Here is a 70,348-nt window from a genome sequence, read left to right as displayed (position 1 = left end):
TCTCTCTCTCTCTCTCTCTCTATCTATCTATCTATCTATCTCTGTCTATCTATCTATGTCTATCTATCTCTAATATTATCAAAGTTGAAAGTTAGCTGAGTAGACACTCTCTCTCTCTCTCTCTCTCTCTCTCTCTCTCTCTCTCTCTCTCTCTCTCTCTCTCTCTCTCATATGTCTATCTATCTATATATCTGTCTATCTATCTATCTATCTATGTATCTTCTTATCTCTACATTGCATTCATTAACGCAGAATTTCATTTCTCATCTATTTTTATAAAAATTTTTCATATAACTGTTCCCCATTAGTCCAGGTTCGGAATTTTGTATGTACATTGCACATCTCAGTAAGTTTATAATCCCTCTGATGTAAGAAGTGAGCCAGAACCCATACTATACGAGGAACCCATTGTGGACAATAAGAACGTAACTACAACAATGAAAAATATTTTTTTTGTTACGTTTTTATACCAGAAAGCAACGACTCAAATTTTGTGAGACTGACTCATAGCACTCACACGATAACCAGAGTTTACCATCATAATTAGGGAAGGATTAACAAAGATAGATTAATTAAAGGCTAGTAAAAGTCCAGGTCTTGATCGCTTCTATCCACGAGTAATTAGAAACGTCCAAACACGAAGTTACCAAACTGTTAACCCATGGTCTCACGTCTTGTGTTTGTATCACCACTGCATTTAGAAGTAGTGGCGGCTTTGCACTCAGATCTATATAGATAATAAGAGTATCTCTCTTTTTCTCTACATTTGTAGATAAAAAAAAAAGCTTTTAATCACAATTATTGGAGTAGACTTAATCCTATGGGTCAACGTCCATGGATCGGTTCTCATCCGCGAGCTTCATAGGGTAAAGATTCCGTTACATTTTTTCCGACTTTCATTTATTCTTTCAGTCCATCTCTTCCACTACTTTTCCATCTCATTCATAAGACCTCCTATCCTTCCCTCCCTCTGTTGACACCCCCTTCCCATCCCTCCGTTTCTGTCCTTCTCCATCCCTCAAGCCACATTACGTTGTTCTTCATGCCTGCTAATTACCCTCTCTGTGCTGTCCATTAGCTCCTGGGAGAGACGAGGAAAAAGAAATAAGATAACTGATGAAGTGGACCAAATACCAAATGAAAATGATGAGGACACAATCAGACTGGGGTGTGGGAGAGGCAGCGAAATACGCCCTGCCCGCTGATGGAAAGGGTCATGATGAATCATTCTCAGATGCTTTTTTGTTTTTTTTTTCTATCATCATTTCCTCGTTGTCCTCCACTTCCCCATATCTCTCTCTCTCTCTCTCTCTCTCTCTCTCTCTCTCTCTCTCTCTCTCTCTCTCTCTCTCTCTCTCTCCATCTATCTATCTATGTCTATCTATCTCTACATTATCAAAGTTGAAAGCTGAGTAGACACTTCCTCTCTCTCTCTCTCTCTCTCTCTCTCTCTCTCTCTCTCTCTCTCTCTCTCTCTCTCTCTCTCTCTTTATTCGACGTCTCGCTGAGGCGCTTTCGATTCTCCTTAATCACTCCCCGAGTGTAACAATCTTGTGTACGATTTTCTCTGATTATTCTCCATTCCAGTAATGTCACAGTATACGTCTCTCTCTCAGTCAGGTGTGTTGGATCTGTAGGTCTCACTGGTCCTTCAGTATCCTTTCCCATAACATTTTACGACGTTCCCCAAAAGTATATTACCTCTTAAAGATTTGCCTATGATCATCGCCCTCTTTTTTATCATGCCCAAGAATAAACTATATATATATACACACACACACACACACACACACACACACACACACACACACACACACACACACACATAAACATTTTAACGTATACCTATACATACACAGACATATACACAAATACACAAGTACATATTCATACTTGCTGCCTTCATCCATTCTCGTCGCCACCCCACCACACATGAAATATATATATATATATATATATATATATATATATATATATATATATATATATATATATATATATATATTGTCACCCAACCCATGTTATTTTTGAGAACTGCCTCTAAACATTTTTAATGACCCTTGCTATATTTGAGATATATCTTAGGACATAGATTTAGGAAAGGGCGTAATACATCCCATTATGCCTTACCTTTTAGAAATACATGAGGTTGTGTTGTAAGTGTGTACAACAGGAAACTGGCAGAAAGATATATTGGAAATAGACAGCGAGTTAATATATTGCCATCATTATACCGCTTGGCTTAGTGGGGAAACATTTTATGTGTTTGTACAGTTGTTCCTGGAACTAAATTTCTGTTGTTTTTCTATCAGATTCACATGGATTAAATTGTTTCCAAATTTTCGTTTTTCTGCTATGGAATGGCACAGTTATGATATTAAATTTGACAGCACGTCTGTGTCCACCTTTGGTTTTGGAAATATTCGTATTCATATGGGTGACTGTATGTATAATGTATACATACTAGCAGTCAGTATATGTGAGAGTAACATGCAAAATAGTGTATATGTATGTGTATAAAGTTGAAAGACGGGGCCACATTAGAGTAAAACTCTCTCCCTGCAACACACAAATGGTAATCACAAATTGTAATTACACACACACACACACACACACACACACACACACACACACACACACACACACACACACACACACGTACAGAAGGAAGGGAGAAATCATTGTAGTCCCAGATAGGCTTGTGTAGTCTGCATCATGGTCGGGAAGATGATCATGCACAGACATATTCATGTAGAGAAATAGATGTAGATATAGATGTAGATATAGATATAGATATACATGTGTTATATCTTTATTATTTCCCTGGAGAGGAGAGAGGTCGTTAGCGTCTGGAATGTTTATTATATCTGGATTTCCAATTAGAACGATTTTTTTGTTGTTTTTTTGAGAGAGAGACGAGGATAGTGATATTAGGAGCTACGTGGGTCTTTACTTATCTGTGTGTTATCTAGATGTGAGGCCCCATGACCCTTGACCCTCATGACCCATGACCTTCATGACCCTCATGACCCATGACCTTCATGACCCAAGTAAGAGAAGGGTGGAGGGTAGAGGGGGAGGGGGGAGAATTGGCAGAGAGATCACGAGAATTGAAGATAAAGTTTAGAGATTGAATAGTGTTGAGAAGAGGGGGATATGGGGGGGGGGATGGTAGATAAATGGGTAGATAAGAAGTAGACGAGGAGGACGAGAAAGGAAGATATAAAGAAGAATATGTGAAATAGGAGAGAAGACAGGATCACAGAGAATGGACGAAGGAGACAGGACCGGAGGGAGAGAGAGAGAGAGAGAGAGAGAGAGAGAGAGAGAGAGAGAGGAGAGAGAGAGAGAGATGACTGCTTTCTGAGCGTGGGCATTTTCAAAGCAATACGTCGATGGATTTCCTCGAAATTTATTATTCGCCGTCAAAAGGGAAATAAAAGAAAAAAATAATGTAGCGTCCAGAGGATCTTCATTTTGAACAATTAATCTCTCTCTCTCTCTCTCTCTCTCTCTCTCTCTCTCTCTCTCTCTCTCTCTCTCTCTCTCTCTCTAAAAACAAAGAGAAAACAAACTGAACGTGTGTGTGTGTATTTGTGTGTGTGTGTGTGTGTGTGTTCGACACATTTGGCCTGGGTTCAAATGAGAGGATCAAGTGCTTACGATTTAATCATGGAAATGTACCGTCAGTCATCTTGTTTATACATACCAGTTATGGTATGAATAACTGTGTGAATACGGTCATGTTTGGCCCACTGATAAATAGAGACATTGGGAAAGTAAATATTTTCTAAAAAAGTAAATATTTTGAAAGAGATGAATCGTTGTTGTTATAAATGTTCATGGCGAGAATGTGACTCCTTGTCCCCTTCTCTCTCTCTCTCTCTCTCTCTCTCTCTCTCTCTCTCTCTCTCTCTCTCTCTCTCCCTCTCCTTGCTTGAACCTTGGGGGTCTGTGGAACTCTCTCTCTCTCTCTCTCTCTCTCTCTCTCTCTCTCTCTCTCTCTCTCTCTCTCTCTCTCTCTCTCTCTCTCTCTCCTTCTTCTTTGTCTTACTCTCTCTTCTCTCGTCTCTCTCTCTCTCTCCTCTCTCTTTTTGGTTCTTTGAACCTTTTCTTTTCTCTCTTCTCCTTCTTTCTTCTCTTCCCTTTCCCCACTACAGCCTACCTTCTGCTACTGCTGAAGTCCTAACCACTACTCCTCTACATCTCAGTTCTTCAAAGCACATGCAGTCTCGTCCCGTCTTCTCTCAGAGCACCAGTACAGGGTATGTCGAGACTGCAAGGTGTGCAGGGAACCTCACGTAGGTGGTGTGTGTGTGTGTGTGTGTGTGTGTACCATCCACCACCCTCAGGTCCTCCTCGTTCGAGGCTTTTGGTGTATCCTTTCACAGTTGCCCTCGACATTCTTGAAGTACCTGACAGGACGTGGCATGCATACGTCTTTGCCAACGGGTCTTCCCACACTTTGGGCCTCACCCGCCACCATATTCTCTCTTCGTTGATGCACTTGTCTTCCTCGCCAGGCATCACAACGCAGTGATCGTTGATGCAAAGACGTACTTCAAGCTTAACCTCTCGACAGCGTCGTCCCTCGGGGGTTTCTGACCGTTGTGTTTGCGTTCTCCTTTTCCTTTTACGTAAAGGATGATCAACTTACGATCATATTCATTCTTACGCCGACAGTTCCACTCGAACAGAACTCATTTTCCCTCCCTTTCTCACAATCACCGACATTCAGAGTTACCAGCGTTCACAATCACCGACATTCACAGTTACCAGCGTTCAAAATCACCGACATTCACAGTTACCAGCGTTCACAATCACCAGCATTCACAGTCCGCAGCGTTCACCAACTCTAGTATGCGCAGGTCACAGCGCTATTACGAAAACCATCGAAAATCGAATTTTCTCGTGGACTAGAAGGGGAGAGGGACACCAACCCAAGTGGAATGGAGTAAGGGAAAAATCCACGAGCAGTGAGCCATTGATGGGATGGCGCCATCAACGAATGATACCCCATCACCAACATCAATGACACATCGCTAGACGCTTGCCGGACCGCGGGAGCTTCGCCTTGGCCATCATCGAAGGCAACATCGTCAGTAATATCAACATCACATCGCTTATAGTCCTCTGCTGGACTGTGGAAGCCTCAGCTGTGAGTGAACACAGGAAGCCAAGTAGCAGGTGTGGCTGAGCACAACGTTCTTAGTTCCTCGTAGAATTTATTTCTTAGGCTGTCTGTAAATCCTGTAGTTATCTTACTCAAGAAATACATATACGTGTATTTCTTAAGATATTTCCCACAGAACTTGCAAAGAGATGGCAGGACCGCTTAGGTCTGATGGTAATATAAACTGGAAAGTTTTCGCTTTAAGTAAAGTCTCTTACGTGGCTTGACTGAGGGACAGTGTAACATTTAACGTGAAGTTTATCTTTCCATTGAGGTCTGACAGAGGAGTCTTTGTGATCATCGTAATCCGTGTTGCGTTGCGGTTCACAGGATAAAAACGTTTTACACAACAAGAGCCGCTTACTGACACCAAAAGGAAAAAGAAAAGAAAAGATGATGATTTTTTTTTTCTTTCATTGCTCTCACCGATACTTTCTTCCTCGAGATTGAAATGAAATCAGAGGTGCTTTGTCATAGTTACACAGCGTGAGAGAAAACTGAAAAGACAAACTCGCGTCTTGTTGGTGTGAGATTGGCTCAAAATATGAGTGTGATTACGAAGGAAATATATATATATATATATATATATATATATATATATATATATATATATATATATATATATATATATATAGCGTTTCGACCCGGTGATCGAACCTGGATTGGTGGTAGAGGGAGACATGGTGGTGTATATATATATATATATATATATATATATATATATATATATATATATATATATATATAGAACAGCCATCTATTTCAGGGCAATTGGTCGATTAACTTAGTATTTTCAAAGTGATTGAAAGAGATCGAGTCCAAATGACGTATGGTATTGAGAGGAGCGATGAAGTGTTACGGATAGAGAGAGAGAGAGAGAGAGAGAGAGAGAGAGAGAGAGAGAGAGAGAGAGAGAGAGAGAGAGAAGAATGGATCGTTCCAGCTTTCAGGGAGATGCGAGGGAGTGTTTCGAGCAATGGAAGGGAGAGGAAGGGAGACCGAATTCCAGTTCAGCGGGAGAGAATGCGAGTAAAGTCCTAACTATGAGTGGAAAAGATGAACGACAAAGCTGCCAGTTCAGAGAGAGAGAGAGAGAGAGAGAGAGAGTTATGTCCCCGACTGAGAAAACGGGAGTTAAACTTACCTTTTAAGAAAGGTAGAGAAGAGAAGTCAGATACCCAGGAGAGGAAAAGATGATGATGATTGAAGTTGTTGTCGACTTTAGGGAAGGGAAGCGGAGCAAAGGATTGACTTAACGTCGTCTTAATGGCGAGAAAGTATAAGGGTAAAAGTCCTAAATGTTCGAGGGATGGAAGGAAGGAATGGGGGGGGGGGGGGGGGGGGGGAGGAAAGAAAACCACCAGCCTTTCCCATCATTCCTTTGGTCCGACCGTCGTCTACTAGAGGGAGTAAATGCTACACACTCTCCACGTATCGCCCAGTGCTCGATCGAGTATTTTTGGACGAAACATGTAACATGCGAAGGGGTTCCTGAGGCAGCGTCCACAGCGCTTTCATTTCCCTCCCTCCCTCACTCTCTCTCTTCTCCCTCACATCCATCCCGCGTCCTAACCACCCAACATAAGAAAAAGCCTGCACAGGGACGAGATCTATCTGTGTGTGTGTGTGTGTGTGTGTGTGTGTGTGTTGGAGGCTTCAGACCTTGGCCAATTACATAGTCTGTGCTTGCAGCACTCGCTCCGTCTTTTGCTATCAGGCAAGCACTTGACGAACACTCATTCAATAATGGCGTTTTACTCGTGGCTCTGGAGCCTCCAACATATAGAAAAAGGACTGATGATTAGATCTGTGTCACAACGCAATCATAAGGTAATGAAAACGGGAAATGTTGCGAGTATGTCTTTGATTCTCTTTGTTGATAGTTGTTTGTTTATATTCCCCTTTGGTAGGGTTCAGTAGATGTGAATGATGAATCGTTTGACCATTTCTGAATTTATGATGTTCTCAGCAGTTGAATCTCAATAATTTCCTCGCTTCTGGTTTTGCTTCCCACAATCCTAACTTATATCAAAGAATATAAGAACAGTATGATTTGATGGACGAACTATGACATTACCCTTGTTAGTTGGTTATCATAACTTCCTTAGTGGAAAGTGGGACGATTATAACGTTACCTGATCGAGCAGTGCAGAAACCGACGCTGTGTTTCAACACCTCTTCTTCGAAGAGAACACAAAGTGGGGACAGTCCTGTAGAGGAAGAAAATGCCGAAAGGGAGGAAGTGAATGGAGAGAGAGAGAGAGAGAGAGAGAGAGAGAGAGAGAGAGAGAGAGAGAGAGAGAGAGAGAGAGAGAGATTTACTCTAAGCAGCACAGACATCATTACGTTATTTAGGGGATAATGAAGCAGTGGTCTTCGTTGTCATGATTTGAGGGATCAGCCTCGACTTTGTACGGCTTAGAAGCAGCTTAAGGAATCTCACAGAGCCAAGCTCCAGTGCTTTAGGGAATGAATGAGGCTGACAGTTGAACTGGGGGCCACAAGTGATCCTGGAAAGCGCGAAAGGCATTCTAACTCAACGTGCATACTCATACAAGAGACTAAGATACTGGATGGGTTCGACTGTGGTGTGAGGATTGCTGGTCCCGGGGCTGACTGGAGCACATAATGTTGTTCAGTGGAGTGGTGGTCACAGAGATGGTACTGGGTAGAGGATCGTGGTAAAGCAACGGCTTCTTGTAAGCTCACTGGGCCCTTATCATCGAAGGCCCAACGTCACAAGACATGATCATTTCTGGGTGGATATCTCTCGAAAACTGACTCACTCGCTCGCCATCGGTAGGCGACTCATTATCCCAGCTGTGGTGCTTTTACCTCAGCCCGAGTGGGTATGACTATTCATATACCGGAGGAACGATGAACAGCTTGGTGTGGGCTGTACGTCCTCTCCCCTCGCATGGGATCGAACCCGCTCAGAGGATTGGAAGTCAGCAATGTTAACCGCTACACCACCCACCACCGAGACATGTGGGTATTATGAGACTAATGAGAGGAAGAGAAAACTTCCCAAAGTAACTTGTGAGCTGGGAACTGCTATGTTGGTAACCTGTGAGCTGGGAACTGCTCTGTTGGTAACTGGTGAGCTGGGAACTGCTATTTTGGTCACCTGTGAGCTGGGAACTGGTGAGCTGGGAACTGCTATGTTGGTAACTGGTGAGCTGGGAACTGCTATGTTGGTAACTGGTGAGCTGGGAACTGCTATGTTAGTAACTTGTGAGCTGGGAACTGCTATGTTGGTAACAGTTGAGCTGGGAATTGCTATGTTGGTAACAGTTGAGCTGGGACTGCTAAGTTGGTAACTGGTGAGCTGGTAACTACTGTGTTGGTAACTAATAACGGCTGCTCTTAGCTTTAGACTAACATGTGATTGGTTAGGAGGAGCCACCATGCCTGCCATCCAGGGGTCCGGCCCACAGACACACTCACGTTGGTCGATACACACACGTTGAGGGGCGGCTCGCTCATGCTGGCTGGACGAATGTGGCTCATCCGTAGACACTTGACGCAGAGACCACCATCAGGAGCCCCGTCCTCTGGGTCTTGCAAGCAGATAAAGGTAGATTTAAAGATTAGAAAAGACGAGAGTGTTAAGCTGACATAAAAAGCCCCACAGAGAGTGTCAGAAACCTGTTGAAAACGGAGGTGAGGAAGCAGGTAGACATACCTGAAAGCAGAAGCGAGAAAGAAGGTAAACATGCACGAAAACAGAATCGAGGAAGAAGGTAAACATCTACGAAAGCAGAAGCGAGGAAGCGATGCTGATGATAAACATACCAGCTTCATCTCGTATGATATTCAGTGTTGTGTTGAGGCAAATTTCCTGCCAATCCTCTTTTAGAATTCTTTGTCCCTCACAGGGAGAGGAGAAGCGTTCAAGAGGACTCCCCCGCAAGCCTCGCTTAGGATACCATACATGAAGAAAAAGAAAAGAATACAAAAGGCATTCTAACAGCAACAGACTTTCTAGAATCTAACGAGGCTGTTTGTGGTAGTGAAAGAGAACAGAAAGTCATAGATCATTGCTTCACGAGTAGAATAACATACAGGGTTTTCAAGCAGAAAAAAAATCTGTTAAAGTTTTCAAATAACTAATGAAGTCCAAAATGTCAGGCAAAAATAGCTCTTAAAAGTGCTCCGAGAAGACAATTATCCAACGCCTTACAACTAACTATTTTGATAACTACTCTTACTCGTGTAAGAAGTCTGTTGAGTAGTTTAAGGTCTGGTAGTTTAAGTCTGGCAGTTGACGGTCGGGGGAGACAATTCAACCTTATTTTCTTCACTATAATCTCCGATAAATGATGAACAAAGACTTGACTCACTGAAGACCAAGGGTCGAGTGTATTCTCTCTCTCTCTCTCAAGCTGGTGGGAGAGACGATGCCTTGAGTCGAGGACATTTCCGACCCTCTCTGTACCACCTGCTGGCTTCCCACGAGCCACTCATGTCAGCACAACTTTATAATAGCTGGCTGGCCTCTTGCAACCAGCCGGCCCCGTGGCGCAATGGTAGCGCGTCTGACTCCAGATCAGAAGGCTGGGTGTTCGAGTCACTCCGGGGTCAATGAGTTATTTAATATAATTGGCAGTATTGACTCTCCTGTAGCTTCCAGTACATACTTTACTAATCTTAGTAAAATGTGATATATATATATATATTTTTTTTTTTATTATACTTTGTCGCTGTCTCCCGCGTTTGCGAGGTAGCGCAAGGAAACAGACGAAAGAAATGCCCCCCCCCCCATACACATGTATATACATACGTCCACACACGCAAATATACATACCTACACAGCTTTCCATGGTTTACCCCAGACGCTTCACATGCCTTGATTCAATCCACTGACAGCACGTCAACCCCGGTATACCACATCGCTCCAATTCACTCTATTCCTTGCCCTCCTTTCACCCTCCTGCATGTTCAGGCCCCGATCACACAAAATCTTTTTCACTCCATCTTTCCACCTCCAATTTGGTCTCCCTCTTCTCCTCGTTCCCTCCACCTCCGACACATATATCCTCTTGGTCAATCTTTCCTCACTCATTCTCTCCATGTGCCCAAACCACTTCAAAACACCCTCTTCTGCTCTCTCAACCACGCTCTTTTTATTTCCACACATCTCTCTTACCCTTACGTTACTCACTCGATCAAACCACCTCACACCACACATTGTCCTCAAACATCTCATTTCCAGCACATCCATCCTCCTACGCACAACTCTATCCATAGCCCACGCCTCGCAACCATACAACATTGTTGGAACCACTATTCCTTCAAACATACCCATTTTTGCTTTTCGAGATAATGTTCTCGACTTCCACACATTCTTCAAGGCTCCCAGAATTTTCGCCCCCTCCCCCACCCTATGTTCCACTTCCGCTTCCATGGTTCCATCCGCTGCCAGATCCACTCCCAGATATCTAAAACACTTCACTTCCTCCAGTTTTTCTCCATTCAAACTCACCTCCCAATTGACTTGACCCTCAACCCTACTGTACCTAATAACCTTGCTCTTATTCACATTTACTCTTAACTTTCTTCTTCCACACACTTTACCAAACTCAGTCACCAGCTTCTGCAGTTTCTCACATGAATCAGCCACCAGCGCTGTATCATCAGCGAACAACAACTGACTCACTTCCCAAGCTCTCTCATCCCCAACAGACTTCATACTTGCCCCTCTTTCCAATCATCACGGCCTATATCTCTTCTCGGTGAACGTTCTGTGTGTGTGTGTATATATATATATATATATATATATATATATATATATATATATGATAACTTATATAATGTGAAATGGAGAGACATGTGTTTGAAGATGAACTTTAATTTCAGTAGCTGACACCAGTCTGCTGGCCAGTGAGTTAATAAGGTTGACAGGACCCCCAAAATGAGGGTCCTAATCGGATTTTCCCTTACACAAAGTTGGAATGAAAGGAATCCTAATGATGTTATTCGGGCAGTTCCCTCCTGACCACGTCCGCTGGAGGGTAGGTGGGTCATGTTCTGACCTCGCTGGAACGACGGATCCTCCCCACAACGTATCGACCTCCTAACTGTGGGTAATCCAGTCACGATCGTCCAGGGCTCCGACTCGGCCTCAGGCCATATAGCTCAACACACGAGGGACTCACTGAGGGTTAACATGCCACAAGGGACTCACAATGAGGGTTAACATGCCACAAGGGACTCACTGAGGGTTAACATGCCACAACGGACTCACAATGAGGGTTAGCATACCACAAGTGACTCACAATGAAGGTTAGCATACCACAAGTGACTCACAATGAGGTGTTAGCATACCACAAGTGACTCACAATGAAGGTTAGCATACCACAAGTGACTCACAATGAGGTGTTAGCATACCACAAGTGACTCACAATGAAGGTTAGCATACCACAAGTGACTCACAATGAGGGTTAGCATGCCACAAGTGACTCACAATGAGGGTTAGCATACCACAAGTGACTCACAATGAAGGTTAGCATACCACAAGTGACTCACAATGAGGTGTTAGCATACCACAAGTGACTCACAATGAGGGTTAGCATACCACAAGTGACTCACAATGAGGGTTAGCATACCACAAGTGACTCACAATGAAGGTTAGCATACCACAAGTGACTCACAATGAGGGTTAGCATACGACAAGTGACTCACAATGAGGGTTAGCATGCCACAAGTGACTCACAATGAGGGTTAGCATACCACAAGTGACTCACAATGAGGGTTAGCATACCACAAGTGACTCACAATGAGGGTTAACATACCACAAGTGACTCACAATGAGGGTTAGCATACCACAAGTGACTCACAATGAGGGTTAACATGCCACAAGTGACTCACAATGAAGGTTAGCATACCACAAGGGACTCACAATGAGGGTTAGCATACCACAAGTGACTCACAATGAAGGTTAGCATACCACAAGGGACTCACAATGAAGGTTAGCATACCACAAGGGACTCACAATGAGGGTTAGCATACCACAAGTGACTCACAATGAGGGTTAACATACCACAAGGGACTCACAATGAGGGTTAACATGCCACAAGGGACTCACAATGAGGGTTAACATACCACAAGGTCGTTGTGTGTGCGGCAGAGTAGTTCAAGGTGGAGCAGTATGTATCACACTGTTGTACAGACGCAGACTTGAGAGCGTATCTTCATCTTAACGTCGCCTCTCAGGGCGATGTGCCACCTACGTGTGTTGAGATCCTGTCCGTCTTTCCATCTGTAACACTGTCATTTCCATCTGTGTTACTCAGAGCCTCGGAGGTGGAGTTGATCGAGCCCAGCCCGAACCAGGCTGCTGGCTCACGTCTTTCTCATGTGTTCACACAAGCATGATAACGTTGGAGGAAGATGAGTTTGTTCGGTGTAAGGTCGGTTGTAAATATGAACTCCCGCGCTGTCACAAATGTTTAAGTCATTGTTATCATCACCAACACTGTGTTCCAGCAGGCCCCGTGGCGCAATGGTAGCGCGTCTGACTCCAGATCAGAAGGCTGGGTGTTCGAGTCACTCCGGGGTCAACGTCGATGTCATTTATTCATTTGCAGAACTGACATTGTATTTAGCTTCTCAACCGACATCGGAGTATCACTTTGAACACGCTTGCTGGCTGACCACACTGTAAGGTCTGTAGATGTAGTGATGTGCCATTACCCTGAATGTAATTCATGTATGTCCCAGATGATGAGATGCTGTGGCATGGAGAAATACCTTCCTGGAGACGAACTCCCGCCACAACAGTTGACATCAGTTGGCTAATAACTGATAGGGTTCTCAAGAGCTCCAGCTAAAATGGCGGTCTTATTGGCTCTTGCTCTTTTTTTTCTCTTCTTGCGAGGTGGAGAGCGGTGAGTCCTCATGATGTTGGTCATTGGTTCTTTACCACCCACTTCCACATTCGTGGTTATGTGTTGACCTCGCTTGAACCCCACATCCCGTGGGGTAATACCTATTTGCGGAGCCGTGGGCTCATTTAGCTATGGTCAACAAAATCATGGATTCTTCTTCCACGAACTTCTTAGTCATTCAGAGTCCCGGGGGCCAATTCCTCGAGCGTGAGCTATGCTGCAGACATTCCTGGAACTGACTTTAAAAGAACAGCGTATCACAAATAGATTTTTTGGTGCGCAGAATTCCTGGCTGACTCTCTTGTCACTCTTCACGTTACACCAGCACTAATGATGGTGCAATGTGACGCCATAATGTCTATACATCTAGGAATATTGGTGTTCATAATAATTCCATTTGTATCATGATCATTTCCATCGTGTCCTCAGGATTGCTGGTTTCGTAGCTTGCATTGCCATCTGTGAATTACGGGATCGATACCCCGAAACAAGCAGCTGGTTCGCATCATTCTCACTCACGCTTGATTGCTCTGGAAATGTTACGTGAAGAAAACAGAAGACTGTGATGATGGATGAGCAAGACGAGTGTACTGTGCAAGGCTGGTGGCGAATATGAAGGAAAAAAGGAAGACATTTCCCACACTGTTCTTGGCACCAGTGACAGACTACCGCGCCAAAACTAATGTTTAATACACCCATATCATCGCCATCACCGTGTTCCAGCGGGCCCTGTGGCGCAATGGTAGCGCGTCTGACTCCAGATCAGAAGGCTGGGTGTTCGAGTCACTCCGGGGTCACGTTGATGATCAGTCATGTACAGAACTGACACAGCATTTAGTCCCTCAGCCGATAACGGAGTGTCACTTTGCCCCTCATTTAGTAATCACTGTTTACGTAGTTGTAGCAGTTAGCCGTAAGATATGCATGGAATCATGTTATCTACAAATAAGATGGTGTAAATGGGAGAATTACTTGATAAGCTCCTGTCTCAAGAGTTAAAGCCATTTGGCTGATAAGAGAATTATGATTATCACGACTCCAGAATTAGGGGTCGATAAATGGTCATTACTTTTTTCTCGATGGAGTGACGGGAATTTATTGATCTTGGTCAGTAGCCTCCTTGCTACAAGGGTGTAGGTGGGTCATGTATTGACCTCGCTTTGAACCACAGATCCTATGCTCATTATCCTATATGGGGAGCCAGCGCTGCTCAAGCCACGGTGGGTAGAATCCCGGTACTGACCACGAAGTTCTCAGTTCTTCAGTGTCCGGTTCTTCTTCGAGGAAGCATACCACAAGTAGACCACGCAGTGCTCGGGGAGCTGCTGCGTCACATGGTAGGCCGTTTTGATAACTGTTTCTTTCTCTACACCTCGAAGCTTTGGAACTCTCTACCCCTCCCATGTCTTTCCCCATGACTATGACCTGACACATTTTGAAATACAAGTCATTCAGTTCCTCCAAAACTCGTAAATACGTTCCCTTGTCTGTTCATTTTCTGTTTCATAATTCTCGCTATTCTCCAATTAAGACCCAGCCTTGATGTGGACTTTTTTCCGTGACTGGAGTCCCCAATGGAATATATATATATATATATATATATATATATATATATATATTTTATTATTATTATTATTATACTTTGTCGCTGTCTCCCGCGTTTGCGAGGTAGCGCAAGGAAACAGACGAAAGAAATGGCCCAACCCCCCCCCATACACATGTATATACATACGTCCACACACGCAAATATACATACCTACACAGCTTTCCATGGTTTACCCCAGACGCTTCACATGCCCTGCTTCAATCCACTGACAGCACATCAACCCCGGTATACCACATCGCTCCAATTCACTCTATTCCTTGCCCTCCTTTCACCCTCCTGCATGCTCAGGCCCCGATCACACAAAATCTTTTTCACTCCATCTTTCCACCTCCAATTTGGTCTCCCTCTTCTCCTAGTTCCCTCCACCTCCGACACATATATCCTCTTGGTCAATCTTTCCTCACTCATCCTCTCCATGTGCCCAAACCACTTCAAAACACCCTCTTCTGCTCTCTCAACCACGCTCTTTTTATTTCCACACATCTCTCTTACCCTTACGTTACTCACTCGATTAAACCACCTCACACCACACATTGTCCTCAAGCATCTCATTTCCAACACATCCATCCTCCTGCGCACAACTCTATCCATAGCCCACGCCTCGCAACCATACAACATTGTTGGAACCACTATTCCTTAAAACATACCCATTTTTGCTTTCCGAGATAATGTTCTCGACTTCCACACATTCTTCAAGGCCCCCAGGATTTTTGCCCCCTCCCCCACCCTATGATCCACTTCCGCTTCCAAGGTTCCATCCGCTGCCAGATCCACTCCCAGATATCTAAAACACTTCACTTCCTCCAGTTTTTCTCCATTCAAACTCACCTCCCAATTGACTTGACCCTCAACCCTACTGTACCTAATAACCTTGCTCTTATTCACATTTACTCTTAACTTTCTTCTTCCACACACTTTTCCAAACTCAGTCACCAGCTTCTGCAGTTTCTCACATGAATCAGCCACCAGCGCTGTATCATCAGCGAACAACAACTGACTCACTTCCCAAGCTCTCTCATCCCCAACAGACGTCATACTTGCCCCTCTTTCCAAAACTCTTGCATTTACCTCCCTAACAACCCCATCCATAAACAAATTAAACAACCATGGAGACATCACACACCCCTGCCACAAACCTACATTCACTGAGAACCAATCACTTTCCTCTCTTCCTACACGTACACATGCCTTACATCCTCGATAAAAACTTTTCACTGCCTCTAACAACTTTCCTCCCACACCATATATTCTTAATACCTTCCACAGAGCATCTCTATCAACTCTATCATATGCCTTCTCCAGATCCATAAATGCTACATACAAATCCATTTGCTTTTCTAAGTATTTCTCACATACATTCTCCAAAGCAAACACCTGATCCACACATCCTCTACCATTTCTGAAACCACACTGCTCTTCCCCAATCTGATGCTCTGTACATGCCTTCACCCTCTCAATCAATACCCTCCCATATATATATATATATATATATATATATATATATATATATATATATATATATATATATATATATATATATATATATATATATGTGTGTGTGTGTGTGTGTGTGTGTATATATATCACTCTTATGAAACATCATGTGTGAATCTTCATACTACACCATCACTGAGAATGATATAGTGTGTGACCACTGTGCGTGTAGTGAAGTACGTCTGAGAATATTAGTATTCATAATTTTACATCATTATCATTTCTAGTTTGTGTTTCTCGGAATTCAGGAACTGCATTAGTTTTCATTGCTCTTAAATGGTTCATATCTTACGTAGCGATTCACATAGGCATACATTATTCCCCTGAAAATTTTACGAAAAGAAAACAGAACCGTGGTATTGGATGAGCAAAACGAGTGTACTGTGTAAGGTGTTGGTAGCAAATATGACGCAAAGAACACATTTCTTCGCATCGTTCTTGGGACCACTTGATGGGCTATCTGGCCTCCTCTAATGTTTAAACCAACTTTATCATCACCCCCTCTGTGTACCAGCTGGCCCTGTGGCGCAATGGTAGCGCGTCTGACTCCAGATCAGAAGGCTGGGTGTTCGAGTCACTCCGGGGTCACGTCGAAGTCTAATCATTCGCAGATCTGACTTAGTATTTAGGTCCTCAGTTGATCACGGAGTGTCACTTTGTACACGCTTACTCAACTCACTGTAGATATGTAGATGTGCTAATGTGCCCTAAACATGAATGTAATTCATATTTGCCATAAATACGATGGTTTAGTAAAATCTCCAGAGAATTATGTGCTTGAAGGAGATATCTCACATCAATAATTGTCACCAAATCGGCTGAGAACAGAGCTAATATGGTCGTCGGGACTGTAAATTGAGGGTCCTATTCGGGTTAACCCTTACAAGATGGAGTGAACGGAATGCTATTGATGTTTTTCAGTGGCCCTTTGCCCCTCTCCCACAAGCGAGGTCATGGGTCGACCTCGTTTGGCAAGCATATAGATCCTCTGCACATCAGCTTCCATGGGGGAGAGAGTCGTGGCTGACCCACCCAACGGTCGTCAGAAACCCTCCGTCTCTCACGGTCTTGTCAGTGACTGGTATCTCGAGGAAGAACTCTGTAGCTACACATTGGATGAGCGGACTACAAAGAAGAGCTTATCACTAGTACAATTTCACTGTACAGTATTCCAGACTGACTACGTATGAACCTTCCTTCGTTATCAATCATTTCCAAGTGTTTTCAGTCTATACTACCAATAAGGGTAATGCAAAGTGTCGCTATATTGTCTATAAATCTAAGTGGATTACTATTAATCGTAATCTTATGTTATTGTTATCATTTGCATCACGTTTCTGAAGGTCTGGGATGTGTAATACCCCGCATTCCCATTTGTGAATCACGAGATCAAGTTCTGAATCAGGCAACGGTTCACAATCCCCTTCAGTTATTCACATGAGCGTTTATCTTTTTCTTTCCTTTTTTTTTTTCGAAATGTTTACGGAAAAGAAAGACCATGATAATGGATGATCAAGACGTTGTTAATGCGTGCGGCCCCGTGGCGCAATGGTAGCGCGTCTGACTCCAGATCAGAAGGCTGGGTGTTCGAGTCACTCCGGGGTCACAGGCTGTGTTTAATCATTTTCAGAACTGACGCAGTATTTAGGTCCTCAACTGATAACGGAGTGTCACTACTTTCTACACGCTTACTGATCACAGTAAGATATGTGGTTGGAGTAATGTGCCATGAATATGAGTGTGAGTAATATTTCCCCACAAACAAGATGGTGTAAAATGGGGGAAAAAAAGCCCTTGGCGTTCATTTCTCCCTCAACATTTGACACCCATTGGCAGATAACAGAACTCATATGGTCACCAGGACTCTAGAATTAGGATCCCAAATGTTTTTTCTTTTAACAAAATATCGTGAACGGAATCCTGTTTACGTAAGTCAGTGGCTTCTTGCCAGTTTCCACAAGGGTTTGGGTGTGTCATGGAATGCCCTCACTTGACCCACAGATCCTCTTCTTATCATCCTACGTGGGGAGCCGTAGATAACCCAGCCATGGTCGTCTGCCATGAACGTCTCGCTCATTCAGAGTCAGGTGGCTAATTCCTGGAGGAAGAACTATATTGCTATACATTCCAGGAATAAGAGGAGCCTATCGCACGGACGTTTTCCTTGCACATTGTTTCAGGCTGACTGTGTATACCTCTTATCTGTTATCTTCGACCTCCCTCACCAGTAAGGATGGCACACTGTGTCACCAAATATTGTTTAGTCATTATTCCGTCGATATTATTATCATTTCCGTCGTGCTTCTCAGAATTCTTGAAGTGCAGCGTTCACATCCTACTCAGCTTTTCACATGAGCATTTATTTTCCAGAAAATCTACGAAAAGAAGACGAAAGATTACATATGATTATGGATGAGCAAGACGAGTGTCCTGTGTAAGGTTGGTGGCGACCATGAAGCAAAACACATTTCCCACATCGTTCTTAGTACTCCTGAAGGACTCCTGCGCCTCCACTAATATTTAAGCCATCGTTGTCATCGCCACTGCTGTCCTCCAGCTGGCCCTGTGGCGCAATGGTAGCGCGTCTGACTCCAGATCAGAAGGCTGGGTGTTCGAGTCACTCCGGGGTCACGTTGATGATCAGTCATTTACAGAACTGACACAGCATTTAGTCCCTCAGCCGATAAGTGTAAGAGTCACTTAAGTACGCGCTTACTGATCACTGGATGATACGTACATAATGAGCCATAGATACGCATCCAGTTCACATTTGTCGTGAATATGATGATGTGAAACGGAGAACTGCTTACCTGGAGATGGGTTCTCACATCTCTAGTTGACAGAACAGTTGGCTGATTACGGAAGTAACTCGGTCATGATGAGGGGTCCAAATTGCTGTAAACTTTTTTCTCTTTTAAAAGATAGAGCGAACGGAATCCTATTGATGGTGGTCAGTGGGTCCATACCCACTTCCACAAGCGAGGTCATGTGTTGACCTCGTTTGAACCACAGATCTTGTGCCCATGAACCTTCCGGGGCTGATTTAGCCACGATCGTCGAAGTCCTGGACTCTATCTCGAATATCTCAAGTCATCCACAGTCCACAGCCAGTTCCTCGAGGAAGAACTACGTAGCTAGACAATCCAGGAACTGACTACACAGGAGATCATAACGCAAGGACATATTCCGTTTAACAGTGTTTCAAGCCTGACTTGTGTATCGCTTTATCTGTGTTATAAAATCTTTCCTTGTATCATTATTTTACATCCTCAGTAATGATGGTACAATGTGTCTCCATTATGTGTAGATATTATGAATATTGTTGATCAGTAATTCCATTTACATCATCATCATCATTTCCATCGTGTTTCTCAAAGTCTTGTAGGTGTACATAGTAGATGGCCTTGCCATTTGTAAATCAAGACATCAAGTTCCGAAAGAGAAACGTGGTTCACATCTTACGCAGCTACCTGTTCACATGAGCATATATATATATATATATATATATATATATATATATATATATATATATATATATATATATATATATATATATATATATATATATTCTTCCAGAAACTTTATGAAAACAAAAGACTTTGATAAAGGATAAGCAAGAAGAGTGTACTGTTTAAGATCAGTAGCAAAACTGAAGAGCGGAAGAGAACATACGCCACACCGTTCTTGGCACCAGTGATGGACTACCGCGCCTCCAACAGTGTTTAAGCCACCCTTATCATCACCACCATTATGATCCAGCTGGCCCTGTGGCGCAATGGTAGCGCGTCTGACTCCAGATCAGAAGGCTGGGTGTTCGAGTCACTCCGGGGTCACGACTGTTTTGAATCATTTGCAGAACTGTTAAATGAGTCCCACTTTAGGCACGCTCACTGATCGTTGTAAGATATGTACACGTAGTGATGTGCCATAGATATGAATCCTGTTTATATTTGTCACGAATAGGATGATGTAATTTGGAGAAATGCCTGCTTCATGATGGGCTCCGGCCTCAACAGTTGACCCCATTTGGCTGATAACAGGAGTTATGATGATCATCAGGACTTCGGGATGAGGGTCCTAAGCGGTTCCTAGTTTCTGCAAGATGTACTACTGGTGTTGGTCAGTGGCTCCTTCGTCCACTTATGCTAGAGCGTGGGTGAGTCATGTGTTGACATCGCTTTCAGTACAGATACTTTGAGCATTAGGCTACTCGGGGAGTCGGGCCTGACTCAATCATGGTCAAGAAAACCCAGGATTCTGCCATGAACCTCTTGAGACATCCAGAGTCCAGTGACCATTTCTTGAGGAAGAGCTGTATTGATAGACATTCCAAGAATCGCATAGAGAGGAGAACATGTAGTAATTGCATTTTCATTGCACAGTATTCCAAGCTGACTTTGTCTTTGTTTTAATGCGTCAGCCTGCAAATAAAGATGGTACAGTTGGTAGCCATTATGTCTGTGAATCTAGAGATATTGTTATTTATAATTCCATTGATATCATTATTAGATTCGTGTTTCTCAAAGTCTGGAAGGTATGGTAACATCCGTTACCATCTGTAAATAACGAGATCAAACTCCCAATGGGGAACCTGGCTCACATCCAACTCAGCCTCTCACATGAACATATTCTTATATTTCCATAAATTTTACGAAAAGGGAAAACAAACGACCAATGGATAAACACGAAGAGCATAGTATATGAGGCCCCGTGGCGCAATGGTAGCGCGTCTGACTCCAGATCAGAAGGCTGGGTGTTCGAGTCACTCCGGGGTCACGTTGGTGTACAGTCATGTGCAGAACTGACACAGTTTTTAGGATCTCAGCTGATAACAGAGTGTCTCTTTGCGCACACTGAGTGATCACTATGAGATATGTAGACGTCGTAAATATGTACCCAGTTCATGTTTACGACAAACAAGGTGTTGTAAATTGGAAAATGACATCTTGAAGCTGGGTTCCAGCCTCAGCGGTGGACATCAGCTGGATAATATGAGAACTGATGTGGTCGTCAGGGCTCCAGTATATGGGTCTAATTGGCTCTTACATATTACAAAATAGAGTGAACGGAATCCTGGTCAGTGACTCCTCTCTTACCATCACAAGAGCCTGTGTGTAGGTCATGTGTTGACCTCGTTTGAGAATCAGCCTATATGATGAGCCGGGGGGCTGACTTAACCATGGTCAACAATAATTCTCAACCATTCAGAGTTCGATGATTAACTCCTCGAGGAAGAACTATAAGACTTGACATATGAGGAATAATTTGGCTTATTTTAAAAAAGACTAAGTTTTTCACTTCCTCTAAAGTTCGTCAATACTTTCCCTCGTGTTTTCTTTTACCCTTACATGATCCTCTCTATATTGCAGACAAGACCCGGCCTTGATGTGGACTTTTTGTTTGTGACTGGAGCCTCCATAGAAAAATAGAAATCCCACAAGTACATTATCAATGCACAGTGTTCTAGGCTGTGTTTCAATCTGTATCATAAACCATCACTATGTATCATCATCCAGCGCCAGTAATAAGGATGGTACAATATGTCACCATTACATCTCGAAGGTGTAAGTAGCTTGCGCTGTCGTCTCTGATATATATATATATATATATATATATATATATATATATATATATATATATATATATATATATATATATATATATATATATTCCTATGAGTCCACGGGGAAAATGAATATCCCGGGTATTTTACGTAAGGAAAACAAAACTTGATAACGAGTGAGCAAGACGATTATGCCGTGAAAAGCAGGAGTCAAATATGAAGGAAAGAAACCCTTTCCCACACTGTTCTTAGCACTGGTGATGGACCCCGGCACCACCACTAAAGTTAAGCCAGCCTTATCATCACTACCGTGCTATTCCAGCGGCCCTGTGGCGCAATGGTAGCGCGTCTGACTCCAGATCAGAAGGCTGGGTGTTCGAGTCACTCCGGGGTCACGAAAATGTTTAATTATTTGCAGAACCTACACGGTATTTAGGTTCATAACTGATAACGGGTAATACTTTGTACTCGATTGCTTATCTGTGTGAGATGTATAGATGCAATACTGTGGCATAGGTATGAATGTCATTATTATTTGCCACGATTATGATGACAAGAGATGGAGGAATGAGTTTCTTGAAGATTGCTCTTGTCTCAACTGTTGACCCCGGTCGGCTGGTAACAGAGCTGATGTGGTCGTCAAATTCCAAGTGTTGAGGTTCTTAATTGCATCTTACATCCCTACAGGATGGAGTGGACGGAGGAAGCCTTTAGATGTTGGTCAGTGGCTCATATCCCGCTTCCACGAGCGAGGTCATGTGTTGACCTGGCTTGAACCGCGGGTCTTGTACACATCAACCAACGCGGGAAGCAAAGGTGAATGTAGCAAACACACTCATCAGATTTCCAGGATCCACAACGAACTTCTAACAGTCATTCACCATCCGATGGTAAGTACTTCTTCTATGTAGAGAGCTCCAGACTGACATATAGGCTGGATATGTATCACTTTCTGATATCAGAATTCATGTTTCCACTCACGTTACCATTCGTATCTTACTCGCTCAGTCTCGGACGTGTTTGTAGCTTGGGTTGTGTTGTGCGTGGATCACTCGGAGCCGAAATCAGGTCCTCGGGCTAGGCAGCGTGTGCACAAGCGACTCGGTTATTCTAAATTCGATTCAGTTTTTACGAGAAGAAAAACCACGAGATGATAATCGATGAGCAAGACGAGTGTGCGACTGTGCGATTTCGGTGGCACGAACGAGGCCACAAGAAGACATTTGACTACACCGTTCTTGGCGCCAGCGATGGTATTCCCAGGCTACCTTTAATGTTTCAACCGTATAGTCACCACTATCGGGTTTTACTAACAGCGGGCGGCCCTGTGGCGCAATGGTAGCGCGTCTGACTCCAGATCAGAAGGCTGGGTGTTCGAGTCACTCCGGGGTCACAGAGATGTTTATTCATTTGCAGAAATGTTGCACTAATTGTGCTTTCATCTTATAGCATAGTGGCAGTGTGTACACCCTCACGGATTTAGTGTGAAACATGTAAACAGGAATATGTACCACACGTTTGACTATGGTTTGTCCCTTAAACAACTGCAATGCTGCAAGATAGTGTTGTCAAATGCATTTTGGGTTGAGCTTCCACCTTCACACTTGCCACTCCTTGGCTGACAGCCGAGCTGATATGGTCTACATGACTGGAAAAAAAAAAAAGGGTCCTTGATCGTATATGTTACTCTAAGCAGGATGGAGTGGAAAGAATCCTACGTTAGCGACCACCAACATCCCGACTTCTACTACGAACTTCTCAGTCACCGACAGTCCGATGACTTATTCCTCGAACTTGAACTTTACTGTAAGACGTTGGGAAGTGACTGACTTCAGTGACTTCAGTTTCCTGTGCACTGTATTCCGGGCTGACGTTCTGGTCCGCTGTCCTTGTTGTCCCGGCTTCCTCACTGTATCTTCAACCCTCGTCATCAAGTGAGGATGGTGTGAGATATCACTACTGTGTCTATTGATATAGAAACACTGAGGTTCATATTTACGTATCATTACCGCGTCCATTTGTTATCTTGCACCCACGGTGACGTAATTGAGTCACTGAGGCTCGGACCCGGCAGTTGGTTCACAGGAAAAACAGATATTCTTCAATGCTGATGTTTCCTTTTTCTGTTCGAAATCGTCACAGGAAGTGAGAGTCACTGATAAGGGTTGAGCGAGAAGAGTGTAATGGTCAAAGGCTGATGACACACACAAGGCAAGAGGCGTGTCCACGGCACAGGTGATTCTTCCTAGCGGAGCCTCTTGTGTGTACAGATACCCTTATCACCATGACCCTACCCGTCACAGCTGGCCCTGTGGCGCAATGGTAGCGCGTCTGACTCCAGATCAGAAGGCTGGGTGTTCGAGTCACTCCGGGGTCATCATTGCTTTTTAAAGATAAGCGAGTGATTATATACGTTTCAAAAAGTATCTAAGATAACGCTCCATGCAATCTTTTATCGCTTTTGTGTAAGGTGATGCGACCTGAGTATGCACAAAGTGTAATGAAATGACTTGTCTTTAGCTCTGCAACTAAGATGCAGTAAAGTGGACAAATCCAACCTTGGATAGACAGCAGTGACACCCTTTTTTCAGGGTTGGAGTGGGTGATCAGTCTAGCTGAGGTGAGGTTGACGCTGGACATATCTGGGAGAGATGATGCTGAGTGTGTGTTTTCAACAAGCCAGTGTTCACATTGTGAAAGATAGTACTGCATATTTGTTGTTGTTGTTGTTGTTGTTGTTGTTCGTGTAGTGACACGATGCTGCGACGTAATCTCGAGTTTCCATGTATTATGAGAGGATATTCACGTTGGAGTTAACACGGGCGTAGACGTAGATCATACTGGAGGTGATGGAGAAAAAACAGTTTCCTTGGGCGACTCTGTTGTAGAGCTCGAGAGTTTGTTTTGGTATGGCCTTTGTAAATGGCTCCGTCTTGCCAGTTAGTTATGAGTTGACCGACCTTTGTTTTTGTCTTCTGTATCGAGAATGGTGTCAAGTATCCTTTGTTGAGGATATATGAGGAGGTGGATGGTGTCAAGTATCCTTTGTTGAGGATATATGAAGAGACGGATGGTGTCAAATTCTTTGTTGAGGATATATGAAGAGTTGGATGGTTTCAAATACTTTGTTGATGGTAATATATTTACGAGCGTTTTATTAGTTTGTAGACATTAAGAGTCATAAGAGTCGGTATAATTGGTCTGTAATTTAGGGCAAATGATAGTGTGGGGGAACTAGAAAGTATGTGGTCTGGTCACCCACCGCAGACGAAGTTAATCCATTATGTGTTGTGTTGGCAGAAAAAAGAAGTCCCATATACAATGTATTTTTTGGTCTAAGTGTGTTCATGTTGTAGCTGTAACGTATTGCCCTCAGGAGATTACCAGGGCTCCCCAAACGGTGTCAAGAATTCATTTATTTATCTCACGCGATACTGAATGATGAATGTACACAGAAAATATTTTTGTCTCAGAACAGACAGCTACATCGTGTGTTGTTCCCGCACATCACATCGCTTCTGCCGTGATAAAGATGTTATATATTTATCTTTTCATTTTCCTCTACACCATTACATGTCGCTATATTTAATTTTGTCTTTTATCCTCACTGGGCCCGGCTACCTCACTGACCTTAAGACAGAATCTTCTGTCGTGTTTTCCATGTTAGTGTCGTCTCTGGTCATATTTTTCGACCTTACGTAATTCTTGTAGTTCTCCATCGGATTTAAGGTGAAACAAAAGCTACATTCGGCTCATGAACCGTATCAGAGCAGAGCCCCAGAAAGAGATATCTTTTGATTCAGTTAATTTCGTCTGATTCCATTGCGTATCCAACTGACATTTCTCGCGAGTTGGCCATGGTTGCTTTACGTCTTCCATGCATGGTAAGTCTTCCTTTGTTGGTGTAGATAACTGGATGTACAGCAGACCCGTGCTTGCAGCACGCTGGGTGCAACAGATGGCTTGTACAAAGACCATGTACACACTGAAGGTTGGATATACGACACTGCCACTTAGTGCGACCCGGGAGTCTTTGATAGTTGTAGGCACGAAAGCCTAGATGTTGTAAAAGCCCTTTCAAGCTCCCCCTGTATCGTTAACCATATGTAATTACTGGTATATGTAGATATATATCCTCTCATATGTGTGGCACTTACGCTAATGCTTCAGTAGACCAGTTGCGTTAAAAACCCGTGTGTGTGTGTGTGTGTGTGTGTGTGTGTGTGTGAGGCCAGCGACAACCATCGTCATCTGAGCATTATTTGCCTCGCGTGCTTCACAACTGCCAATGGGAGGTCGCCCTTTATTTACGACCCGTAGATGGACAGCCGTTTCTTCTTTTTCTTTATTACCATTGAGGGGGGGTGGGGGGTTGGGGGGACTATATATAGGGTTGGTTTACGAGGAGGGAGGGAGTCGTTAGGGCGGGGGCGAACTAGCTAATGTCGTTAATTTGTCGTATCGTTCGTTGCGCAATTCACACCATTTTGTCGTGGTTCCTGACGCCAGAAAGCTTGATGCAAAGTACTGGCAAGTGTCAACACCAGGTTGGATAAATGCATCTCTGCCCACGAGTCAGAGTTCCAATTATCTGAGCCACAGGTTACCCCTATATCACACTTCCTCTTTTGTCTTCCATTGACTTGGAATATACTCGACTGTGAAACGTGTGGGTCCGGCGCAAATCCAGTTTTCGAACACGTGCTTCAAACACGGCGGCTTTGAGTTTGAATATTTACAGTCCTTCACAACTTTGTGGCTTGGGGATCCATGGACGGTATCGGCTGGATACTTCACAAAACAGTGGCTCGAAGGTGCTCGGAACAGTGGTATAGTGGTTCACGAAACGAAGCTTCGTCAGAAAGGACCATGTGTGTGTGTGTGTGTGTGTGTGTGTGTTACCGAGCAAAACGTTAGACGGAACGTGTTTCTCTCCACGGTTGGGAGACACGCAATAGAGGACTCAAGGGCGTCGAAGGGCGTGAGGCTTGGAGGCCCTATAAGCCTCGAGACACGCCCACGGAAGGGGGACCATAGGTTCAGGCCTCTGTCACTCATCATTGTATTCTCTCTCTCTCTCTCTCTCTCTCTCTCTCTCTCTCTCTCTCTCTCAAAAATATAGCGCAGATAACACACACACGCACTTTCTGAGAACACACACATCGCCCTCCAGTAGCAAGTGTACCCAGCTAACACACAGATGATACGGGGTTCGAATCCTTCACGTTGGAGGGCATTATGTGATATATATATATATATATATATATATATATATATATATATATATATATATATATATATATATATATATATATTCTGGGGAAACATGAAGGAAAACCAGAGCAAAAATAGATATTCAGCTCATGCGGTGGAAACATTTTACTGCCCGCCATTGAGCACTAGTTTCCCTTTTTTTGTTTTACGACAATGTCGGGGAGACGTGAACCCACGAGTCCCCTTCTGATACACATCACGCCTCGCTGTCCATCGGTCTATCGCTTACACCATAACTCTGCTCCTACATGCCCCTCACGCACGCCTCAGGTAGAGATAAACAGAAACCTATATTGGATTTGGAAAGTTTCGTCTGCGAGAGGCGGTTTCTGAACACGACTTTGGACCAACAGACCGACTTGCGGAGAGGAGCGGGTCCAGTGAGGTGCCTCGGGCATATCGTTACACTGTTGTGCAGGCCAATACCCTGGGGCTCTTCCTCTTCCCTGTCTCCTTTTCCTCCCTCTCTTCTGCCACAGTGCCCGCGGCATCCTTGCTAATATCATGCGTGAGACGAGGAAAAATATTATGAATTCATGGTCGAAAATTGTGGGAATATTGTGCGCCGGGTACGCGAGTAATCTATAAAAATCTTCAAAATTCCTTAATAACTTAAGTGAATTTTATCGGGAAGCCGCTAGATACCAGGGGCTTTTTCTCCCAACTTTTTAAGGTGGAAAAGCGCAAGTTCTGTCAACTTTGGCAAAACAGAATTTCCTCGAAATAGGTCAAGCAGCAAGTTGATACTCACGATAGCACGGCAGACTTTTCTAATAATAAAGTCAGAAGTCAAGATCAGAAGATTTATCTTGAAATTTACACGAAGAGAGAGAGAGAGAGAGAGAGAGAGAGAGAGAGAGAGAGAGAGAGAGAGAGAGAGAGAGAGGAGAGAATTCTTCCTTCTTTTTTCTTTTTTTAGTACATATGAGTGGCAGCCATACTCTGGTGAGCTACAAGCCACAAGACGAAGAATATATTTAAGGCAATATTTTGGCGGTTTGCGCCTCGACCGTGGCTCCCATTGTACAACAGGGACGATGTACAACACTAATAAATCCTGGGTCTGTGCACACAGGGGACACCTGTCAGGCTTGCACGTCGTGGAGACACTTGAATACCAAAGACAACATTGTTCACCTGTACATAAACCAACACCGTATTTTAGGGATACTGAAATGATCGAACATTAAGGACACTGTACGCTGTATACTTTAGTTTGGATCATTATATGTTTACAAGACTCGTCTTCATCATACCCTCATCTTCACACTATCCTTTCGTTTCCTGAGGTAAGTTCATGGAATGACGACGACGCTTTGGCTATGGACTCCATGGCTCCCATGATAGAAACTTTTTTTCAGGAATGTCTTACAGATGTTCACAAATGTCATTGTTTCCCCTCTACCTGTTTTTCCCCCTTCCATGACGTCTGCAGGTCACTGTCGTTTAGAAAACCCTCCATGACAGGTCGTCTCGTGTACCTCATTTCCATGTCCAGGGTACAGGCGAATACAGTATCGTTCGCCTCCAGTGTAACCTGAGTAGTAAATTCTTCTCTCAAGACTGTATTTTCACGGCTAAGTTATTGCAGGCCTCGAGTTCCATCGGGACCGGTAATTTATGTGTGTGTATTTGTGTGTGTGTGTGTGTTTATTGGGCCATTTGCATTATTATTTCGTGCTATAAAGCCAACGGTGGCGTCCTCTTTGCAGAAATCATTCTTGAGCGTCTTAAAGTATCCGTTCTCTGCTGATCGGTCGGTCTGTTGTCCTGGTTCTTCTGTGTGTGTGTGTGTGTGTGTGTGTGTGTGTGTGTGTGTGTGTGTGTGTGTGTGTGTGTTTACCTCTGGTATCTGCCGGTTGCCCTGCCAAACTGATTTCATATCACTGACAAAATCACAGTTAACTGTTTTACATTATAACCTTAAACTTAGCAATAACTTACTTTATCTAATCTTTCTTTTTTCCATTTATCTCTCTCTCTCTCTCTCTCTCTCTCTCTCTCTCTCTCTCTCTCTCTCTCTCTCTCTCTCTCTCTCTCTCTCTCTCTCCTATAAATATTCCTCTTAAAAACGTCGTACGGATTTATATTAACTAGAAATTCCTGATCTCTCTTTATTTCCCCACATGTAGAATAGTGGTTGGAGTTGTAAAAAAGAAATGTAAAAGTTTGAACATTAGAGAGACTGTAATGGTGGACACATCACTTTAATCAAAGATACTTTGTAAGAGAGTTTTGTTCGAGTCTGGGTTTTGGCCAAGTCGGTTCCCCATTTTCTGTCAGTTTGTTCTCATTTCTTATCTTTCCCCGTAAGGTTAGAATGATTAGATTTAAGCGTCTCTGCGAATCACACACACACACACACACACACACACACAAACACACACACACACACACACACACACACACACACACACACAGTCCCTGTAGTACAGATATGGTTTCTGTAGGACAGAATCTTTGATAAATGAATTTTTGAGTGTTGGGGTTGATGAAATGATGGCTTGATGTCGGAAAGTGTAGTTTGGTTGATGCAGTACTGGTCAAGTGGTATTGGAAATTGTACTGTAGTTGACCAGATGTGATGGTATTGGATCCACCGGCCAAGTTTCAAGGCACAAGATCCACTGGCCAAGTTTCGAGGCACAAAATCCACCGGCCGAGTTTCGGTGCACAAGATCCATCGGCCATGTTTCAAGGCACAAGATCCACCGGCCAAGTTTCGAGGCACAAAATCCTCCGGCCAAGTTTCGAGGCGTAAGATCCACCGGCCAAGTTTCGAGGCACAAAATGCACCGGCCAAGTTCCGAGGCACAAAATCCACCGACCGAGTTTCGAGGTAAAAAAAATCCACTGGCCAAGCTTCGGGGCGCTAGATCCACTGGCCAAGCTTCGGGGCGCTAGATCCACTGGCCAAGATAACACCCAAGAAATACATTATGGTCCATAACGTCATCAAGACTGTGAACCTCCACGTCGTCTCCCTCACGACTCAACGAAGCCATCAGTCGTCGACGACTGCCTCACCTGCAGACAGGTCATGGAGGGTCGTCATGTACTGACAAAAAAGTGGTCGTGAACAAGTGCCCTTTTTCCCCCCCGACCACCTACAGACGGAATTGGTAAATAAATCATATAATTCCACCGTAATTTGATAGCATGAAGACGGTGTCTGTGTCTATGGCCTTCTCTCTATATCATTCCTGTGTTGATATTTGCAGTTGAATAGTCTTGCTTTATACGCCGAGCGTCGCGCTTTGTGAATGGTGTGACTGGAATTGTTCATCGGGTACTCGAAGTGAGGGGTTGTAGCTGATATAGTCATGAGTGTGTCGTCCCTCTTGGGAAATGTGACAGTCTGGTTATGCCGAAGCGTCTAAACAGGATCCATTCAGCACATCCGCTAAATTCACCCATGAATACCTTGAGAGATGGTCGAGTACCCATGGAAAGCGCACTGTTATTATTGTTGTTATTATGAACGGCGTCCAGAGTCTTTGGGAAGGAGAGCTCGCGTTGCATGCACACGAAAGCAACTGACATGCAACAGAGGCTGGAGTGCTCTTTTAAGAAACGTTCTCGCTGAGAGAATACGTGACAACAGAATGAACACCTCAGTTCTGGCAATATTCCAGATGTCTGGTGTGTTTCCAGGCGTACAACTGGACCACTGTTTAACTCTCATACGTTAAGAGGGTATATGATCAAGAGAAAAAAGGTTAGATTCTCGCTGGAAAATTTACTTTTAGCCTGAAACGATTGAAGTCGGTTCTTCGGAAGCCAGGGTTGAATTTACGTTAGTAAACTGATGGGTAATTTGTCATATGATTGATGGGGAAAAGAAAATTAGTTGATTATTCTGATTATTTTGTATCTAAGATTAATCAGAATGAAAGGATGATCTAGAAAGACTATGTATGAGTAGAACCTTCCTCTTCGTCTTCTTCGTGAGTTGGTCATTGTTTGCTGATGAGTTCATGAACCATGAGGACGTTCTCTGTTGAAGTCATGAGCCATGAAGACGTTCGCTGTTGAAGTCATGAGCCATGAGCTAACGAGGACGTTTAGACTACACAAGACGAAACATATCCATTGTGGCCCGTCACAGTCGTTAGTGCAGAGACACACGATGTTAGGTAATGATAATCCTTATCTTTAATGATGGACCGTGGGAGCGAGGTTGGATGTACTGCAGTGAATGAAAAAGGTATTTGACATCTTGCACCCACTTCCGGAGCAGTTATAGAATCACTGTCTTGGTGGTAACTTCAAGTGGTGAAAGTCTTCGCTCGAGTGCATTCTAAGCTTATCATAAGTGCGAGGTAAATTCTGAAATTTGTGGAGATCATCTGGAGCAAAGTCCTCCACCGAAACGTAACCTGGGGTTAATGGCCAAACTTGAGGTGGTCTGAAGTGGTGTAACTTTCGTGAATCACTTGTGATTCAAGCCTCACCGAGCCAGCGTCAGGTACCATCAACTGTGAAGACCCACCTGGCACTTTGGGTCTCATGGTCCCAGTGGGACCTCAGGTTTCGTGTCATTCGAACGCATGTATTGTCCGAATGGAGGCTTTATACTAGATACCTCAGAAAGTGTTCAGATAAGTGTATACCTATCAAAAATGTGTGTGTGTGTGTGTGTGTGTGGATTAGTGTCTCGCGTAAGAGTCAGTAAAGTAGTTTGTGAATAACCTTCGTAGAAGTGAAATTCCCAAGTGATCTGTCCAGCTGGTCGTCGGTGGTGTAATACACATCCCTCTGCTGTGTCCCCACCGCTCGGGGTGACGACGCGTCCGTGGACATGCGAAAATCCCGGTGGAAACCACGAAGCTTTGAACCTTAGTTACGGACAACCAAACCTGGGCATGCCAGCCACACACCCCCTGCCCGCCCGCCCTCCCTCACTACTGGAAGCTGCACAAACAGCGAGCAGCCGTTAAACTCATCGAGATCACCCGAGCTTGTCAGTCGTGGTCGCTCCATTAAGAGAAAACTTAACCATTTCCAGGGCATGTCCAGGAGCCTACACCGCAAGGTTTTAGTGAGGCCGAACAAAGAGAGACGTTTCAGTCTCTTTTGAGGTTCATTCTTGACCTCCTGGCTCCTGTGACTGCAAGGGTCAATGTCGTCTGTCACTATTGGTGTCTTCTGTTTGTCTCTGTATAGTATCCTCTTCCCCCCGTTGCATCGTGGACGGAATATATCATGACATATTAGTGAGTCATATCATAGACATATTATCCGTGGGGATAGGGGAGGAAGAATACTACTGCCCATGCATTCCCTGCGTGTCGTAGAAGGCGACTGAGATGGACGGGAGCGGGTGAGGCCGGAAATCCTCCCTTCCTGTATTGCTTTCCAAAACGAAGGCTCTGTTATCTGTTCTTGACGCCTCCTCGCTCATGTGGGAAATGGCGAGCATGTAGAAAGAAAACAAGAGTCGGATTTATAGTACTGAGTCTCCTTGAGCTCATATCCTCAAGTCATCCACATCTCTATATGCACGGCCGCCTTCAACCTACGCAAGACCGACCAGTTTACCAGCGGGTAGAACCGCGTACGCTCTACGCCTGATATGCGTCAAGTCGAAAGAGCGTAAATAAACCTGTCCCTTTGACGGCCCAAGCAGGCGTGTGGGTCGAGGACCACAGCAGGCGTACCCTAGTTAACGCGGAAATCACCTCGTTAGTGTGACTACAGACTCACTCGTCAGTCACACCCCGTCATACCAAGCTCGCTGGGGTGAGAGAGAGAGAGAGAGAGATAGAGAGAGAAAGAGAGAGAGAGAGAGAGTTTGGGTAGCTCTTGTGGGATCTGAAACAGGAACGCCCAGCCTGCCACAGAGATACGCACACAGAGGTGATGATGGTACATGTACGCACGCATCCTTTCACACTTGCGACGTCTGAATACGTAATTAGAAAACAGGGAGAGGGTTATAGGTCGAGAGAGACGTAGTTGATGGCATTCATTATTCAATTGTTTATTACTGCAACTGAATACAAAGTTGCGAAATTGATTTATAAAGGAGGGCGAAGGACTAGATACGTAAGCAAGTCTTTATGTTTGGTAAAATGACTTTGTTAAACTTTTTATGTATTTTGGGGTAAATGATAAGTCCCTGTGCAGCCATTCCGGGCCACCGAAGCCATGAACAAGGGTCCTTCAGGGCAAAATACAGGAACGCATTTTTAATCATCATTTTTACTCATACGTGAATGAAATTTCAAGGATAATCTCTTTTCTGTTGTCATAACTGATAAATCTTTGTAGATAATCAGATTTAGATAGTAAGACGATCCTTCTGCCAAAACCCTTTGTGATTATTGATCGACACGGAAGGCGAATGCCAATATTATGTTAGTTTAGAAAGGTCGAAGTACCTTAAGCGAATGACATGTTTGCTCCCTTGATGAGAGAGTTTTGATTCATGTCATACACAGTAAACAAGATCTCATGACCTTGTTGGCTTTTATGATCCGAGCCAAACTTTCCTCTTAACGGGAGTGGTCAGTTATTTTGTGTTATTATTTTGTTATTTCTCTCTTGTATCTATGTTATTCCTTTGTATCGCTGGCGGAGTTCTTGTCAAGCCGAGTGTTCGATCGAGAAACCAGAGGTTTGATAATGGTGTGGCCACTCTCCTCTGGCTTTGACTTGGGCTTCACAAATGTTGCAAGTTTGAGGGCAAGTGTTGCCTCATCGCTCATGTGATTGGAGATCGTCGTCTTCCTCCTGGTGTTCGAGTTATGTTGGAGTTAGACGCATGGTGTCTCCAGTTGTGTCTTGCCTTTCATTCACGGAAACAAATGTGTCCCTTAAATATAACTATGTTTTGTCCACGTACGTGTGTGTGTGTGTGTGTGTGTGTGTGTGTTCTTTAGATGTGTATGTATATATACATTTTTCACTCTGTACAGAGGGACATGATCGGGGGTTCACGGTGAAGCAAAGTTACATCGTTGCGTGCGAGTTGGGGGTCGTCCCCTTAGAGAGAATTTAGTCCCGCTGGCGTTTTCAGCTCTCTCTCTCTCTCTCTCTCTCTCTCTCTCTCTCTCTCTCTCTCTCTCTCTCTCTCTCTCTCTCTCTCTCTCTCTCTCTCGAGCTCTCCGGCACGCAGTACTGAGCCGGAGTCCAGCCCAGTCGTAGGGAAGTTTGGTATGGCAGGGAAGTTGGTGGAAGTGTTATTGCCAGTGAGGCTGGTGGTGGCGGGCGGTGGTGGTGCTGCCACAGTAACCAAGGGGGGAGGAGGAGGAGGTTGGAGGAGGAGGAGGAGGTTGGAGGAGGAGAAGGAGGTGATCCTCCGCCCCCAGTGTGTTCATACCACCCCAGACGACCTCAACCTGTCTTGTTGTTATTTTCCCCTACGTGCTCACCGTGTTGGGGGGGCGTGGGTTTCCCCTCGCTCTCACCAGTGTCAGGGAGTCTTCCCCCTCCTCCCCTGTCTCCATAACGACTCACTATATAGCTCTGGTCGACCCACTGTGACCGCTATAGCTCCGGTCGACCCACTGTGACCACTATAACTCTGGTCGACCCACTGTGACCACTATAACTCTGGTCGACCCACTGTGACGACGACCATAACTCTTGTCGACCCACTGCGACCACCATAAGTTCTCTAGTAGACCCACTGTGACGACCTCCATAACTCTGGTCGACCCACTGTGACGACCACCATAACTCTGGTCGACCCACTGTGACGACCTCCATAACTCTGGTCGACCCACTGTGACGACCACCATAACTCTGGTCGACCCACTGTGACGACCTCCATAACTCTGGTCGACCCACTGTGACGACCACCATAACTCTCGTCGACCCACTATGACGACCTCCATAACTCTGGTCGACCCACTGTGACGACCACCATAACTCTGGTCGACCCACTGTGACGACCTCCATAACTCTGGTCGACCCACTATGACGACCACCATAACTCTGGTCGACCCACTATGACGACCTCCATAACTCTGGTCGACCCACTATGACGACCACCATAACTCTGGTCGACCCACTATGACGACCACCATAACTCTGGTCGACCCACTATGACGACCTCCATAACTCTGGTCGACCCACTATGACGACCACCATAACTCTGGTCGACCCACTATGACGACCACCATAACTCTGGTCGACCCACTATGACGACCTCCATAACTCTGGTCGACCCACTGTGACGACCTCCATAACTCTGGTCGACCCACTGTGACGACCACCATAACTCTGGTCGACCCACTGTGACGACCACCATAACTCTGGTCGACCCACTGTGACGACCACCATAACTCTGGTCGACCCACTGTGACGACCTCCATAACTCTGGTCGACCCACTGTGACGACCACCATAACTCTGGTCGACCCACTATGACGACCACTATAACTCTTGTCGACCCACTGTGACCACCATAAGTTCTCTAGTAGACCCACTGTGACGACCTCCATAACTCTGGTCGACCCACTGTGACGACCTCCATAACTCTGGTCGACCCACTGTGACCACCATAACTCTGGTCGACCCACTGTGACGACCACCATAACTCTGGTCGACCCACTGTGACGACCTCCATAACTCTGGTCGACCCACTGTGACCACCATAACTCTGGTCGACCCACTGTGACGACCACCATAACTCTGGTCGACCCACTGTGACGACCTCCATAACTCTGGTCGACCCACTGATCATCAACCAGTTGAACACTTCCCCCATCTTCCTCGACTGGTTTTATCACCTACCTACTCCTTATTACGAAGCTAAGCTTTACTAAGCTTCACGTATGAACAAACTTTATTCACATACCTTTTTGATCCTTTGGTGGAAAACAGTGTCAACCAACTGCAATTAAGGATATGGCAAAATCGACCATATCTTCTCGAGTATCCGTGACAGGGGGTGGTCGAGTTGCGAAGGACTGGTGTATTGTTAGCCCAGGATCCATTAGGATTATGTAATGACGAGGGGAAGAAATGGTCGTTGACACTGAGGTACAATTTGGAGTCGCGTACTAAACCTGTATGGGATTTTACTGTGGGTTGATGGTTATTGATGTGAGATGTGTGTACCTATGAATGTGGTGGATCAATGTGTACATATTAATGCTCATATTATTATTATTATTATTATTATTATTATTATTATTATTATTATTATTATCATTATTATACAACACCAGGACCTCGAGAAAAGAGGAGGTCTTGTAGTTACAACCCCTGCGCTCCTCCAGGGGCTTCAAGGTTGCGCTACGTTCAGTTGCAGAGACACCATGTCCTTCTTTGAAGTAATAAGGTCTTTAACGAGACTGTTAGCTAATTAATGATGATGCAGCCTCACCAAAGGTAATTCTCTCGTGTTGTAACCTCAAGCAGGTGCAGTCCGGTAACACGTATATCTTTCACATGGTAAGTTTTACCGACTAGATGCAAGAGATGGATACAATCTTTAAGATATCTGGAATCTTGTTGTTATTTTAACAACAAGGTGTTGTGACTGGAATGTTGTTATTAACAACAAGGTGTTGTGACGTTTCTTGCAGGATTTGTGTCCGTCTATCCCTAAAAGGCTCCATTTTTTTTTTGGTCACATTTTAAGACACAGTGTTCTAGTTTGCCTTCAAAATCTTTGTCCATAAACTTTACATTTCACATGATTGAAACATCTCCAGATAGGCCAAGGGAGCCAATAGTATCTGTAGCCAAGCCCTAAGTCTAGCAGTTACAGTATCATGTAAACTGCTGATCTTATTCAATTCTCCATAAACATGTTTTACTTTACACATCTCACTGCGATGGGAAATGTGTCTTGCACTTCTAAATGTAGGTTCCTCCCGTAGGAGGTTACCTGAAGGTGCTCCGGCCTCGCCTCCTGCTGTAGTCGAATTTCGTGTTTGCTTTTAAGCGTATGCGTCCGCGAGAAATGCCGGCCAATTTCACGCGCCATAATATACTTTATTGTTCACTCTCGCGTTAACTGTAACGGAGGTGTAATGTAGGCTCCGTTACCGTGGGCGAGCTCCGTGCTACGACTACAGGAGAGAAAAAAGGAAGACCTCAAACCATCGCTAGTCAGGCGACTAAAACATCAGAATTACGACCGGCGGCCGAAGAATCAGCACAAGGTGGGTGTGTCAGCATTAGCGTCAGGAGTTTACATCCGTCAGCATAAACGTCAGCGCTTGCGTCAGCCTCAGCACCACCAGGGTAAGCATATTGCTAGGTGCCATCATGCTGACTAAAGTCAGCTTTATTGATGCCGTCAGCGTCAGCGCCAGCACTAGGACCCGCGTCAGCACCAGCGTCAGCAATGGCACTGGCTTTAGCGCTAGCTTCAGCTTCAGCATTACGTCAGCTTGAGTACTAGCCGTCAGCTTCAACGGACTAGCCTCTATAGCATCGTCAGCGTCAGCATCAGCGCTGTGGTCATCATCATAAACGTCAGCATTAACAACAACAACAGCATTAAAGCTGACCACACCGGAGTCAGCATTGTGATCATCGTCAGCATCAACCACAACAAGACCAAGCATCATAACTGGCATCTTCGCTGGCGTCAGCATGCCCGCCAGCGTCAGCGCCAGCGTCAGGAGAAGCGCCACACATACCAACGTGCTCGCATTGTTAACTGTCACATGCCAGAGGAAGGCCTGAGGGGCCAAGTGCTGTCCAGGAGAGGTAGATCAAGAACAGCTACTCTCTTTACTCTCTCTCTCTCTTCTCTCTCTCTCTCTTCTCTCTCTCTCTCTCTCTCTCTCTCTCTCTCTCTCCCTCTCTCTCTCTCTCTGGCCAGACCACCTCGACTGGACCTTGGGTCTGTGTGATCTGTCTGTCTGTCTGTCTGTCTCTCTCTCTCTCTCTCTCTCTCTCTCTCTCTCTCTCTCTCTCTCTCTCTCTCTCTCTCTCTCTCTCTCTCTCTCTCACCAGACCCACCGAGGTTGGCGGGGTATGCTCTGGGCTCAGACACACCTCCCCCCCTCCACCCCAGTGGTTAATGAAGACCAGAAACCACAGTGGAGACCACAGCTCCCCAGACTTGATGTAACCCAGTTGGCCCCGTCTCTAGGACAGTCTCTCTCTCTCTCTCTCTCTCTCTCTCTCTCTCTCTCTCTCTCTCTCTCTCTCTCTCTCTCTCTCATTCATTTTCCGTCTGACCTCCTTTCACACCGCTATTACCGCTATTCCCCCCCCCCCTCTCTCTCTCTCTCTCTCTCTCTCTCTCTCTCTCTCTCTCTCTCTCTCTCTCTCTCTCTCTCTCTCTCTCTCTCTCTCTCTCTCCACCCTTCCCTGTTCTCACCCACAATCTCTCCATCCCATCTTATCAAACCCTCCTCTCCGCCCGGCCTCTCACACACACCTCTCACTCACCTAAACCCTCTCCATTTCATCAGCGCCTGGTGTATATAGTGGCACTTGAAGTCACTGATCCTTGCCAATTTCTCGCCCCTCCAAGTATGCCTTCTTTATTGCTCTCTCTCTCTCTCTCTCTCTCTCTCTCTCTCTCTCTCTCTCTCTCTCTCTCTCTCTCTCTCTCTCTCTCTCTCTCTGGGGCGAAGGTTAAGATGGTGCCAATCATCGTCCCTGCTTGTCCCCTGCCACTGAAGAAGAGGAGGAGGAACAAAAAGAAAAAGAAAAGAGAGAGAGAGAGAGAGTTTCTGATAATGCTTGGAACTTCTCCCTAAAGGATCGTCAGTTAAGTGTCCATTCATTCCAGCCAAGGGCGTCCCAAGTAGGGGTGGTCGGGTCTCTGTTCATGTAGGACCGACACCAGGAGAGGTCTGAACACAAGAGACATGTGAACGCTACTCCAGTCTGGCAATAATAGGAAAGTGAGGAGGAGGAGGAGGAGGAGGAGGAGGAGGCTAGGTAGAGGGAACAGCGAGGAGGGGGAGGTAGGAATGGAGCTTGGAGTAGAGGAATTTGAGGTAGTGGGGTTAAGATTGGTAGGAATGTAGGAGGACATGGTAGGAGTGGTAGGAATGTGAGGGATCGCAGGAGGGGAGGGGTTTGAAGGGTAAGACTGCCTGAGATGTGGGAGAAGGATATAGAAGTGGGAGAGAATTGGATGAGAATGATGGAAGAAGTTTTTTCATTTATGTTAGCTCAGACGGCACGGGGAACTGAGGCCCTAATCAAGGCCAACCCATTAACAGAATATATATATATATATATATATATATATATATATATATATATATATATATATATATATATATATATATATATATATATATATAAATGTTATCAACACAATCTTAAGGGAATCTAACTATGTCTTCGAAGCAATTACACATGAGAACCAGTCTTGTGATGATCAGGGAGTTCGTTTATCTTAATCACCAATTACCTGTGGGTAACCTACAGTACATCAATTCCTTATATACATATAGCATTTATATTTGATTAGAATATTATATTTTTGATCTACTTTTGCATTTTTCAAATTTTGACCTACAAAAACTGGATGCTCACTCCTGGAGTTAGTAACTGTGCAATTTGTTAATCATGTGCTGTGACAATTTACCTCAAAGGTAATCCAGATAAATAGCTTAATTACTGCAGGTAACGAGCCAGTTCTGATCACCACACGGTACATCACAGTTTATAATCTTGTTTGCCCCAGGTAGTGAGTGCCTCAGTCCTGTACAGTTTAGCTACTCGATCAAAACTGGTTTAGCATCGTTGTTGTCAGCCGAACCACAGCCATCAAAATTGGCTAGGATGAGGGAACCCGGTGCCCAGCCGCGCTGTATCACACACACACACACACACACACACACACACACACACACACACACACACACACACACACACCCAGTCTGCCACGGGGTATGTATATAAGGTACCAGAAACACGTATATTACACCAATACTCACTTCAGTCGTTTCGTCCATTTCATACTATCTCCTCTCTCTCTCTCTCTCTCTCTCTCTCTCTCTCTCTCTCTCTCTCTCTCTCTCTCTCTCTCTCTCTCTCTCTCTCTCCCCGTCCTAACACTACGACTCCTCCCCTTCCTCTAACCACCCGAGAGAGAGAGAGAGAGAGAGAGAGAGAGAGAGAGAGAGAGAGAGAGAGAGAGAGAGAGAGAGAGAGAGAGTCTACAACCCAGCACCCGCGTCGCACACATTGGACCAGATTCCATTTGGATGTGGGGAAAGATCGAGTTGGTTACAACCTAACTGCTGATTGGGGGGACTCATTTGTCCGGCTATTGCTGACTGGGTTTTGGGGGGGTGGGGGTGTTGTTACGAGCCTAACTGCTAGTAGAGTGTTATCCGTCTGGCTGTTTCCCGTCTGTCGTTTCCCCCGTCCTAGTTTTTACTGTCTACATTTTTTTTTTTTCATCGTCTAAAGTTCTCCTCTGGTTCTTACTGTCTATTTTTCTCGCTATCTTTGGTTCTGTTAAAGAAATTTTCTCTTTAATTTTCTCTATCTAGCTGTGTTTGTTTTGTTGATTCCGTGGGTTATACTGTCTTTTGTTTTTACGTTCTTGCTGTGCAACACTGTCTGGTTATCGCTGTCAGCTCGCTGTCACTGTCTAGGGCCAGTGTGTCCATCAGGGAATCACCTGTCTGTCAGTATTATGCCATCGCATCTCCTGTCTTCCCTCTGTACGCTCCATCTCTCTCTCTCTCTCTCTCTCTCTCTCTCTCTCTCTCTCTCTCTCTCTCTCTCTCTCTCTCTCTCTCTCTCTCGCTCCATCTTCCTCATCCTCCGTATTCTATCAAGTTCATAGGACAGAGGTTCGAACCCTGGTGCTAAACCATCTAGAGGATAAACTCACAAGCTACCCAGATGGTTAGTAAATGATACTATGGCGTGAAATAGAAATATTCATGTATTGATGGCCGAGAGAGAGAGAGAGAGAGAGAGAGAGAGAGAGAGAGAGAGAGAGAGAGAGAGAGAGAGAGAGAGAGAGAGAGGATTTTCCAAGCTTAACCTTTCGCTCTGGACGTGGTCAGTGGGTTAAGACACGTGGTTCAGTTACAGAGGTGATGATACGTGGAGCAAAATGTATCTGTTGTAGGAGTATAGATGGTCCGTGACAGGTGCGTATCTACGGACCATAACGATGGACAGTGAGAGGTGTGTATATAAATATATATCTACGGACCATAACTATGGACCATGACAGGTGTGTGTCTACGGACCATACTATGGACCATGACAGGTGTGTGTCCACGGACCATAACTATGGACCATGACAGGTGTGTGTCTACGGACCATAACTATGGACCATGACAGGTGTCTGTCTACGGACCATGACGATGGACCGTGAACAGACGTGTCATTACGGACCATAACTACGTGGGTAACGAGAGAGTCACTTGCAGGTGTGTAAATGTTGGATTGAGTCACCCAACACTGAGGTGGACATTGCCATACGTATTCGTGCCTGTATGTCTACGTCTCTGCTTGCGGGTGTTTGAAAACGACTTCCCCGCTCGAGCCCTTATCGACCTTGTCTCCTGAGGCGAGAGGATGACCAGCTGGGTTGGAACTGAGCCAGCTGTCTTATCCGGGAGTCGAACCCTGGGATGTGCTTGGATCGGTAGGGTCGCAACGTAAACCGCTGCGCCATCGAGGCTCGTGTAAAACAAACGTGTCATCGCAGTGAGTAGGGTTCGAACCTACGCGGGAATATCCCATCTGATTTCGAGTCAGACGCCTTAACCACTCGGCCATCACTGCTTGGGAGGAAGACAGTGCTGTAATGTGCTCATCATTACGTGTTCATTAGCACTACTTTTATCTGCATGTTTCTGGTCATTGTTCAAGTTCATTGTGTTAATATGCTCTCTGTTATCATCTGCATGTTTCTCATCAGTGTTCAAGTTTCATTGTGGTGTGATGTGTTCATGATTACGTACGTGTTCAATATGCTTTCTGTTATATGCCTGTGTCTCTTTCTCTTGCCTGCTTGTTTCTTCTCTGTGTTCAAGGTACCTTACGTAATGCTAGCCAGAGTTTCTCCTCACATCTCTGCTTGTATGTTTACGTTCATTTGGTTTATGCTTGCATTTCTCTGTGCTTGCATATCGTTTGGTTGTTTTCCTTTTTTAATTATTCTGATGTAGTTAGACTTTTCGTTTGTGAATATTGCCACCTCCCCACAAAGGTCTGTAGACTTATCTCTTTTATTGTGTCTATCTCTTCATCAGTCAGTTCTTCTTCACGAGTAGGTATCGCTTAGATCTCCCGTTGTTTCGTCTCGCTCGTTGTCTGTCTGTTTTATCTGTACCTCCTCTCTCTCTCTCTCTCTCTACTCTCTCTCTCTCTCTCTCTCTCTCTCTCTCTCTCTCTCTCTCTCTCTCTCTCTCTCTCTCTCTTCTCTCTCACACATCCGTCAACTCTTTAGCCGTCCTTCTGTCACCTCCGTGGCCTGTCTGTCTGTCTCGCGTCCTTTTCCGCTGGTCGGTCGTCTGGCGTATCTATATAACCCCCGGCCAAAGGTTACAATGGGAACGACAATATTTGCAAAGACGCCAGTCGCCCTCAGCCCACGCGTCGTGCTCCGGACCGTGTCATTACTCAGACGCTGTTGATTTCCGACCGCTGCTACGGTCTCGTGTTTGCTTTGTGTGTGTGTGTGTGTGTGTGTGTGTGTGTGTGTGTGTCCTGTCCATCAGTTTGCCTATGTCCGTTTGAGACTTGACCTTCAATTTCTGTAGTGAAAGTACTTGCTTGCTGCACTCCTTCTCTGAAGGAACTTTCTCTACGCTTCTCTTTTCCTTTCACTAGCAAAATTTGGGTTTCTCATCCTGCCGCTCTCTGAGTCTTTCAGATACATGCCACATCCCGCCCTCCGCATACCTCGCACTTCACTTGCATATGCAAGCGCTGCTTCCCTAAACACGTTCCACGCCTCGCCCAACTTCCCTTGTCTCATTCATTTTCATTTTACGACAACGCTCTTCACTCAATCTCTCTAGGCATCTGTGCTCACAAGTCTCTTTTTCAAGCTCACTCACATTCACCACCCTCTTCCCTCCCATGTCAAGTCCTCTTTACCCAAAGCCAAGACAAAAGTTTCACACTCGCCTCCGACAAGAAGTGACCCAAATATTCCATCAGCGACCTTCCTCCAACACATTCACATCCAACAATCTCTCCTTTGCACGCTGTTTATTAGTACATAATACAGTAATGCCCGTTTTCTTCCATCCTCGCTCACCCACATATACTTACGTATACATGTATGTTATTGTCCGTATACATACTGAGAATGTAAGCGGTCTTGCAGTTATCTTTAAAACCTGAAAGAAATATTAAGATTTATCTGGCAGTGGTTGTTACAAGTGAACGTAGACGAACTTTATGATTCTGGTGCTTGATTTACCTAAAGTCCAAATTAACAAAATATATGATAACAATCTTTTTTATTCAGAACCATGTATCATTAAACGTCGGTCAGTCTTCAGCCAACAGCTCAACAAGTTGATTGTAGATCGAGTCCCAAAAACCTATGTGTATATGAGGCGGAGAACGAGAGAGGTAGCGACACTGGGCCAGGGAATGAAACTATGACAGCCACTGCGGTATGCTAACTCACTGTAATGCTATCCTTTTTTCTTTCGACACCCAAGCGATAGCACCTTCCTAATCGGTGGCTGCCTATCACTTACAACCTGATGTTATGATCATTAGTAGCAGTAGTAGTAGCAGTAGTGGCAGCAGAAGTACTAGCAGTAGTGGGAATAGTAGCAGTGGTACTAGCAGTAGTGGTAATAGTGGTAGGGTTAGTAGTAGTAATAGTAGTAGTAGAAGTAGTAGTAGTAATTTTTCCTTTGACTGATGGACTTAAATCAACCCGACAAAATAGTGTTGAAATGAGGTGAAAAAATTGATTAAAACAGGAATAACATTAATGATGATAATGGTAATAATTATATTGATTATTACATATATTTGTAAGATAATGGGAAAAATAAGATTATCTCTAGGAGTAATAAATGATGCTGATAATTGCATTGGTAATGGGAAAAATAAGATTATCATATTAGGAGTGATGAATGAAACTAATAAGTGTAATGATAATGGGAAAAACAAGATTATCACACTAGGAGTGTCCTTCAAATGGCACTGGATTTATTTCTAAAACGTTTTCGATCCCTCATCGCGACCCTCGCGATTGCTCATTAGCTTATATTGTTGTTGTGCTTTCACTGGCTTACGCGTTTATGATTTTTGTAAGTTCATGGTGGCAAAGGGGATTAGGTCCTCTATCCATGGATTTGGAAACTATTATTGTACATCATATGTCTAACTAGATGTGAAAAATCATCATTATTCTTTGATGCTGCTCAATACTGCTCATTTATAGATTTATAACATCAGTGGACAGTTGCATGAAAAGGCTTCTGTTAAAGTGCGTTTATTCATAACACTTTATTGAAAATATCAGTAAGAAGTTGGCTTCGAAATTGAACATAAACTTTAAGGAGGACATTACGATGTGCGCAACATGGGAAAGTGAGATTTATATGAACGAGGAAAGTGTTTCCTTGGACGTCAAGAATATTCGTTAAACCAAACTAAAAAGGAAAAGCTTACCAGTAACTAGTGTGTGATTTTGAACGAAATGTGGAAAAAATTGTTGGAAAGGTTAAAGTTTCAGTCTTGGAAATAACTCATTTTCTGGTCTGCCTGTTAGGTAAGCCCTCTGTGAAGCTGGCATTGAAATTGGGAGGTTGTAGATGTTTTTTTTATCTAATATGAAGTGATACAATACCACAGAAATGGAATATTGTTGTCGAAGCGTCTGCGGAAACTGACGCGGCCGAGTTTTGCAAGGAGACGTAAATTGTGAGGCAGTAAAGTATGAGGATAGTGATATGCACATAGCTTCAGATTGTGGAGGAGCATCGTGTCTTCAGGAGTGATAGTGGATGAGCAAATCAGATGTTTGCTTGGGAGACTGTATTTACGAGAAGTACTTTGGGAAACAAAATGATTTTATACGGTGTTTATGGATCTGGAGAGAGCGTATGATAAGGTTGATAGAGATGCTCTGTGGAGGGTATTACGAAAATCTAGTGTTGAAGAGAACCTGCTCGAAACAGTGAAGAGTTTTTAACAAGGGTAAGGCGCTTGTGCGAGTAGGTAGAGAGGATGGTGAGTGGTTCTGGATGGAAGTGGATCCATGGGAGGAGTGTATGATGTCGCCATGGCTGTCTAATCTGTTTATGGAGGCTGTGGTCAGGGAGGTGAATGAAAAGTCCTTAGAGAGAGAAGCAGGTCTGCTTCTATTTGTCGAGGGTGAGGAAGTGGCACTTCGGAGGTGTGTCTATTATTGTTTGCAGATGGCACGGCGCTGGTGGAAGAGTCGAGTGAGAAACTGTAGAAGTTAGTGCCAGAGTTTGAGAGAATATATGGAAGAAGAAAATTGAAAAGTAAAAGCAAGGTTATTACAATCGTTATTTGGAGTGTGAGGTTGAGTGTAGAGAATTTAGAAGTAGGTTGTTCTAGATACTTGGGTGTGAACATGGCAGCGAATGGAACTTTGGAAGTTGAATTGTGCTTTAGGGTGGATAAGGAGGCTAAGATCTCATCCCCGTCCAACGGGTAGAATGAATGGAAGAGAAAGTCATCGGTCGATGAGGGTCAAAATTGGCGTATGGTACAGTAGTCCCGACGGTGTTGTATGGATGCGGGGCGTGGGCTCTAGATAAGAAAATACAAAAGATATACCCATTTTGTTCACGCGTTCCATGGCCATTGTAAATTGTGTCACCTCGAGTGTTAGAAATGCGTTGCCATAAAATTACGAACTCAACTCCCCTCATTAGACAAAGGTTTACTAGGCTGTGCTTGCGTGCGTACTTAATGCCGTCTGTGTGTGTGTGTGTGTGTGTGTGTGTGTGTGTGTGTGTGTGTGTGTGTGTGTGTGTGAGAGAGAGAGAGACGACGCAGAGCTCTGCCAATTCGAGGCTGAACCTCTGGGTGAACCCACGTCACTTTATGTCACTCTAACCACCCTGTAGGGGGTTGGGGTGATCCTTGGGTGGGAGAGGTTGTTGTGGCGGTGACTTGGGGAGGACAGGAGTTATGGGGAGAGGGAGCATGACTGGAGGGGAGTATAGATTAGGGGGGGAGGAATATCGCCAAAGAGCAGGGTGTAATGTGGGGACAGCTCGGTGTAGATCGAGGTGGGTGTAGGTGTGTGGGGTGTAAAAAGAGCTACAACGAGCTGCAGATAATGACGAAGCTCACTACGAAATGCTATGAAAATACGTTTATCTTTAATGCACCAAGAACAATTATCGTAAGCCACAAGTTTTTACAGAAATTTATTTATTTATTTAGTTCCAAATTTTCCTTACATCTTTGTAGAAAATTTTGGTTAACTTCACCACAGAATGGGTACAGATATACTGTACCTCTGGTTACAAGTCACGAGATACTGGTAATTAGGATGCGATTGTGTGCCTGTTTATTGACTAAGTGAAATCCACCTCTGTAACTTCAATCATATATATATATATATATATATATATATATATATATATATATATATATATATATATATTTATATATATTTATATATATATATATATATATATATATATATATATATATATATATATATATATATATATATATATATATATATATATATATATATATATATATATATATATATTTCCTTGCGCTACCTCGCAAACGCGGGAGACAGCGACAAAGCAAAAAAAAAAAAAAAATATATATATTATACAACTTAATGTGTGTGTGGGTGTCTATGTACCGAGCACAGAAAGGCCCTTATCCTACCTTTACATCTTGCCTCATCTATACCAACATCCTTCTATACATCCTTCTATACATCCTTCTATTTCTATATATTTACTCTTAAAGTTTGACGTCGAGTGCTTGTACTGTCCACGCACCACATCCTGACGTGTGGGTCATAATCATAGTGAGGGAGCTAAGTCCGAGAGACTCGACATGGACGTCATAAAGTGCTACTCAACACTTCACTCTAAATGGAGAGAGATTGTCGGGTGGGTTTTCCCGGGAGCTGTTTGATCCCCAATTCCCCGACGCTCACACCTATGTTGGGTGCTGCTGCCTCTTCTTCTCTGTGAATGTTGTTCATACGTCAGGTTGAGATGCGCGTCATAGGAATGAGGCACTGAGGGATGAGACTTGACCAGGAATGAGACACTGAAGCAAGCGGCCTATGCTAAAATACAGCTGAAGGCAAGTGAATCTAAGCAACATCAAACGACTGGGTCCTAACGAGGCTGTTTGTGATAATGGAAGTCACATTGTACACTGTAAGGTACATGGGTGTTCATGAATAGACTTAAAACATGTACTGCTTACCCTGACCCGAAATAGATGTGGGTGTAGGTGTAGTAAGAGGAGGGAAGGGAGCTCCAGTGATGAGAGTTGAAAGGAATAGACGAAAAGGAGAGAAGACGTCACTGTCTTTTTGAGCAGTGTAATGGTGATGGACAGTGACTAGGGTGTTAAATGTCCAGGGTCATATAAGGCGAGAACACTGACAGTATGCATAGAGCTAACTGTGGTGGAACAGAGGAAGAAAATACATCAGACGACAAAAATGAAGTAGAGGTCTTGGTATGAGGAACAGCATTCGATTAGCTTTTGTCTGGACTCACTCTTACTAGACTCAGAAGGACTGGGTTCCCTATCCTTTGTGGTATAGATGCCATGATGTTTATGGATTTGGGAAGGGATTAGTTCTTGGGAGCAAAGGCAGGTTTATTGTTGGATTACATTATAAAGAATATTTCTTGTCTGTTTGATTACAGGATTGATAATCTAGTCATCTACCCTTTTTAGCAACATTTTCTTCTGTCTCAACTACTTAGCAGTACATCTTCTGCCGTGTCTTTCCTCGTACAGAAGTCTTGCATTAATGTATTGTTTCATTTCATCGAGTCTCCGGTTGACCAGGTCTTCCACCGATAACCCTATCATCCCTTGTAGGTGAAGCTGTTGTATAATCAGGTTTACTTTGTGCATTTCCTCGTCTCGCTCTTTACTTCAGAAATCTGGTCGCCCTCAAACCACGTCCGTCGTGACTGTGTCCAACCTCCTCCTAATTATCCTTGTGCTGAATCCTTCCTCTGTCTTTATCTCCTACATTTATTAGTCGCATTTTACCTAAGTCTCATAACATCCTCAACGAAACTTAGTTTCTCACGTGAGCACACGTAGTAGTTTTACTCCTTCTATGTAGTCTACTCTTATCACATACTCAGCTGTACCGTCTCTTCTGTTGGTTCTCCTCATTGACTTAGCTACTCCGTTGGTTAGTCCTCGCATACAGCCTTCACTTAACTTTGGGGTCTCTGTTTAGTTGTGCCTCGGAGCATAGATGCTTCAGCCTTGTAGCCACCTTCAGTAACGGTGGGGCCCCACTGTTGTCGCCCCGTGGCTTACACAGGCATTAACCAGCCGAGCTTCTGCTGTCGTAAATCTCGTTTATCAAGCATGCGTCTTCGCTGGGGAATAGACGCATCTCTCCTCTTCATCGTGTGGACGTTGTCTGTGTGGGTGCGGGCGTGTGAGAAGGGGAAATAGCAGTTGGAAGTGGGGGTCGGATCGCTCGGCATGTGTGTGTGTGTGTGTGTGTGCTCTCGAGTCGACGTTGTAAAAATATGATAGCCTTCCCTCCGAGATGGAGGTGATATTCTTGGTTTCTCGCGTTTGTGGAGCTCCGAGTAGAAATACCAGTATGACGTAGCTGTTGAAGACGCTGACAGAACCAAAATACTACCTCAGTGTAGTCGATAAGAGAATATCCCTCTCACCCTCGTTGGCGGGAGAGATACCAGGCGTAGCCCCTCCCGCGCGTAAACTGGGGCGCTGCTTAGAAGAAATAACTAACATTTTTGTTTGCCTCGACCCACACTTGGACTGGGGGCATGGGAGACACAGTGTTGCCAAGCACGCGGGTCCTGGCAGCGAGGGGACGGGTGCATGCTAGAGTAAACAGCTCGGCTGAGGACTCACACTACGACCACCTGATGATACACGAGGGTAGGAGGAGGGAGGCGCCTCTCCCTTGGTGGTGGTACGACACTGAGGCGCGCTACGGTCAACACACATTTCAACTCGTAGCTGAAGAGAGACACACACGCCGTCTTATCGCTTGACAGGCATCTGCTAATCACTCGTTTGCATGGTGATTCCCCGTCTCGACTTTATGAATCCATTTGGACGCGCGGTTTGCGATGCCATATCTAGATCTGCGTCGGAGAGGAAACAATCAACGTCTTCCTTGTCGTCGTAAAAGCCTCATATCCAGTCACGGTGATAAACCCGAGGCTGAGAGGTTAGCAAAAAGCAACAGAGGAGCCACTAAGCTGACAGTAAAGGTGCCTCCTCTTGCCTAATATAGTAGTAACAGTCCATAAATATCTCCTTCATGTTTGGAATCACTCTGATGAGCGGCATAAACCCTGAGATAGTATGGTGTTAACTGACGTCCTCACTCCTCCCTAGATCGAGAAGTAATGGTCCATCTGGGAGGTTATTGCGCTCTGCTTGTACTCAGTTACTGGATGATTGTGTTATGCCTTGAGTTGACTCTCTGAAGACCTTGCTGGCTTTGTTTCATGCCTTAGGTTGACCCTCTGCGGGAGTGTTGGCATTGTTTTATGCTTTGATCTGGTCCTCTGTAAAAAGAGTGCCATCGTATCATGCCTTAAGTTGGCCATGAGTAGGACTGTTAGCATTCTTTTTATGTATTATTGCGTTAACAAAACCCACTCTAAATGGCGTGGCTCTGTATATCTGTGGGTCGCTCCATAACTCAAGAGGAATTATGGACTGATATAATTTCGTATCTGGCGAGCAGGATATATAAAGTGTCATTTGTTGCTGTGCTGACCGTTCGTAAGTCTCGTAGTCTCGTCTGGGTCTCCTTTCTCTTAAGTCTTATCAGCTCAACTGCATTGATGGTGAGGTTAAGTTATCCATTCTTACTCCATTTCACTTACCAGTTGGCATATGCCTTCACCAGCCGTCCTCGACCTCCCCTCCTTGATAATGATGGTAGGGCTATTGAGCACGAGTGTAGGACCGCTGGTGCACCAGAGTGGGAACCCTCGAGCGAGACCCTGAGTATGATAGCCTGGCTCTCGACTTGATCTTTGATGGTCGGGTTGGAAACCATGTCATCACACTCGAGGGTCGTCCCATCGTGCTCGAGGTGGCTAAATATGCCCTGAGACATCGGCAGTTTTGTTATACTCCCACCTTATACGATCCCTCCCCTCGTTCCCTCCCCCTTCTCTGTAAATATCAACACACACACACACACACACACACACACACACACACACACACACACACACACACACACACACACTGAACTCCGCCACACTCGTGGTACTCAGGTTTGGGCTGTCTTTTCGAAGCAGTGGGCTTTCTTCGTAGTTCTCTATCCACACCCTGGATGTCGCTTCTTTTCTCGTGTTCCTCTTTCTCCTCCCCTTCTTCTTTTACGTTATCCTCCCCCCCCCCCCCATTATTATCCCTTGTGTGCACCCCCCTTCCTTCACCAGAGAAACGGTAAAAGTTGCTGTGTAAAAGTCTTACTTCCATTCCCCATCTCGGTCCATGTTATAAACTTTCATTTTTGCTTGAGTGGTTTGGGGAGACTAAGGGGAAACAGCTCGTATAGAGATCAACCAGGGGGAAGAGGGGAGGATTCGCAGGAGGTCATAGCCTAATGGAAGGATGGTCGAATGGACAGAGCTAAGGGGAGGTTAGGTGAGGGACTGAGGGCTCCGTCAAGGGCTAGGGGACAGGGAAGAGGAAGCCCTTCGATGTAAGGATGTAGGTTGAAGAGGCTACTTGAAGTGGGGGAGGTAAATGCCATGGGGGGAAAATAGAACCACTCTCTGTCGTATGGGGAGTTAAGGCCATGGGGAGGTAAAGACAGTGTTACTCTGCAGGTGAGAGTGATTTCATGGATCTGACCAGCTGTCATGTGAAGATATAAAAGATAGATGATCGAAATGTAACCTTTCCATACTTCCTGTTCTCTGAAATCATATAACCCATCGATGGCGCCCGTCTGGTCCCCCCCCCCCCCCCCTCTCTCTCTCTCCTCTCTCTCTCTCTCTCTCTCTCTCTCTCTCTCTCTCTCTCTCTCTCTCTCTCTCTCTCTCTCTCTCTCTCTCTCTCTCTCTCTCTCTCTCTCTCACACACACGGCGTTATCACCCCAAACTTCGGCTCTTAGAGTTGCCTTATTGGGTAAACTTTCAATAATTTGCCTCGCCCTCAGTCTGCGGTAACCCCAAGTGTAAAGGAAAACCTTAGCCCTATACCAGGGTTCGAGTTAGGTCGGCTGAAGATTATGCTACAGACAGATTCATGGTAGAGGGAGTATATATATATATATATATATTTTTTTTTTTTTTTTTTTTTTTTTTTATACTTTGTCGCTGTCTCCCGCGTATTGCGAGGTAGCGCAAGGAAACAGACGAAAGAAATGGCCCAACCCCCCCCCCATACACATGTACATACACACGTCCACACACACAAATATACATACCTACACAGCTTTCCATGGTTTACCCCGGACGCTTCACATGCCTTGATTCAATCCACTGACAGCACGTCAACCCCTGTATACCACATCGCTCCAATTCACTCTATTCCTTGCCCTCCTTTCACCCTCCTGCATGTTCAGGCCCCGATCACACAAAATCTTTTTCACTCCATCTTTCCACCTCCAATTTGGTCTCCCTCTTCTCCTCGTTCCCTCCACCTCCGACACATATATCCTCTTGGTCAATCTTCCTCACTCATTCTCTCCATGTGCCCAAACCATTTAAAACACTCTCTTCTGCTCTCTCAACCACGCTCTTTTTATTTCCACACATCTCTCTTACCCTTACGTTACTTACTCGATCAAACCACCTCACACCACACATTGTCCTCAAACATCTCATTTCCAGCACATCCATCCTCCTGCGCACATCTCTATCCATAGCCCACGCCTCGCAACCATACAACATTGTTGGAACTACTATTCCCTCAAACATACCCATTTTTGCTTTCCGAGATAATGTTCTCGACTTCCACACATTTTTCAAGGCTCCCAAAATTTTCGCCCCCTCCCCCACCCTATGATCCACTTCCGCTTCCATGGTTCCATCCGCTGACAGATCCACTCCCAGATATCTAAAACACTTCACTTCCTCCAGTTTTTCTCCATTCAAACTCACCTCCCAATTGACTTGACCCTCACCCCTACTGTACCTAATAACCTTGCTCTTATTCACATTTACTCTCAACTTTCTTCTTCCACACACTTTACCAAACTCAGTCACCAGCTTCTGCAGTTTCTCACATGAATCAGCCACCAGCGCTGTATCATCAGCGAACAACAACTGACTCACTTCCCAAGCTCTCTCATCCCCAACAGACTTCATACTTGCCCCTCTTTCCAGGACTCTTGCATTTACCTCCCTTACAACCCCATCCATAAACAATTTATTGACCAAATCTTAGATGAGGATGAACAGCTACGTTTACTGTGGACCGACTGCCTCAACCAGGATTCGAACCCGTGGGTACTCAGATTCCGTTTCACAGACTTCGCTGTTCTCAGAGTGAGTTCTGGCTTTAATTATTTTCTAAAATAACTCTTAAATCTTTTATTTTTTTGTAGATTATTACATTTTCGTAACGTTCCTTCCTTGCAGCATGTCCAGTGTAGTGCTTGATACAGACTCCTTCTTTCCATCTTACGTAAGTCTTTTAATTCGTCGCCGATTATTGCTTTCTTAATTCACATTTACTATGAAAGTTAGACTTTCTTTATATTTATGACGCGGGATGAATTATATGGGTCATTGGTGTCATTGCGCCGAAGGGGATTGAATTCTGCAAACTTGGCAACACTCATTGATGGATAAGTAAATAAATGAATAGATAAATGACGATTTATTGGATGTAGGCAGTCCATTTGGGCTGAAAATGCACAGTTTAGGCATTACAGATATTACAGAAATGGGTTCCCTTGATGGTTACCAGTTAACTAATTACACAAGACCTTAAGATTAGGATGAGCTGGGTTTTCCACTCTGGATAAGCGTATGGATGTGGCACATAGATGTGCGTGTGTGTGTGTGTGTGTGTGTGTGTGTGTGTGTGTGTGTGTGTTTTACGTTGTTCACCACCATCAGGTATGGTGGTACCAGCTGGTAAAGCCGTGGCCCTCCTTGCGTGAACGACCTTTCTCAATGGTCGTCCTTGAGTGAACGACCTTTCACAACGACCCAGGGGGGGTCATTAAGGGGTCTCCCAGATGTGTCTTTCTATCCCCCAGCGTCAACACAGTGTGAGCCATGATCAGTCGTTCAAAATTATTCAGGATCCATTAATGTCAGACAGCATCAATCACAGGGAGGCTAGACGACCCACATCCATTCAGAAAACATCGCCCTCTTAAAGCCGTCCCTTTCCTCATTAGCTCCTCCCGAACTGGACGGTCTATCCTTATAGCACGGCCGATCTATCCTTATAACACGGCCGATCTATCCTTATAACACGGCCGATCTATCCATATAACACGGCCGATCTATCCATATAACACGGCCGATCTATCCATATAACACGGCTGAGCTATCCATATAGCACGGCCGATCTATCCCAGTAACATGGTTTTCCAGGCGACTGCCATCCATTACTCGCCTCTTAAACTGACGCAAATCGCTTTCCGACATCTCCCCCGGAATGTATGTTTCCTCCGTGCTTACGTGAGGGAGTAGCGAACTTCTTGAGTGAACTTCTTGGCCGATGAATTTGCCGCGTACATCTGCTAGTGTAGCTGTTGATGGCTCCCAGTCTACCAGCCTCCCAGGGAAGAAATACTCGCATTTCGTTTGTTTGTTTTTCTTGAAGTTCGAGATGCCATTAGAAGCGTAGGTCATACAAGGATAAGGATTCAGTTGGAGGGAATTGGGAGACTTATATTTTTCGTTTTATAATCGTAACCAGGAAAGTTAATGTGTCATGAAGTATCAGGTGGTTAAGTTAATGTGTCATGAAGTATCAGGTGGTTATGTTAATGTGTCATGAAGTATCAGGTGGTTAAGTAATGTGTCATGAAGTATCAGGTGGTTAAGTTAATGTGTCATGAAGTATCAGGTGGTTAAGTTAATGTGTCATGAAGTATCAGGTGGTTCATAAGTTCCTTTGTCCAGAATTCTCTTCGTTCTTCGTCTGCTTCATTGCGGTTCGCTTGCGCTGCTTCGGACTCCATTCCCCGTATCCCTCGGTCCTCGACCCTTCTGTTGGAACTTGCTCTGATTCGCCCATCAGTTCTCTACGGATCACCTTAGAGTCTCCCTTAGAGTCATGAGTTCCACTCTCTCCCCTCCATCCCAGAAACCCATTGAATAACACCACTTCCCAGTTTTCCCCCTCCTCTCCTATCCCATGGGCTTCAAGTCTCCCTCCCATCCCTCAGCGCGTTTTCCGGCCCAACGGTTCGGTCGTCCCCTTAGCCTGTTTCATCTTCTGCTTCGTTGACAGTATTTAATGAATTACCTCCCGGACTTAATGCGACGTTTTGTGACTCGAAGCGTCTCGTAAAAGCGGATGAGGTTATTCGAGTGGCGTGTCATTCTAACGCTTCCCCCCGGGGAATTACCGATGTCTTGCTTGATACAGATATCCTACACTCGTGCTTCATTTTAGCTGTATGTACGACAAGGGATGAGGAAGCGGAGGAGAGTCCTACAAGGGATGAGGAAGTGGAGGAGAGTCCTACAAGGGATGAGGAAGTGGAGGAAGGTCCTACAAGGGATGAGGAAGTGGAGGAAGGTCCTACAAGGGATGAGAAAGTATAGGAAAGTCCTACAAGGGATGAGAAAGTGGAAGAAAGTTGTACAAGGGATGAGGAAGTGGAGGAAAGTCCTACAAGGGATGAGAAAGTGGAGGAAGGTCCTACAAGGGATGAGGAAGTGGAAGAAAGTTCTACAAGGGATGAGGAAGTGGAGGAAAGTGCTACAAGGGATAAGGAAGTGGAGGAAAGTCTGACAAGGGATGAGGAAGTGGAGGAAAGTCCCCTAAGGGATGAGGAAGTGCAGGAAAGTCGTACGAAGGATGAGAAAGTGGAAGAGGAAGAGAGAGAGTGAGTCTATTAGAGTGTGGATTAGAGCAACACGGAGCTGTCTGCCTAGGCACCAGAGCCGACAGCCTCTCGTGGAAAGAAGAAGAGCTGTGGACTCGTCAGCTCTCTGTACAACGGCCAAGCCAGTGACGTAGCACGCCGCTCCTGAAGACAGCTGTGTGTTCGTCAACTATTTTTTTTTTTTTTTTCATATCTTCTTTTCCTCCGGATGCTCGGGACAAGTCGCCGCAAAGCTGCCGTTCTCCATGAATGAACCTTTGATGTTTTGACATGATGGCTACCCGCCCAACGAAATGCTCTCGAACACTCAGACAAAATTTCTTCGATGCCTTTTTTTTTCTTTTTTCTTCCACCCTCCCCCTCACGGAGGCTGCGCGGCCAATGTGTCGTGGTTTGGGGAGGGAGGCATAAGGGAAGAGGAGGAGTGGTAGGGAAGAGGCAAAGTAGAGGAATGGAATAGAGAGAGAGAGAGGGAGAGAGAGAGAGAGAGAGAGAGAGAGAGAGAGAGAGAGAGAGAGAGAGAGAGAGAGAGAGAGAGAGTTAAACATGTGTTGGCACTCATTAAGGGAATCTTTGCACCTCCTAACCGACCGTGTATCGTAATATGGAATTCAGCGAGGCTATGTGACGTTCAGAAACATCCCCTCCTGAATTTCAGGGATGAAACTTGCCATTAATTCATTTTCGGATCAAAGTGGACACTTTTTTTGGGAGGGCATCACTTTGACTTGCATATTAGGGTGTAGGTTTCCGTGTCTACAATCTTTGATGGTAACTAACGTATGCCGATGTAGTCAACATGGTGTCATCCTGGTTCTAGTATGGATTATTACTGTAGAGGGTCCAGCCAAAGTGGCCCCGAAGTTGGAGAGGAGTCCATACGTTTTTGGAAGGAATAAAGATATGTATTTACCTTTAGCTGACGGATTGAGTTATGTCGTATGTAGACGTGTGTTCGCATGCGGTAAACTTACTGATGGACGTTTCCTTTTTGAAGACCAACTACTCGAGACTTGACCGTTATGATGACTTTTTTTCTTTCCTCGAACAGCGAAGCTGTGGAAATCTTCTTTGTCTTTCTGTTTTCATGTTACCGTTTTTATATTCAAGTGTCACGTCTACAAACACCGTGATAGTAAACTTCCACTCTCTTCTCCTCTCACTTCATTTCTTTCATCTACGAGAAGAGCGTCTTTCGTGAGCAGGAAGCAGGAGGGCGTCCTTCGTAAGCAGCAGGAAGCAGGAGGGCGTCCTTCGTAAGCAGCAGGAGGCAGGAGAGCGTCCTTCCTAAGCAGCAGGAAGCAGGAGAGCGTCGTTCGTAAGCAGGCAGCAGGAAGCAGGGGAGCGTCCTTCGTAGGCAGCAGGAAGCAGGAGAGCGTCTTTCGTAAGCAGCAGGAAGCAGGAGAGTGTCCTTCGTAAGCAGCAGGAAGCAGGGGAGCGTCCTTCGTAAGCAGCAGGAAGCAAGAGAGCGTCCTTCGTAAGCAGCAGGAAGCAGGAGGGCGTCCTTCGTAAGCAGCAGGAAGCAAGAGAGCGTCCTTCGTAAGCAGCAGGAAGCAGGAGAGTGTCCTTCGTAAGCAGCAGGAAGCAAGAGAGCGTCCTTCGTAAGCAGCAGGAAGCAGGAGAGCGTCCGTCGTAAGCAGGCAGCAGGAAGCAGGAGAGCGTCCTTCGTAAGCAGCAGGAAGCAAGAGAGCGTCCTTCGTAAGCAGCAGGAAGCAGGAGAGCGTCCTTCGTAATCAGCAGGAAGCAGGAGGGCGTCCTTCGTAAGCAGCAGGAAGCAGGAGGGCGTCCTTCGTAAGCAGCAGGAAGCAGGAGGGCGTCCTTCGTAAGCAGGCAGCAGCAAGGCTGGGTGGAGGCGTGGGCGATTATGACTAATTACTCGTGTTAAACTTCAGCGAGTCGCCTGAGAGGAAAATTCCCGGTTAATTAATTAACCCTTCAAAAGTTTCATTCTGGTTATTACGGGTGACGAGACGAAACCCTCGAAAACAACCAGGAGAGAGAGAGAGAGAGAGAGAGAGAGAGAGAGAGAGAGAGAGAGAGAGAGAGAGAGAGAGAGAGGAACGGTAAAGGGAATGGGAGAGGGAAAGGAGAATGAAATGGGAGAGATAATGAAGGACAGTAAGGAGAAGTGATGGGAGGGGAAGTGAGATGCATTAAAAGGACAAGTAAACACAACAGGAGAAGGATGATTTACAACAGGAGGAAGAGAGAGAGAGAGAGAGAGAGAGAGAGAGAGAGAGAGAGAGAGAGAGAGAGAGAGAGAGAGAGAGAGAGAATTCTGGCCAGACACAAAAGCCATCAAATCACGACTGAAGAACGTGTAAGACCTCACTTCAGCGAATGCAACAAGGCAGCAGTTATCTCTTCCAAAATAAGATGATGGGATGGATCTTGCGGACTTTCAAGACCAGAAACATATGCTGGCTCTGTTCTAAGCACTAATACTCCCACGAACAAAATACTGCTGTGTACTTACACCACCTTTCAAGGAGGGCGAAATGTTAGAACCAGAAAGTGTGCAAAGATCTTTCACGGCCCAAACTGACACTGTAAAGAAGCTGAAGCACTGAGAACGACTGAAATCACTGAGGCTGTGCTCTTGGCAGTGCAACCAATAGACGCATGATATGATTTACAGATGGGAAAATCCTGGAAGGCTTGGCTCCGAACTTATACTCAGATATAGACCTTTATTGGCACGACAGGCATGGAAGATGGAAAGATACCATCGCTGACATCAAAAACGTCCAATGAACACAACTAGAGAGAACACCTTGAACATCTGTTAGCCCCAGACTAAGAAACACATTCCCTGCAGCCGTCAGAAACACTGTGTGGTGTACAGGTGGCGGAAGTCGCAAAAGGCCTTGGGTAAGCATCTTCACTGTGTACCAAACCAGTGAAGCTCTGTTGGGTACGTTTGCCTGCTACCCAAGACCCCCAGCAGCTTAGATGACCAACTGCCCAACTCAGCAGCTTGGATTTATCCTAAGCCGATAGGTTAAGAAGGTATCCGAAGCCAGAGCCAAATTCTTACGTCCCAGACTCCGCCAGTGACTATGGCATTGACTTGGCGTATCATTTCTCTAGCAAGACCTCAGTTCTGTGTAGCTATCTATTGATACCGCCTGACCCATTACCTCCTGATGTATCGGTCGAGAAGTTCACCAGCGCGTCTTTCCTCAGTGAAAGACGTCGTTTTGTCTCCAAGTCTCTGGTTACCAGTTCTCTTCAACGCGATGTTATCTCTGTCCAAAACTCCTCCCATGGTGTGCCTCTCAGTCTTTCCTAATAATGAGACTTTCTCTTCGTTCCCTTAAGAGAAGCTTTGACAGTACCCCTTACGTTTCGGCTTTCATTCTTGGACCTGTTGTGTCTTTGCCATTTTAGTTCTCGTCTCGAACACTCCCTTGTCGTCTTCTCTGACGACATCCCGACTGTTGCCTCGACCCTTGAAGCGCTTGGATTGATCACTCCCTCCCTATTCTGAGATTCCCTGGTCGCCCTTCTCCGCTGTCCCCTCATGGCTTGTCGTCACTCTAGCATTTATTCTTATATATCTGCCACTCCGCCACTCGTTTTCTCACACTCGTTGGATGCTAGTTCCTCCACAGTTTTCACTCTTTCATGGAGATTCTCTGTATTTTTTTTTCAGAATGTCATTCACCTGTGCCTTTTTCAGAAGCTCCTCTTTGCTTTCAACGTTGTCCCTCGACAAGACACCTACTTTTCCTTTGAACTTCCCTGTCAGCGCCTCGCACGTCTCTTGTTCTCATATGTATAAAGTCCTGCCCCCCCCCCCTCTCTCTCTCTCTCTCTCTCTCTCTCTCTCTCTCTCTCTCTCTCTCTCTCTCTCTCTCTCTCTCTCTCTCTCTCTCTCTCTATCTATCTATCTATCTATTTGTTATTATCCCAGGACCAATTTCTCTGAGGCAATCATGGTGTTACCCAGGACTTCTTCCAGTAACAGGGAAATGGAGGTTCCTTTGAAATGAGATGGTCTTTGACGGAATTGTGCTCTCAGTGATAAAGCCATTTCTTGCTTGAACGAGGCAACACCACGAGCAGGTGAATAAGTCTTAGAGGAGAAAATTCTGACTAGACTCCTTCCTCTATTCCTTCTCTGGGAAAGCAATACAGGAGGGGGAGATTTCCAGCGGGCCCTCCCTCCTTCCCGCCTCTTTTAGCCTCCTTCCTACGACACGATCCTGCTCGGGTAGTACACGATCGTGCTTGGGTATTACACGATCCTGCTTGGGTAGTACACGATCCTGCTTGGGTAGTACACGATCCTGCTTGGGTAGTATTCTCTTTCCCTGGAAGTAGCGCAGCTTTGGGCTTGCAGGCGCATTAGAATAGATGCTGTGGGTAGCACGAGGAGTCTTTCTTAGAGAAAATGGTCCTGGGGTCATTGATTATCAGCGAGCAGTGAGGTTCGTGTTGCCTTACCTTCATCTTTTCAGTGTACATCACAATCGATCTCTTCATGAAATGATTACTCTCTGTGTAAGGGTCTTCAGTGCCGACTTGTATTGAAAAAAAGCGCATCACATGTAATAGGACAGCGTTGTGCAGAGAGATTCCAGTTCTCTTGTTAAACTTTGAGGCTATTTTTAATACGACTAAATTCTTTGGATCTGTTTACAAGAGTCAGAGCGACGCATCTTACCCTGCGGAGAGTAGACCATCTGTGAAAAGAAAATACCCACAAGTTATTACCCTTTTAAAAAAGATTTTTTTTTTTTGTTCCATTAGTTTTAATTTCTTGACGTGTTTACTTCCCTCAGCATGTTTACGGGAGTCATAACTTCTGGTATGGGAACTTTCGTGGGAGGTGAAGCATCTCTCTTAATCAGAAAGTTTGGGAAACTGATGAAAAAAATATGTATTTATTGACGAAGGGTGTGTGTGTGTGTGTGTGTGTGTGTGTGTGTGTGGTGATCAGGTGGGTATTAGTGAAGGGTATTTGAGTGAGTTGCGTTTGGTGAAGGGGTGTGTTGAAGAATATGTGTTAGATGGCGTGATTCACTCATCTGTTATTATTGCCTTTGTGTGCTGTACGAAGGATGGAGTTCTACCCTCGTGCTGTACGAAGAAGGGCGTTCTACCCTCGTGTTGTACGAAGGATGGGAGTTCTACCCTCGTGTTGTACGAAGGAGGGAGTTCTACCCTCGTGCTGTACGAAGGAGGGAGTTCTACCCTCGTGCTGTACGAAGGAGGGAGTTCTACCCTCGTGCTGTACGAAAGAGGGAGTTCTACCCTTGTGCTGTACGAAGGAGGGAGTTCAACCCTCGTGACGCTCCATGTCTTAAACTCTCTCAACTGTCGAACAACTTTTCAAATCCTGTGTTGTCAGCATTTACAGTTTTATCAGTTGGTGTCGCGTTCATCCACGACTCTCGTACTGTAGATATATTTCTTTACGCCTCTTCTGTGTGAAGAATCTTGGTTCATTTCATATTCTGGCCTCCAGTTCTACGAGATGACTTCGTTGAGCAAGAAGATGGTCAGTGAGACTATTACTACTACTACAGCTGCTGCTGCTGCTGCTTGAATGCCCCCCCCCCATACCATCCTCTTTCCAGAGACAATGCTGGAACTCCGCCTTAGCATTAGTTGTATGGGAGAGACAAGAGTTATGGAATGGAATGGCGGCCACCACACCACGCCTCTTCTTCGTGTCCCCGACCCATTCCATAGCACCTCGCCCATCTCTCAATTGTTGCTTCTGTCCCTCATTCACTCAGACCTAATTTTCATATACGCCAACCCCATCCATCATCTACCCCCCCATCTGCCCATTCCACACGCACTCCACCCATCCCTTATTTACACCATCTATCCCTCATTTTCACCATCTCACCCCTAAAACATCACGACTATTCCTTATCCATCCCTATCCCATTCCTTAGGCATTGCTCATTCATATCCCATATCACCCCCCCCCATCCTACCCTCATCCATTCCTCATGCACCTTCATCTATTCCTCATGAACCATCCTAACTTCCTCTTGCATCTTTACGCGTCCAGCGCACCTCATACGTCATATATATCCTCCTCGTTCTGTTTAGATTAATCGCCTCAGCACCAGCGGATTAATATTCCCGAGGTGGCAATACTGTCGGATGCATCTGGTATACGTGTGTTGTGCTGGTAATACTGCTGGGGTGTGTCCACTTTACGAACGTTGTTATGGTAACGATGCAGGATAGCGTAAGTGTGTTCGTGTGTTCGCTGATGGCAGCATTGGTGACAGCCTCGAAGATGGTCACGGCGGGTACGACCCCTTAGCACGACGGTACGACCCTTGAGCACGACGTTACGACCCTTGAGCACGACGGTACGACCCTTGTCTGTGGTGGTGTGGCTTTTACCCTAACACTTAAGGGCTTGGATATAGGCTAGAAGGCCATTGTAACCAATTGCCATTACATACTCTACCTAAGGATATATATATATATATATATATATATATATATATATATATATATATATATATATATATATATAGGAAAGGAGGAAAGGATCACAATTTTGCGCGTGATCAAGTATATTCCTATGAGTCTACGGGGAAAATGAAACACGATAAGTTCCCAAGTGCACTTTCGTGTAATAATCACCTCATCAGGGGAGACACAATAAATAAATATAAGTTAGCTGATATACAACGAAGAGACGTAGGACGCCGTTTGAGTATGTGAACGACCCTATTACAAAGATGATTACGTTGTCTCTGTCAGTGAAATATTAGCTGACGCCAAACAGTGAATATTAGATTTTTTTTTTTATTGCACAGTCAACCCGAGTGCAAATTTGTATTAATATTTTACAATCCGTGAGGTAACGTGCATAGTGTTGTTCATGATCACATCCTAAACGACTTAAACTTTAACCCTTTTGCAATGATAATCGCAACAACGACTACTACTACTACGACTACTACTACTACTACTACTACCACTACTACTACTACTACTACTACTACTACTACTACTACTACTACTGCTGCTGCTGCTGCTGCTACTACTACTACCACTACTACTACTACTACTACCACCACCACCTGGTGCTACAGAAGTAGTTCTTCATCACATAGTTGTCTACCATATCTTTTTTTTTCTAGGACAGTTTCATGTTATGGGTTCTAGTTGTTCAATCTTTGCATCTGCTAGAGAACTAACTGTTCATTGTTGATGTCATTACAATGGTCTAACAACTTAAGAAAGTTGTAATGAAACCACAACTCACGTCTTCCCTCCTCCATGGTAGACTAAGTTAAGAACTCTGATCTCTCAACTGTGACTCATCTCTCTTTAATTCTGGTCACTGTTGCATTCCTCTAGACCTTCCCGATTTGTTCTTTGAGATTCATCATGTGTAGTAGCCAAACCTGAGGAACGTACTCTGGTTTTTACCTGATTTTAGATGTGATTAGTTTGTAGATTATTTCCTTATCTATCTAATCTGAATTCGATTCAAATCTTTTCAAAGAACTTTGCCAAAAAGTAAATCCATAGTGAATGAAATTATAACTGGTCGTCTGCCTAATGTCTTGACTACATCTACCAATTCTTTTTTTCTTTCCTTCACCTCAGAAATTGCATTTGATTTATTCATAGCTTTCAATAGTCCTTTTCGATGCATTATTCCCCACTCTTTCCTCTCTGGCTGGAATATGGTTTACATTCAGTCCAGTAATGCGCAACGACTTACGTTTATATCTTCCTCTTCTTTCGCTAATATTCTTCATTTTGATGCAACCCACTTGGCAGCTTATTCCCACACTGTTGATCTGTAATCCTCCAACATGCACTGATCATTACAACACTACACTATCTTAACACTTCAGTATAGTCAACCACATTCTTCCCTGATAATTATGTGTCTAACGGTGTCTATAAAAACTCTATTATACAGTTAGTTTTTCATCTTATGATCCCCCAGTATGTACTGCAAGGATATATTCATTACAACAGGTACGGTTTCTTGTACCTACAGAAATTTCTTGCTTCGTACACCTGTCGCTGACCCATCTGGACTTCTACGTCTACAGAGAGTGTTACTGTCTCTCTTGAAGCGTTCATCCTCATCGCAGAGGTGAATGAAGACTTCTTGAGTATTACAAGAGACTCATCCTTTATGATGAGTGAATTCCGTGAGACTGGTTTAACTCTTTGAGCCATTGTTAACAAGGCCAGAGTGTCGTTATGAAAGTTAGCTTGGCCTTAATCTTATTTATCGTTGGTTTCATAAAGGAGGGAAGGAGTTAGACAACTTTGACTGAAGCGAATGGATCTATGAAACAGTAAAGTTGACTTCGAAGTTTGCTTTGTGGAGTCGAACTGACGCAGTTTCCTTATGGCAAATACATACTTGTTCTTGACAATACTTTGCTGAAGACAGGAAATTCGTCCGCGCTTTCCATTCAGTTCCTTCATGGTTCAGAGGTCGTGCGTTTCATTATCTGTCATCTCAGCATTAACCACATGACTCTAAGAACCCCATTATTTCCACAAACCTTGCGAGAGATTAGCTTCATTTGTCCCACACTGTCGTGACATACGGATACTCCTCTCCTCTCCTCTCTATCTGGGTTAAGAAAGTGTGTCGGTGTTCTCGCTCAGTGTGTCTGCTCATCGAGCCGCTTCTACGAGCCAAGGTTAGGAGGCATATCCTCTCTCCATAAACAGCGAAGTTGAGGCATCAATCATCCACTCCTTTGGTCAGAAACTTTGATGAGATTACGCTTCATACTGGCTCCCTTATACGCACCTCATGGTTTCTCTACGCTTCATAGCGTTCATCTGTTTCCGCTTCATACTGGCTCCCTTATACGCACCTCATGGTTTCTCTACGCTTCATAGCGTTCATCTGTTTCCGCTTCATACTGGCTCCCTTATACGCACCTCATGGTTTCTCTACGCTTCATAGCGTCCATCTGTTTCACAATGGCCCCTTTACGCTCCTCCTCCTTAGGCTTCACATTGGCTGCCATACGCTTAACAATGGCTCCTTTCACGATTTCACAACGACCACCTCTGTTTTACGCTTTCCCATCGGCATCTCAGCACCTCGCACGGACCTCTTTACGCTTCGCGTGGTCCCTGGACGCCTCGGTGCCTCGATCTGTGAGCGCGTATCACCGTCCTCTCTGCCAGAAACTTGGCGGAATTTTGATTGTCTTCAGCCAGACACCGTAGCCCCGAGCACTCGACGTGTGGTCGCCTCCCTCTCCAGCAGCAGCGGCGGGAGTGGCTGGTATATCTTGCCATGGTAATGAGCCGCTGCGGACCGCAGACTTGAAATAGATTTACCCACTGCAGAATTGTCAAACTTTGCGGCTGGGGGGGAAGACCTGCTTCGTCCTTTGTCAGTGCGTGAAATATCGGCGGTGTTTGTCCTGGTTGGTGGGCGATTGAGGTAAAGCTGAGGTCTGAGGTTCGTGCGCCCATGACTTATCTGGATGAAGAAGACAGGGATTTGCTTGTCCTCTCTCTCCTTTCTCCCTGTCCTGTAGTCTTCTTGTCCTTTTATCTCCCTGTCCTCTCGTCTTTCTGTTATCTTGCCTCCCTGTTCTCATGTCTTCTTATCTTACCTCCCTATCCTCATGTCTCCCTCTTATCTCCCTGTCCTTCGCCTCCTTGTCCCCTTGCTTTCCTGTCTCTTTATCTCCCTGTCATCTTATTTCTCTGTCCTCTTATCTCCCTTTCTTCTCACTTTCCCGTCCTCTTACCTTCCTTTCCCCTTCCTTCGGTGTCATTTTTACCTCCCTTTTGTCTCAGTCAGTCACAGGTAAGCACTGGTCGTGATACAGATGTGGTACGTCCATCTTGCCTTCCTCAGTGTCACGTCTGTGTCCTTGCCACTGCTGATCCCTCGTCGGCACCGCTCGCGATAAAGCCCTCACCAGGTCGTGTGCACGGACAGCTACAACGACAGTCTCATCCCAGCCACTGAGAACATCATCACTGATATATAATTTAACAACTTTTCCATCATATGTGTAAAGCCAGTCCATTTGACGTGTATTATTATTATTATTATTATTATTATTATTATTATTAGTAGTAGTAGTAGTAGTAGTAGTAGTAATGTCAGTATTAGAATTAACAGCGGACTTTCCTCTCTGTTTCATATACACACGAGTTGCCGGAGCCCGGCCCATAAACACAAACTTTCCTTCTTTCTCATAACACTTTGACAACACGTACAGTAACTCACGCGTTTCTTTATTCTAACTCACACATTTTCTTTATACCTGTTGGTCATGGGGTACGAATACTACCCACGTATTTCCTACTTGTTGTAAGAGGCGACCAACGGGGGTAGAAAGGGTGAGGAGGGGGTTTGAATACCTTTCCTCTATGTATTATTGCTTTCCAGGATTTAAAGACAAAGTCACGTGAGAATTTCTCCTGGAAGGTTTAGGCTTGAGTGTCAGAATGTGCAAGGATAGAGTAGGATTAAGGGATAGTAAAGGGCTATGTTTGACGAGAGGATCCTGGATGAGAAACGTGCATGGGATAGAATAAATTGAATCGATATAGTATATGGTGGGCGACGTGCTGCCGGTGATTTAAAGAGATAGCCTGTGGGGCATGGCTGTGAATGGAAGGATGTGGCTCCAGTGAAACGAACCTAACAGCTCGAGAATGGATGTACTCAAATGAGGTCATTGCTCTTTTGTTCCCGATGCTACCTCGCGAAGTCAGGGAATAGCATTACACACACGGGGACGAAGCTCCCCTTCTCACACCCGCATCCTTCATTTCGAAAGTGGAGGTAATTTCCACTGCATTTGATCCATGTTTATGATTGGATCTTTTCGATGCGCGCCAAGACTACCTTTAAGACACGTTGTGACCCCCTCTTTGGCATCTGATATGGAAGGTCGGCTCTCCTTTGGATCACTTCGATAAGAAAGGTCAATTACCCCTTCGGGGTAGTTGCGGCCCATAACTAGGGTGGTCTGTAGATGATGACTAACTGCTGTTGTTGATATTATAATTGTTATTATCAATTCTTGTTTGGGTAGTAAGCGAGATGCTGACGTGAGGTGACTGGAAGTCACTGTGTAGTATCACACACACACACACACACACACACACACACACACACTCTCTCTCTCTCTCTCTCTCTCTCTCTCTCTCTCTCTCTCTCTCTCTCTCTCTCTCTCTCTCTCTCTCTCTCTCTCCTCTCTCCCTCTCTCTCCCCTCTCCCTCTCTCTCCCCCCCTCTCTCTCCCCTTCCCCCCTCTCTCTCTCTCTCTCTCTAGCTAAGTCTTGGGAGCTGTGTGAAGGAAATAGAGGTTGTAAAATCTACCAGTCTAGATTATTGCTGGTAGAGATTAGTCTCTACTGAGACGAGGATGAAACGCGTGACTACGAGAACAGTGTTGCGAGATGGTTATAGTAAGTGTTTCCCTCGGCAGCGCCAGAGACACGAAGTAACCACAAGTAAAGTAGACAAGACATGAGGGGAAAATTGAGCAGAGTGAGAGGTGAGAGCCTTCCTGTTAACCCTACGAGTATTGAGGGATCGTAGACAACACAAAATGGGAGGAGGGGTGGATGAGGAGGAGGAGAAGGTAAGTGAGCAACACATGAAGTACAAACCCCAAGCTTACTACAGGAAGAACACAACACATAACCCCGAAATGAGTAACAACAAACATCAGAAATAAACGAGAACAACAATAGATCAAGTAAACCCAAGAAACAGTTTTATCATAGCACAAATATGGTGCCACGAACTCCTGCCATAGCTGAGGATTTGTTTAGTCCCCCCCCTCAGGAGGAGTGGGGGGGGAACTCCAGTGAGGATGGGTCCAATTCGCGGGAATGGCCCAATAAGGATATAATGGGGGTAAGGGGGAATGGTGGCTCGAATAGGGGAAGAGGAATTGAGATTGAGCCAAACAATAGGGACAATTGGGGGGAGGGGGGGGGGCGTCCTGTTACAGAAAGGACGTCATTTGGTTCCTTCAGATGTACAACACGAAGGATCAGTACTCCCTCACTCCCTGGTCTGACTCGAGATCCTACGTGACCTCAGTAAATCCTTTTGCGCTACCGCTTACACAGGATGAACATATATATATATATATATGTGTGTGTGTGTATATATTCTCACATACATACCCTAGGTCAGCGGGACTCTGTTTAAGACAGCATTTAAATAACAAACTTTCTTTTTTTTTGTATAGAGTGGGTACTTTTGACTCAGCTGCTTATTTAGACACACTCACAATGGCGCAAGGATGCAAAGCATATTCAATATCCATGTTTCAATCACAGGGGGAACATCACAGTGTTTCAGTGGTGCGTACTATCGTGCACACCACTGCTGAAGAAGAGGTGGTGTGCGAAAGAGTCTGTTTCAGTGTTGAGGGGTGGGATACTCGCACTCAAACACCACTGCTTTGGTTTCGTGACTATAGCAGGTCTCGTGTTATGATAGCGAGAAAAGAGACTTTTACGGAGTGGAAAGCTCACTTTTGTGTCCAGTAACTCACCTATTTCTTTTTTGTGCTTTGTTGCGAGAGAAAATGGTTCCTTGCTATGCAGACAAAGTCTTTGAGAAAAGACCTCGTTAGAGAACCTCCATGAGTGTCAGATCTTACATTCCTTCTTAAGGCAATCTTTTCTCTCCATCTTCATTTATCGTTACTCATTCTGACTCTTGACGGAATGAGAGAGAAATGTATTTGTTCTGTGAGAAATTGTCTTGGTGATCTTTGGAGAACATTATGTGGCCCTCTGAGAAGCAAGGCAGGTTAGAGAAATTAGAGAAGAAGATGAAAAGAGGCGAGGTGAAATAATCTTATAGCGGAATGTGGTGTATGCGAGAAATTGTGACAGACTATGAGATGAATACGAGACACTGTGAGGGACTGTAGATGAATATGAGAGACACTGTGAGGGACTGTAGATGAATATGAGACTGTGAGATGAATGCGAGACACTGTGAGATGGATACGAGACATTGTGAGACACTATGAGATGAATACGAGACACTGTGAGATGGATACGAGACATAGTGAGAGACTATGAGATGAATACGAGACACTGCGAGATAAGAGAGCAGCAAGGGATGTGGCTAGCGACCAATAAATTATCGGCGGGAAAAAGGGGAAGGTCCTAAGCCGGAAATCCTTTTACGAAGGTTGTATCTCCTCTGGTGGGTGGCCGGACGGAGACAGCCAGCCCCATCTGTCGGAAACTGAACAGACTTTCACTGACAACAACCCCGACAGCTCCATCTGTTGGGCTATTAGTGACTCTGGAGCGCAAGCAAAAAGAGGTAAAGAATATCAGACTAGCCATTGGTACCGTCTTGCTTTGCTCTCCTGCTTTTAAGGGGACTACGACTTATTTTTAAGGTGTGTTAAGGCCAGATCACCTCACTTGGACCTGTAGTCTGTGTATCTGTGTTACTAAATCTGCGTATCTAAGAGATAACCAACTCCTTAGGTTCGTTATCTTAACGTGGGGGAAGCGTGACTTCGAAGTGCTCGGACTTCGAAGTGCGCGCTGACCTTCTTCAGTCGCTATCGTCCTCAGAAGAATCTCTGGGCGTCATTAGAAGCGCGTTCCCTGTGTGTTGCTGACTCCTACAGATTCATTAATGCAGTTAGCGTGTTACTTGCGTTAGCTGGACACGCGAATTAAACCTTCATTTGGTCTTTTCGTCCATATTTCGTGTGTTGATCATGTGTCTATTTTCTTCTGGATACTCTTCCGATCACAGGGAGGACAGGTAAAGCCAAATGAACATTTTGAGTAGTTGAATACCAGGTCATCCCTTTTGTACACAGGGCGTAAAACTCAATTATGACAATAACAGGGCTAAGCTGGGTCGTGAGGAACGTGTTACCCAAGGTGCGTAGGATGTGGTGGGAAGGAGGAGTGATTTAAGGAAAGTTTTAAGGACTACAAGAAGCGAGGAGAGGAAGGCTGTCCTATAGCTTTGTCGAGGGAGATGTTTATCCCACTGTTAATGAGTGGAGGATAAGACTTATGGCTGCTACCTGGAGGAGGGCACGTGTGTGTGTGTGTGTGTGTGTGTGGGTTGCGAGCGCGGGTATTCAAGAGGAGCGGATGTAATTAAGCTTGTCCGGTCGCTCTCTCTCTCTCTCAGTCCCTCCCTGAACCACCACGTTTCTCCATTTCAGTCCAAGACCGTCTCTGAAATCAGTTGGTCAGTTCCCTTAGGATGAAAGGAAAAGAATTGGTGATGATAACTTGTGGCTTGATTTTCTAAGCAACTTATAAGATTCTGAAATGGTTTGTAACGTTGCTTAACGTGTTTCCAAAAGATATTTCGGCATATGGGAAGATACGAAAAAAAAAGAGGAAAAAGCAGATTTTTTGATGGCACTATCTTTATATATCACGGAACTTGACCAAAAGTGTCTTTTTCATTGAAAAAAGATTAAAACTAGGGAATCTGTTTTCTATTTTTTTTTTCTCTTTCGCTTTTGTCCCATGGAGAGGTACTGAACTCTACCAAGAATTTGGATGTCCAGGAACACATGCACTTTGACATATGGTAGTGAATGTCTTATTCATTTGCCTCCTCTTACGATTCCTCCTATTATTCCTCTCCCTGTTCTTCCTCCCTCTCCTCCTCGTCTTCTTCCTCCTCCTCCTCCTCCCGAAGCCGAAAGGTACGGTCCTTGATCACATTCTTGTATATCATTTGATTCATTTCAATGTTATTTTCTCTCTCGTTATACTGGAACAAGTACAAAAATGAGCGACAATACGGATTCCATCTCTGAGAAGCCTGACACGTAAAGAAACGCAAAGAAAACTAAATTTCTTTTCTCTTAAGAAGCTTAAATTTCGCGTTGACTTAATACAACCTTTCATTATTTGGAATGAATTTGAGCAACGTAAATCACGAAGTGCCTATTTGAAATAGAAGAGAATACAGTTACTTGAACAAATGATTTAAAACTTACAAAGTAGTAAGATGGTCTAACGTAGGAAGTAGTTTCTTTGCGTATAGACGAGTTGAACACTGGAATCAGTTATCGCCCAAAGGTGTAGATGCAAAGACTAAATTACTTTGAAAAACTGTAGGATGAATCTTTCATCTGTTCATATACATGTTGTATGAACATGGGTAAAAAAAAATCATTCATATTTAGTAATTCCTTTATTTCATTCCAGTCATGAAGAATATGTAGTAGTGAAGCAGAGGGCGATGTTGTGGATCAGTT

At 44.7% G+C, this 70,348-nt stretch overlaps 12 non-coding genes across 12 annotated transcripts; 11 read left to right on the top strand and 1 right to left on the bottom strand.

The window, feature by feature from the left end:
• The first annotated feature begins 9,685 nt into the window (after nucleotides 1-9,685).
• Nucleotides 9,686-9,757, top strand: TRNAW-CCA (transfer RNA tryptophan (anticodon CCA)). Its single transcript has one exon. It is a non-coding gene; the product is annotated as a tRNA-Trp (tRNA).
• A 2,906-nt stretch (nucleotides 9,758-12,663) lies between these two features.
• TRNAW-CCA (transfer RNA tryptophan (anticodon CCA)) lies at nucleotides 12,664-12,735 on the top strand. Its single transcript has one exon. It is a non-coding gene; the product is annotated as a tRNA-Trp (tRNA).
• A 1,052-nt stretch (nucleotides 12,736-13,787) lies between these two features.
• Nucleotides 13,788-13,859, top strand: TRNAW-CCA (transfer RNA tryptophan (anticodon CCA)). Its single transcript has one exon. It is a non-coding gene; the product is annotated as a tRNA-Trp (tRNA).
• A 2,819-nt stretch (nucleotides 13,860-16,678) lies between these two features.
• TRNAW-CCA (transfer RNA tryptophan (anticodon CCA)) lies at nucleotides 16,679-16,750 on the top strand. The gene has a single exon. It is a non-coding gene; the product is annotated as a tRNA-Trp (tRNA).
• Nucleotides 16,751-17,696: 946 nt separating this feature from the next.
• On the top strand, nucleotides 17,697-17,768 carry TRNAW-CCA (transfer RNA tryptophan (anticodon CCA)). The gene has a single exon. It is a non-coding gene; the product is annotated as a tRNA-Trp (tRNA).
• A 953-nt stretch (nucleotides 17,769-18,721) lies between these two features.
• Nucleotides 18,722-18,793, top strand: TRNAW-CCA (transfer RNA tryptophan (anticodon CCA)). Its single transcript has one exon. It is a non-coding gene; the product is annotated as a tRNA-Trp (tRNA).
• Nucleotides 18,794-19,923: 1,130 nt separating this feature from the next.
• Nucleotides 19,924-19,995, top strand: TRNAW-CCA (transfer RNA tryptophan (anticodon CCA)). Its single transcript has one exon. It is a non-coding gene; the product is annotated as a tRNA-Trp (tRNA).
• Nucleotides 19,996-20,866: 871 nt separating this feature from the next.
• Nucleotides 20,867-20,938, top strand: TRNAW-CCA (transfer RNA tryptophan (anticodon CCA)). Its single transcript has one exon. It is a non-coding gene; the product is annotated as a tRNA-Trp (tRNA).
• A 1,110-nt stretch (nucleotides 20,939-22,048) lies between these two features.
• TRNAW-CCA (transfer RNA tryptophan (anticodon CCA)) lies at nucleotides 22,049-22,120 on the top strand. Its single transcript has one exon. It is a non-coding gene; the product is annotated as a tRNA-Trp (tRNA).
• Nucleotides 22,121-23,046: 926 nt separating this feature from the next.
• TRNAW-CCA (transfer RNA tryptophan (anticodon CCA)) lies at nucleotides 23,047-23,118 on the top strand. Its single transcript has one exon. It is a non-coding gene; the product is annotated as a tRNA-Trp (tRNA).
• A 912-nt stretch (nucleotides 23,119-24,030) lies between these two features.
• On the top strand, nucleotides 24,031-24,102 carry TRNAW-CCA (transfer RNA tryptophan (anticodon CCA)). The gene has a single exon. It is a non-coding gene; the product is annotated as a tRNA-Trp (tRNA).
• Nucleotides 24,103-41,604: 17,502 nt separating this feature from the next.
• Nucleotides 41,605-41,686, bottom strand: TRNAS-CGA (transfer RNA serine (anticodon CGA)). Its single transcript has one exon. It is a non-coding gene; the product is annotated as a tRNA-Ser (tRNA).
• Between the last annotated feature and the right edge of the window lie 28,662 nt (nucleotides 41,687-70,348).

The sequence above is a fragment of the Panulirus ornatus genome, chromosome 9 (assembly GCF_036320965.1).
Source record: "Panulirus ornatus isolate Po-2019 chromosome 9, ASM3632096v1, whole genome shotgun sequence".
NCBI lineage: Eukaryota > Metazoa > Arthropoda > Malacostraca > Decapoda > Palinuridae > Panulirus > Panulirus ornatus.
This window is presented reverse-complemented; position numbering and strand designations above follow the sequence as displayed.